The 72,089-nt window shown below is 32.6% G+C and overlaps 4 protein-coding genes across 4 annotated transcripts; 2 read left to right on the forward strand and 2 right to left on the reverse strand.

Moving 5' to 3' along the window:
* The first annotated feature begins 3,780 nt into the window (after positions 1 to 3,780).
* On the forward strand, positions 3,781 to 6,797 carry LOC125876837 (transcription factor MYB10). Its single transcript, XM_049558097.1, has 4 exons — positions 3,781 to 3,924; positions 4,011 to 4,140; positions 5,317 to 5,744; positions 6,387 to 6,797. The coding sequence occupies exons 1-4, from the start codon at positions 3,792 to 3,794 to the stop codon at positions 6,782 to 6,784; spliced, it is 1,089 nt and encodes a 362-aa protein (XP_049414054.1). The 5' UTR covers positions 3,781 to 3,791; the 3' UTR covers positions 6,785 to 6,797.
* Positions 6,798 to 21,257: 14,460 nt separating this feature from the next.
* On the forward strand, positions 21,258 to 26,647 carry LOC125866839 (uncharacterized). The gene is made up of 6 exons (XM_049547241.1): positions 21,258 to 21,333; positions 21,414 to 21,498; positions 24,609 to 24,753; positions 24,852 to 25,166; positions 25,253 to 25,512; positions 26,094 to 26,647. Exons 1-6 carry the CDS (start codon positions 21,258 to 21,260, stop codon positions 26,371 to 26,373), a joined length of 1,161 nt encoding a protein of 386 aa, XP_049403198.1. The 3' UTR covers positions 26,374 to 26,647.
* A 672-nt stretch (positions 26,648 to 27,319) lies between these two features.
* LOC125853485 (uncharacterized) lies at positions 27,320 to 32,038 on the reverse strand. The gene is made up of 3 exons (XM_049533179.1): positions 31,800 to 32,038; positions 31,280 to 31,377; positions 27,320 to 28,085 (listed from the first exon to the last, which is right to left on the reverse strand). The coding sequence occupies exons 1-3, from the start codon at positions 31,971 to 31,973 to the stop codon at positions 27,524 to 27,526; spliced, it is 834 nt and encodes a 277-aa protein (XP_049389136.1). The 5' UTR covers positions 31,974 to 32,038; the 3' UTR covers positions 27,320 to 27,523.
* A 17,678-nt stretch (positions 32,039 to 49,716) lies between these two features.
* Positions 49,717 to 50,265, reverse strand: LOC125866923 (uncharacterized). Its single transcript, XM_049547352.1, has one exon. It carries the CDS (start codon positions 50,263 to 50,265, stop codon positions 49,717 to 49,719), a length of 549 nt encoding a protein of 182 aa, XP_049403309.1.
* Between the last annotated feature and the right edge of the window lie 21,824 nt (positions 50,266 to 72,089).

Raw genomic sequence — 72,089 nt, forward strand, 5'->3', positions numbered from 1 at the left:
TCAATTAATGAGGTGGATCAATAAAATAATTAAAATGAATCGTATTTCTTGCTTATACAAACAGATTGGCTTAAAATAAAATTTTCATCTCAGTAAAATTAAATAAAAAACCAATTAAATGATTGAATGCTTTTGTGAGTAAAATAGTAATAGTTGAGTGTTTATTGAGTTATAAAAAAAAAGTGATTTGCTGAGTAAACTAATTTTAGTTGAGTGATTATATGAGATATTAACTCGCAAAAAAATCTACTAAACACCACTTTTTTTGTTTCAAAATTATTTTCATGAAAATTTTCAAGTATAATTAAATTAAGAAAGAATATTGAAAACATCCCACTAAACATCACTTTTTTTGTTTCAAAATTATTTTCATGAAAATTTTCAAATATAATTAAATTAAGAAAGAAGTATTGAAAACATCCCTAAACTAGACATGAATTATTAGTTTTTTCCTTAAACTATTGACAGTCTTAAAAATTTTCTTTTACTTGCTTAACTGAACTTAAATACATCATCAATTTTGCAACATGAGTGAAATAAACCCCTAAATTCTCGTTAATTTTAAGGATATTTCCAATTCTTCTCTCTCCTATTATTAATAGTCTGTTGAAGTGTGTGACCATCTCATTTAAAAACTTAAGCTGTTAGAGAGAGCACATTTTTATTATTTGATTATATTCTCAACATAGTCCCATGCTATACAAGAGTTTGAGATCAATTGCTATGTCAAGTAACAGGAGTGGTCTGAGGTGTATCTAAATTTAGTCACTCAAGTAAACGAGTATCTTTGAAATGGTCAATAATTCAAAATACGTAACTAATAATTTACGTCAAATTCAAAAACGTTTTCAAAATATCTCTTTCAAATTAAAATACCACTTGCAGGGCAATAAGAACTACTTGAGGACCGCAATAAAGCATTAAAATATGGACAAACAATACCTTAAATTCTCCGCTCAGCGATCTCCGTCTCTATGACTCGGCGGTCCTACTCGAGTGAGTTAATAATAGTCTCTTTCTGATCAATTTTATTTTGTCTACCATTTTTAAAATATAAATTTATATTTTAATTTGTTACTTTAAACATACGAAAAAATAATAATAAATTAGTTTCATATACTTTATTTATAATATTAATTGCTTTTTTCAAAATCATTTTCTAGATACATTAATATGGATATCATTATAAAATATTCATATTAATCATTAATAAATTTCAAAATAAATAAGTAAAAATGAACGGGAGTAAACACTTCTTATAATCTAGAAATTAAGACTTCTTTTGTTTATTATCACTCATGATTCTAACTTTCGTGTTGATCTTGAATAACCTTCCAAATTCAACATGGAATGATTAAAAATATCTTTTTAATTGCAAGATTAAGATTTCTTCCTATTTTTTAAATTTCAGTCTTAAATTTTTCACATAAAATATTAAAAATTTAAAAATTATTAAAGTAAAAAATATTTTAAAAAATCTCTCTTCAAAACAAACTAAACAGAAAAACTACAAGACATTTCTGGACAGAGGAACTACATGTACAGCGTATAACTTTTTAAATAAAAAAAAAATGTTTTGGAAAAAAAGATAAAATTAAAACTCAAGTGAGGCGAAATAATGAATTAAAAAAATAGGAAAAGGACGGCAAAAAGGGACTAGTGAAGAAAAATAAAGAAAGAAATAAAGGAGGCACAATTAATTGAAAAGCGAATAAAGGAGTGTAGTGTGGGCAGAGGTAGATGAAAATAATAAAAGTCATGAATATATAGGGGCTATTAATAATTAAATACACATGCATTCAATATTTCTTTTCTAAAATATAAAATAAATCTGCGGAAGGGAAAAGGGAAAACTGAGGAGATAATTATTAAATATTAAGTGATAAATGGTATCCTCATCAATAAGGTAAAAATTTATATTGAGATTAAATTATAATTTAAAATTATTATATCAAGTCTTAAATTTATCAAAAAGATTTATATATATTTTAATTATATTTTTGAAGAATTTAAAATCACGATTCTAAATTATATGTTTAAACACTGATTTAAAGTCACCATTTTGAGTGTGTTTGATTTAAAAGAAATATATTTTGAAAAATAATATATCTAATATTCTCATGTTTATTTAGTTAAAATATTCTTTAAAAAAAATCTTAAAAATGAGTTCTTTAATAAACATAGAGAATAATTTTTTTATATATGACATTTCAAATTCATTGTCTCATTCTCAATGACCACCGCTTCCGAACCCTCGCTCCTCACCTTATTTCTTCTACATATTTGAAATAACTAAAAGAAAAATTACTTATTTATCAAATACACAAAATAGATTTTTAAAAAAATATCTCATTACTTTTAAAATAATATTTTTTTTGTCCGTACAATTTACATGTCCAAACGAAAATTAAAAAAAAATAATGGGGCGAGGGACAATGAACGTGGGAGATGGAAGCCCCCCTAGGCAAGACTCGATTGTGGATGAGCCACGACTATGTTTTAAAAACAAATGAGTACGTGGCATCTTTTAACACCGCACACGTCTCTATCTGTAAAAAATTTAGCTTTCTCAATCTCCCTCACTTTTTTGAAAATATCCCTGCTAAGTACCTTTTCCGTCTTTTTTGAATCGTTAGGTTGTCAGTTGCGAAGTCAATATTTTTATTAAGTACGAGGGCTAGAACTCACGATCTCAAGGAAATTTAACAATTTTTTAATTATTAGATTAAACCTTTAACATGTTTTAAGAGGTGTAAATACTTGTATATATATTTATTAAAATCAAAATTTTATCTCTATATATCATGTAATTTTCTGGTGACACCCCTTGGACAAGGGTGACTTTTTCCCTGCATGTTGCACTTTCGAAAGTCAATTTGACTAATTTTTAAAGTTAAATTAGATTACATTAATTCGATACTTTAAAATTAAAATTTTAGATATTCAAAAACTATATAAAATGTAGTATAAATTACATTTTTTTTTGCATATCAATATGATAAAAAAATATATCATAAAATATTCATCAAAGTTCTTATCGTTCGATTCTAAAAAAAAAAAACTATGAGAATCGAAAGAGACGTTATTTGATTGAAATTTGAAAATAATAATATTTAAAATTAAAAATAAAAATTCTTAGAGCAATTATTGAATTGAGGGTATCGAATATGTTTAACCTTAAAACGTACAATGAAATTAATAGACTTCAATCAAGGACATATATATGGATTAAGATATATAGTTACAAACACGTGATTTGTATACTATAATTTGATTAATTAATGGACAAAGTAAAATGAAAATAACAAATATAATGCACAACAAATTAAGCTCATGAACTTAATTAAGAACATAATATAATAGTATATATTACTGATGAATAAAAATGCGATGATTTACAATGACTAAATAGAAAATTATTTATAAGTAAAACCATAGAGAACATTATCCATAGATCTCCACCCACGAAGACTCACATCTACCTGACTAAATTCAAATTAACGTCGAAATTTTTTATATTTGGAATAAAGTATTCTAATTATGAATGAAAAAGTATTTGTCAGTCCACCGCGTTAATAGTAATTACCCTATCTCTTTTATCAAAGAGTGACATGCAATGCAATGCAAAAAAAAAGCTTATTAAGTCAACCTTTGGTACGTTAACAAGTTCACATTAAATTAACTGGACTAAAGTGAAGAGGGGTCTATTTATTTGTGTTGTCTCTCTATTTATTGGCATTTCTATTGGTGAGACTAATTTTCATTGCCCTCTGCCTCTTCATTTTGTAATAATGGGAAGAACACCTTGCTGTGAAAAAGTGGGTATCAAGAGAGGCAGATGGACTGCAGAAGAAGATCAAATTCTCACTAATTATATTCTTTCTAATGGAGAAGGCTCTTGGAGGTCATTACCCAAAAATGCCGGTACGATTACCTACTAGCCTTTTATTTTAATCTAAATTTAAATCCTTCTTTTCTTCGTTTAACATTTTTTATATTTTATTTCGAAGGATTACTGAGATGTGGAAAGAGTTGTAGACTAAGATGGATTAATTATTTGAGGTCTGACCTCAAGAGAGGGAACATTACTTCTCAAGAGGAAGATATAATCATAAAGTTACATGCAACTTTGGGTAACAGGTAATTAATTAATTACTTAATTTGACTTTTTAACTTGCTGATTAAACCACTCATTTTGTTTCTTTTTAGTCTAGGTCCGGGAAAAATGTCACCTTTAAAATCATATATTATTATTATTTTTAAAAATATCTTAAACTTATTTTAGGTTATAAACATTGTCACAATAATTTGGTGTAATATTTGGTGCTCCAATCCAACACCACTTGTTATAGTACCATTTTGATGTGTGAATATATAGTGTTACACCAAACCTAATGTAACAGTACTATTCATCAAAACCCTCTTATGGTGTAATGGATTCGAGCTAGAGAAAGAATAAAGAATATTTTTAAGGTAAATAATACTTCATTTGTTTAAAAAGAATGACTTATTTTATTTTTTCTTTTTAAAAAGAATGATTTCTTTTCCTTTTTAACAACATTTTAATTTCAGTTGTCCACTTTAATTTCAGTTGTCCACGTGACATGTTTAATATCACAAAATTCAAGAGTATTTTGATATGTTTGACATAATTTTAGTTTAGAACTACAAGATTAATAAATCTTCTTTATTTTCTTAAATATCGTGTCAAATTAAACTAGGTCAATAGTATAATGGATTGAAGTAGATGCCCTAATAAATAAAAGTGAGATCAATGCAATTATAACTTAAATTCATCACTTCCTTTTTACAACTTTAATTCATCACATATAACCGACAATTTTTTTTCTTCTTTTATTTCATGTTTACTCCACTTTATAGTATATAGTAATGTTTGCCTGGATAAAAAGAAAAAAAGTTCTGAACACTTTAATTTGTAGGGTATTATTTTGTACATCCATTATTTTTGCTAATGAATTAGTAAGTTAATTAAATTGGCCCCCTCGAGTAAGTTCAATATTACCTTTTTTTTCTTTCACATGACGAGTGACACATGCATGCTTTAAAAGCAATCAATCCTTTCTATTATTAGTCCTATACCAACTTTAGAAAATTAACGGTGACAATTTAAAGTATTTTTTTAAACTAGAAAACGTATCTTAAGTTGGATGTATGCACATATATATCAAATAATTCCAACAAAGAAAAAATTTAGAAAAAGTGTGTTAGTTGTGACATTAAATATGATGATTAATACGTATACCATCTTTCTAGTTTCTAACATCTTCTAGTGTTATCGACTTTTTAAAATTGCAGGTGGTCTCTAATAGCGGGACATTTATCAGGTAGAACAGACAATGAGATTAAAAATTATTGGAACTCTCATCTAAGTCGAAAAGTTGATAGCTTAAGGATACCAAGCGATGAGAAGTTGCCTAAAGCTGTAGTTGATTTGGCAAAAATGGGTACATTGAGGCCAATTAAACATTGTAGAAAATTATCGATTAATCGATTAAAAAATAAAAAGTCAAACTTATTAGAAGCTAAAGAAAATAGTACTTGTGGACCTTTGAGTGGAATTGTTCCTATGCCTTCTACACCAAACATGGAAAAAGAAGCATTGTGTAGTGCAAATATGCCAGCTTGTGATAGTACCATGGAATTAATGCAAGAAGATGTAGCAAAGGTAGAGGTGCCAAATTCTTGGGCAGGGTCTATAGAGGCCAAGGGAAGCCTTAGTTCAGGTACGAATTTCGGTGTTTTGACCATTTTTTATTGTGAAATTTGATTAAAAAATAATTGTTAATATTAAAGTGAAAAATGATATTTAAGATTTGTTGCAGTTGTGTTTGGTCGTGCATACAAATTAGACTTGTTGTTTTTTATTTTTTCTGAATTATTTGGAGTAAAGATTTTGTTTTTGTTTTTTTTTATTTAAAAAAAAAAATTCGAAATTTTATAGCCAAATATGATTCTCTGAGTTTTAACTATGAAAAAAAGTGGGAAAAAAATATGGTCAAACACCCTCTAATAATTAAATACTTGAATTTTGATTTTCAATAATAGATATGAGTTGTGACATAGTATTGATATATTGAAATGTGATTATTTTATCGAAAAATTTAATTTGGGTTAGAGAACATATTTTCCTTACTATTTTGTGTCTTATTTTTTTATTTTTATATAACGTCATTTCCTATATTTAGTACTTTTTAAATCCAACATCTATGGGTCAACCATGCGAAGTACTTTTTGTTATTTTTAATTATTAGGCAGAAATAATTGAATTGTAGTACCTCTTGTATGTACAATTTTTAAATATATATATATAATTTTTATATATATAATTTTTATATATCTAAATATATATTTTTTTGTCTGAGCAGATAGTGGTATGGAATGGCCAAGACTCGAGGAGATTATGCCAGACGTGGTGATTGATGATGAAGATATGAACCCAAATTTCATTTTGAATTGTTTAGAAGAAGAAGTAATGAGCAATAATGCAGGGAATAATTATTCATGTATCGACGAAGGAAATAAAAACGTATCAAGCAATGATGAAAAAAGCAAATTATTAATGGATTGGCAAGATGATTATGAATTAGTATGGCCAACGCCACCATGGGAATTAGAAACAGACATAATTCCTAGTTGGCCACAATGGGACGATACTGACACTGATTTGCTTCAAAATTGCATCAATAATAATTATGAAGAAGCAACAACAATGGAAATTAATAACCAAAATCATAGTGCCATTGTCTCTTGGCTTTTGCCTTAGAAATATAATAATAATATGACATTGTATTGCTTTTGAATATATTACTCAACTCGTTTAGTTTCGTGTACTTGGAATGTGGAAATTGGAATGACTAGTTTATGATAGTTCATGTACATATTTTAAGTTTCATGTCATTGTTTAGAAATATAGTCAAGTGTATGAATTGATGTAGTAATAAATGCTATTATTACTTTTTCGTTATAATTGAAGTGTCTTAATTTGATTAGGGAGCAAAGTTAAGAATATAGTGATTTTTTTTGAATTTTGTTATATAATTTAAAGATGTGGGTAATGTAACATGAATTTGGTGATCTTATATAAATGTTGAAATTGTAAAAGGAAATGCAATATTTTTCTGAAAACATATTAAAATAGAGTAATATTTTAAACAAATTTGAGAAAAATATTGACAAATTAAACAAAGTATAATACATAAATATGCTCATAAACTTGATCTTATCTAGTATTTATGACCTTTCAATTATATATAAATAAATATTTAATTTTATATAAAATTAAACAAATAGATACATGTATCATATGTGATATTTTCAATACACCTATGATATCATATAGAGCGTAAATTATTATGCAAAACATGTATGCATAGTTTTACAATTCTTTACAAAAGAAAACATTTAAGAAAAAAACACATATTATTAAAAATAGACACTTAAATTGAACCAAATAAAATACTCTCTAGTACATAAATTGCCTTTTATAATACATTGGCAAATTAAACAAGACATAATACGTGAATATGCTCATAAATTTGGTCTCATTTAATATTTATGAATAAGTAGACATTGAAATTTATAGGCATAATACATAAAGAGGACCTTTAACTTGACATCAATTCACAACTATGACCCTAAACTTTGCCAGTGCACAAGTAGACACTTTAACTATCACAGATTTAAACAATTAAACACTCGTATATCCCAGGTAAAGTGCGTGATATACAAATGCTTCTACGTGGCTGCCAACTAATTAAAATAAATACACGTGGATTTTTCAATTAAAAAACTGAAAATAAAAACAAAATAAATAGGCATAATACATAAAGAGGACCTTTAACTTGGCATCAATTCACAACTATGACCCTAAACTTTGCCAATGCACAAATAGGCACTTTAACTATCACAAATTTAAACAATTAAACACTCGTATATCCCAGGCAAAGTGCGTGATATACAAATGCTTCTACATGGCTGCCAACTAATTAAAATAAATACACATGAATTTTTCAATTAAAAAACTGAAAATAAAAACAAAATAAATAATATTTAACAACTCTGACCCTATGCTATAACGGAGAACAACGTTTTCCTCTTTCTTCTCTACAAAATCCTAACCTAAGTTCCTACATTTCATCCTTCGAATCAAAGGTAAAATTGTTCAAGAAATTGTGAAGAAAGAGAGGAAAATGGCAAAAAGCTGTTGAAGAAATTAGAAAGAAGAGAGTAAAGTGAGATTTATATATATATATATATATGAAAGAGATTCATTAAGGGTAGAAGAGTCATTTAGCGTTTTTTTAACTGTTAGGGGCCTTTATTTTTATCACTGACGCGCCTAATTGAAGTGTGTTTCACGCACTTTGCCATGTAGGATTAGAGTGTTTAATTGTTAAATTTTTGGATAGTTGAAGTGCCTACTTGTGCACTAGCAAACTTTAAGGTCATAGTTGTGAATTGATGCCAAGTTAAAGGTCCTCTTTATGTATTATGCCAAATTTATATAAAGATGTGCAAATAGAAATATGTATCTTACGTGACATTATAGAACATCACGTAAAGTGCAAATTATCACATAAAATATGTATATCTACTTATTCAATTCTTTTTAAATCTAAGTAACTACTTATACACCTAAATAATTGAAAATTATAAATATCAAATTAGATGGTACGTTTATATATTATGACACCGAATAATAGTTATATACATGCATATAAGTCAAATGCTTGTTGTCACTTGTCCTTGATTCATGCCACTATATATAAATTATTACTGCAACTAGTTCAGTACCTTGAATGCTGGAACTTGTCAATCAATATCGGTCAAATCACATTTTAACTGGCCATCCATACAGTAAAATATATTCATAATATTTCTTTGGTAAATATTCATCCCGCTTCTATTTTATTCTCCATTTTTTATATTGAAGCGTAAAATAGAAAATAAACACTCCAATCTCTCTTTATTTTACTTTTTAAATATATAATTTTTTATTTTTTCAGACAATCAAATTCAACTCAATTCTTTATTTTACTTTCTATAATAAAATATTGTTCTCTTTTCTCAATATTATATTATTATTTTTATTTCTTTTTCTTAATTTATAATATAAATCTTTTTTTCCTAAACAATTCTATATAATTTTCATGTAATATAATTTTTTTAATATAAAATTATATTTTATTCTAAATTTAATAATAACATAAATTGGACAATTCAAATTAAATTAAAATTATTAATGATATAATTACACAAACATTAAAGAATCATTCAACTTTAAATATTATTATGTTACTACCATAAATGCTCTATTAATACATTATAGAGTTCAAAATAACATTTTTGTGCATTCTTGTATTTAAATTATCATGTCACGTATTGTATTTTTAAATTAAAATTTTCATCTTATCATATAAATTTTGTGCATTCTTCGTAGTGAGTAATAATAATAATTTTAAATTAGAGTATCACTTAAATTGATGAAAATTAAAATATTATTAAATCAAAATGAAAGTAGTATATACTCCCTCCGTCCCTATTTACTTGTCCATATTTCCTTTTTTAGTTGTCCCTATTTAGTTGTCCATTTTGACAAATCAAGAAAGAACAACAAATTTTTTCCTATTATACCCTTATTTACACTTCTTGAAAATTGTAAAAGTGTATGTTGTTTCCCTCAAATTTATTTCACTTGAATTCAAATAAGTGGTTGTAATTTTGAAGTGAAAAGTTGTCATAAGGGTAAAATTGTAACTTCACTGTGCTAATCATTGTTGCCTTAATCTGTGTGTCATTTCTAAAGTGGACAACTAAAAAGGGACGGAGGGAGTATTAAATAACATATTTTTTAAAAATGTTATATTACATTAACAAAGAATTATGAATATTAGAGATTTATTTAATGGTCTTATATCATTTTTTCATTAAGTTGTATTAATTTAACGGAAAAGGGTCAAAATTGCCCCCGAACTATATGAAATAGGCCATTTATACCCTTCGTTATATTTTGGGATAAAAAATGTCCCTATTGTTATCCTAAGAGACCACAAATACCCTCAAGAGTTAATACCCCAAATTTTTGTTGATGTGGCAAGCCACGTGGGACTAATCCTTCCACCTAAGTGTTGTCAACTAGGATTCACTACAAAAGAACTAGACCTTTAGCGGCAACAACAGTCGCCACAAAAGCCCAGAAAATCGTCACTAAAAGTTTTTAACATTAAATTCTAATTTTGTGTTTTTTTTCTTCATTGTTTTTAAAAAACCAAATATGATATCGATTAAGTAGGAGTTTGAAGACACTATATGTTTTAATTTTATGTCATATGTAAATGCATAAAATGTACAATGATGCATTATATATATATATATATATATATATATAGTAGGAGATTTGAATCGAGAAGTAATTTTGATTATTTTTCGTAATAATATTGGATGTTTTTAATATGGATATTGCAAGTTATTTATTTTAGAAAATTAGGTCGCAATCGAAAATTAATTATCATATTTTTTTGTAGAAAAAATAGGTTTTACTAGTGAATGGTTGTTGGAGCCTTAATCGCCACTAAAAATTACTCATAACCTTTAGTGGCAATATTTTGGGATTTTGTGGCGACTTTGTCGCCACTAAAAGTCAAGTTCTTTTGTAGTGAATCTTAGTTGGCAATGCTTAGGTGGAAGGATTAGTCCCATGTGGCTTGCCACGTCACTAAAAATTTGGGGTGTTAACTCTTGAGGGTATTTGTGGTCTCCTGGGATAACTGCGGGGGTATTTTTGATCCCAAAATGTAATGGAGGGTATAAGTGATCTATTTCGCATAGTTTAGGGGCAATTTTGACCCTTTTCCGTTAATTTAATAGGATAGTGACTTATAATTTTATTTTTTAGAGGCCAATTGGAAACATGGAAGAAATTGTATTATTTTTTATTAAACCATTTTCATTTACTATCTTGAATATTTTAGTAGTTTTAAAGAAATTATTTTAATAAATAATGTTCTATCACTCTTATAACATGTACTAAGTTAAAATTAAGTTTGAACCCATATGAAATCACATATACCCGCAACCCTCACCTCCCCACATTAATTTTTAAAAAATCCACTTCAACCCGCTCCGCATCCCACCCGCCCCGCATAGCCTTAACACCTCGCCCCGCCCCATTGCTATATATATATAAATGCCGCTAAAAACATATTTTTAGTGACAATTAAGATATTATCGTTAATTAATTGTCGCTAAAATTATTTTTGATGTAGTGATTGTTATATAATACCAGTGAATGTTTGACATCAATTGTGACATTCATAACCCAACAAGTAATACATTCACCAATGTGAATATTCAATCTACTAGGATTTTTATTATAATTATTAGTTGATTCTTTATTTTATATATCAATGAACTGTCTTTTCTATATATAAAAAAAAACTGTCTTTCAACAAACACTTTTTATTATGAAAGCTATAATCTTACAGGTGACATTCAATCATAAAATAATATAATATAATATTTCAAGTGACGTTCCTTCATAAAATTAAGAAATACGACCTTTAATTAAAAAGGATGTATAATCAACCACCAAAATGAGTAATTCAATATAATCAATTGTAGTTCTTATTAAGACAGAATAAATTATGTGAAATTTCACTACATATTACATATCAATATCCACTAAAGACATATTATGGAGTTGACATAATACAACCTTTTGTGCGTCTATCTTTCCTTTTAAAAATTTCTATGGTTAGTTATGTATATTTTTCATAGTATAGATGCATTTTTATTTTCTTGGTTATTGATCAAATCTTTTAGAGACAATCATGTTTTTTCTCATAATATGTATTGTAAAACTATTTTATATTATCAGTGTAAAGAAGTTAAAACTCTTTTCTTTTTTGGTCCTATGCTATTTCTCCCTCCTCACAAAGGGTATTTGATTTTGTGTTCTATTATAATTTCTTCTTAAGAAGATTTATCTCAAACCTTACGATGGAATTTTTTCTTTTATATGTAAAACAGTATAAGATTAAAAATGAAATATAATTTTTTTTTGTAGGATATAGGCCACCGAGTTTAATTTACTTTTAGGATTGGCAAAATATAAAAGTAGCTTTTTTGATGCTGAAATATATTGATCTTTCTTTTGCTGTTGGTCCATGACATTAAACATACATGAGTATTTAATACTCTCTCCATCCACTTTTATTTGTCAGGTTGCATTTTTCGAAAGTCAATTTGATTAATTTATTAATTTGACTTTTTAAACAAAATTTTTTAGATATTTAAAAACTGTACGAAAAGTACTATATATTACAATTTTTTGCATATCAATATGATAAAAAATTAAATCATAAAATGTTAGTAGATTTTTTTATAGTTTGACTCTAAAAAACGAAACTATGACAATTAAAAGTAGACGAAGGTAGTATGCATGTGCTAATAATGGAACGGAAAAGGGCCAAAAATACCCTTGTACTATACGAAAATGTTTAAAAATACCTCTCATCTACCTATTGAATTAAAAATACCCCTCAGTCAATTTTTTTGGTCCAATATTACCCTTTAAACTAATAACCTTATATTTTTTAATTATTATATTTAACAATTATTACGTGGCGTCTTTCTATTGGATAAAGTTAAATTTCAACCCACCAAATTTTCTCCTACCCACCCGACCCATATTGACATTTTTTGACCCAAACCCAATTAAAAGATCCATCACAAATAAAAAAACATATCGTCTCTTCTCCATCACAGTTAGGAGCTGAAGGTGGGTTCTTGTACACGATTGTTGGATTGTTGTTGGCGCTAATGACTCAAGTTTTGGTTCATCTGAGGAACACAAAGTTTGCTCATGGCTTTGGGGCATTTAATTATGTTTATGCATTTGAGCTTGTTAGCTTGATTTCACCAGTGTTGCTCCTGAAGGATTATGTAAGTCACTCAAAACAGATTGCCAAGCGAATATTTCATGTTGGAAATAGTTCTTATCAAGCCCAAGTATGTAGTCTTCTCTTCCCTTTTGGCAAATAGCATCATGAATTGATCACTTCTTCTGAAGTCCAAAATCAAGTTTAATTTATTGGAATATTCCCCTTCTGTCTTGAACGACAGATCGAAAGACTTCAATATCAGATGTCAAACTTGAGGCAAATTGGGACTTAACTGCTAAGTCCCAACAAGATAAACCAAATAACGGAACTTGCGAATCTGCTCCATTTGCTCAACTGCGAAAAGAGCTCACAAGGAAACGTTCTGCCCCAGCTGGCCATAGTGATGGATCTTTTAAATCAAAACCTTCAGCTCCTAACTGTGATGGAGAAGAGACTATATGTTTTTTATTTGTGTTGTATCTTTTAATTGGGTTTGGGTCAAGGAATGTCAATATGGGTTGGGTGGGTAGCAGAAAATTTGATGGGTCGAAATTTAACTTTATTCAATAGAAAGACGCCACATAATAATTGTTAAATATAATAGTTAAAAAAATATACGATTGTTGGTTTAAAGGGTAATATTGGACCAAAAAGATTGAATGAGGGGTATTTTTAATCCAATAGGTGAATGAGAGATATTTTTAAACCTTTTCGAATAGTACAGAGGTATTTTTGGCCCTTTAATTCTTCATAAGTTAGGTTTCAAACATAAATGATCAAAAAATGCTTAATTATAATTCTATTATCTTTTTTTATGATGATGGTGATGACTGATGCATTATTTGGGTCCATTTTTATGCACGCAAGATTATCTAATACACCGTGAAATTTTTTGTTATTAGAAAAAGGGCTAACCCATCGGTGACCCCCTAAACTTGGCACAATCTTTCACTTAGACACCTCAACTAAAGGATTTTCATTTTAAACACCTAACGTAGGGTTCCCATGTGTCACTTTAACACTTATTGCACAGCTGGAGTGTCGCGTGATTTTCACTGATTCAAGGCGTGTAAACATCAAAATTTCGTCTGATGTGGCATCCCCAACGGTAATATTACTCCACATTATCTATTTATATTATTTTTTCTCCAATTGTACCCTAACTAAGATCCCAATTTCTCTCTTATTTTCCAATTTCTCTCTTCTTCAGCCTTTCTTTAATTCTTGGCCCTTAATACTTTCATGTCGAGCTTCTCCAATTCTTCCATGGCATCTGTGGATGAAGGTCGATATTGTAGGTGTGGTAATGAAGCACTATTAAAGACTTCATGGACCCAATTAAATCCAGGGGGTAGTTTTTTTACTTGTAAAATTTCAAAGGTAAAATTCTTTGTTTCCCTTATTTTTTTGAAGTCAATTAGATGATTAATTGTTGGCGTCTAATTCTTTTTGATTGGTTTTTATAGAAAATGGGTGGCTGTGACTATTTTTTTTGGTATGAAGATCGACACCCTCCACAAGCAAACAGGGTAATGTGGGGATTGTTGAAGAAAGTCAATGCTTTTGATGAAAAATTAAAGCGAGCAAGAAATATATTTATTGTTGGTGTCGTTGCTACTGGGTTGCTGATGTTTGGAATATGGAAATTGAAGCCTAATTGTTAGTATTCTTGAGGTGTTCGGTCTAGTAGTATTTTTGATGTTGTATTTGGTGTTCGATCTAGTAGTATTTTGATGTTGTTGTTGTTGTAAATTTTTTACGTAAATGTGCATTTTGGATTCAATGAAATTCTATGTTGTTGTTGCAGTAAAATTGGTTTTTTGGCTACAGACAAATCTCAAATTTGTTCTCACAATGTAACACCAAAAGCAAATAGCCAAATTACACAATTGGTCATATTCGTCACAATGTAATACCCAAATTACACAAAACATAGACAGTTATATTGCATGCTCCATAATGAGCTCAAAGTTAGCATTATGCTACATACCATTCAAGGCTACAACCTTCAAAAAAGTGTACCAAAATAAGGCCCCAAAATAAAGCTAGCATAATCAAAAGTTACATACAACCTTCACAAAAGTGTTTACTAGTACCAAAATAAAGCTAGCATACTCCAAAAACATTAGACAGCAAAATAAGGGCCCAAAATCAACCTATTCTAAGTTGGTGCTACTTTTTCATTTTGTTTGCCATTTGCTGCAATTGGGAAGTGGTGACAACATCCTTTCTTTTTCCATCTCAAGCCTCTAGGCTTAAAGCCAAGGTCTATATCCGTTAAACTTGCATCCTTATAACTTGAACCTGTTGGTAGAATCCTTTGACTTGAAGTCCCAAGCTGTTTTTTTAAAGAAAAAACCAAAATTTATATATAAACTTGCATTCATTTCAGAGACAGTTTGTGACAAACTTATGTTTAGTATTTGGGTTCCACTTGCACTTGTGTAGATGCCAAATCCAACGTTACTTGATCCACCATTAGTTGGCCTCTTTGGTCCCCCTCTTGTAGAATCTTCTCTAGTTGCAACTCTTCCTCTTGTAACAGGAATACTTGTATCCACAAATGGTGGTGGTTGTCTTGCTTTTGCAGTTTCCCTTGCCCTCTTAACTCTACTGGTATCACCACAAATTGTTGTTGAAGAAGCATGACTGTTTGATGCTGTTGAAGCAGGTTGGTTGAATCTTGTTGGTCCAGGTTGGAAGGAGCTTGTTGGTTCAGGATGGCAACTTCCTTGTGAACTTTGACCAGCAGTAAATTGTGAACTGTGGCTAGCTGGTTGTGAAGTATGGACACCAACCTAAATATCAAACATAAAGTTTGTTCATTACATTCAACAAGAATTCAAAAAAGGCATAAACAAATAATAAATTATTTTACCTTGCAATATTTCTCGTTGTTTACACTTGGAACAAGTAATTTTTACCTTTTGTTTGGACATCTTTCCATACTTCTTTCTTGATTCATCTTTACTCTTTCTTCTATTTCTTGGAGGTCTACCAGGCATTTGCTTAGGTTCAGGAGGCTCAATCCTTAGATTGTTAGTTTCAGGCCATATCTTCATATTTGAAATTGGTTGAATGAAATGACTATAAGCCTTTAAGAAGGTATCCTTCCTATACTAATGCTCCACAAGTGGTTCAGGTTCCTGTTCTATGTGGTACAAAGCAGAAATAGCATGTTGGCATGAAATGCCTCTCAATTGCCAAGTTCTACAGCTACAAACTCTATTAGTCAAGTTGACTGTATACCTATACTGCCCTTCTCCAATCTCAAACCCAACATCAGCATTCCAAAGCACCTTGCATGCCCTAGACTTTTCCTTATTCTCCTCCAACATAAGTCTAGCCATAGGTGCAATATCATATATCCATGTGTCATCAAACTTAATCATATCCACAGTTTTAGTCATTAATTTTCTCCTAATTTCCTCCAACATGGTTATTATAGATTTGTGTCTACATGATAAGATCCATGAGTTAAAGGTTTCACACATGTTATTTTCAACTGCATCACATTTGGAATGCTCTAACCCATGACACTTGTGGATAATGCAATAAATCATCATTAATTTCATTACCAAGTCTGCTCATTTTGTAAAGCTCCTCACTGTACTTCACTTCAAAAGTTGCCTTGGAACATCTCCAGAATTGTTTTCTCCTTTCCTCTCCCTTCCATCTTTTACTCCAATTAGACCAGATGTGTCTAGCACACATTCTAACTTCAACATTTGGATGCAGTTCACCAACAGCTGCTTGAAGACCCTACAATAAAATACAATTCAAGAAAGAAAACACATTTCTATATATCTACCATTATTAAAGTAATAGACAATTACCTTCTGCATATCTGATATTACAGTAAGACCCTGTCCAGTACCCAACTGTAGGTCCTCTTTCAAGTAGTTGATAAAGAAACTCCAGCTATGTTTAGTCTCCTTGTCCACAACCGCCCAGGCTATAGGAAACATCTGATTGTTTCCATTTTTTCCAACTGCTACAAGAAGTTCACCCTTACAAACACCCTTTAAGAAACATCCATCAAATCCTATTATTCTTCTACATCCTTCCTTCCACCCTTTCTTCAATGCATCCAAACATACATATAAGTACACAAACAAATTCTTTCCTGGTACAGTTTCTCTATCCATCCTTACCCAAACAGAACTATCAGGATTGGTTTGTTTTATGACTTCAGCATAATCACATAACCTTGAAAATTCCATATTCCAGTCACCCATGTTTTCTCTAAGAATCATCATCTTTGCTTTGTAACAAATTGTTCTACCCACTTTTAGTCCTAACTCCTCCCTGCACAATTCTTGTATTTCCCAAATCCTCAAAGATGGTTGTTTAGTTAGTTCATCCTTGAATCTACTTGCTAGGAACTTAGTTGTACATATTTTGTTCTTATTTGATGGTAAACACTTGTGTATATGATAGTAATTCTTAATTATAAAGTTACTAGAATCCCTATAAATAGCACCATAGCACAATCATTTGCATTTTTCTTTGAATTTACATTTAACTCTCACTCTATGAACTTCATTAGGCCTTAACTTAATCTGATAATTTTTTTCAACAACATATTTTGCCAAAGCCTTTCTAAATTCCTTAGCATTCTCAAAAATCATTCCAAGTTCAAAAATAGCAACAGTACATTGATTATCATACCTGACCTTTTTGCTCTTTCTTCTGCCTGGTAGATCAACACCTCCAACAGCTTCTGCATCTAGCATATTAGTGCTATCATCACTATCACATTCTGAGCTATCAATATACTTCTCATCTCCTCCCAATCTGCTAATATATCTATCCTTCTTATTTATTCCAATATCTTCAAAACCTCTATCCACACCAGCCTCACCTATTGGTATTTCTTTAGTTATTGTTTTCTTCTCCCTATCTCTTTTCTTCCTAAGATTAGGATTTCTTTTGTTTCTCCTTTCAGCCCTAAGGGATCTCAATTCTTCATCAACATCTGAATCATCTTCATTTGGAATAGCATCTACATCTGTGTCACTACTAGGCAGATATGATTTAGCTTCATTTTAATTTGTATCACCTCCAGGCAGTTCTGTATCAACTCCATTCAAATCTGAATCATTCTCCACAGTTCCCTCAGTATTTATACCCACGGATTTATCAACAGGATCAGACCATGGTAAAAGACCAGTTGGAGCAGGTAATTCTTCCAATTCATCAACTTCATGGACCACATACACATGAAACTCATCATCATCTACCAAGTCTTTCACAAATTCTAACAATTGAGTATCAGAAGTAACTTGAACTAATTCATTGTTATCTTCACAGTAAAATCCCTTCACATTTGTATACCCAAGGTCTTTAGTGTAGGAAAGAAACTTGACAAGACTAAAATGGTCTTTATCTATGCCAACACCAAATACATCTACTTCTCGTTGGTAAGTAGGGTTAGGGTTTCCAACAACACACCCCCTATGATGAAAACAAGTTAAAATATAGCTGTCCATATTTCGAAAAGAAGACCCCAATAAAAGGAAATACCTAAAAAACCCCATACTTTACCAGCCAAAACCTATATTAAAAATGAAAATAAAAAAAGCGGAATCAACAACAATATACACCTTCAACAACAATATACACCTTCTTGAAGAAAACAAAAACAAAGGTAGAAAACAAAATACACCATTACCTTCAATTTCTCCAATGTCACACAACCCGATACCTCGTAAATACAACCTTAAATCTGAAAAATGGCGACATAAAATACAACAATGGTTATTACTAACAACGAATTGAAGGAAAAACAAAGAAATACATGTGAAGAGAAGGGAGATTTACCTAGGGTTTTCATCGGAGAAGACAGATAATCGTATGAAGGAAGTTGAAAAATCACAAAGAATGGTTCCATTTTTCTTTTAGTTTGAAAAAAAAAATGACGTGTAAAGAGGTTTAAGAGTTGGCATCATATAATTGGTCAGTTAATCCACGAAGAACGGTTGTCTTGCACGCGCTTATGATCAACAGAAGTCTGTGCAAAAAGTGTTAAAGTGACACATGGAAACCCTACGTTAGGTGTTTAAAATGAAAATCCTTCAATTGAGGTGTCTAAGTGAAAGATCGTGCCAAGTTTAGGGGGCCACCAATGGGTTAGGCCTTAGAAAAATGTCTGTATTTAGATTTTAAGAATGAAGAATCTCTCATTAAGAAATATTTTACTTTTATTTTAAGGGTTCATTTGACTCGAATCAGAATTAGTGATCGTCAATTAAAATAATTTTTTTATTTATCTATTTTAATAATTTGAGAGAGATTTATTATTAATTATTCTTGTCATTAAATAAATATAGAAAATAATACCAGTCAAATTTAAAATTTTTGAGTAAATTACAAAGGATAATTTAATTAAAACAATTGCTAATATAAGGATCCACGTACGACATGTTACAATAGACAAACCTTGATCTGCTATGATTTTGATCTGTCTTATAATGTTTTAGCCTTTTTTTTTTTTTTAAAAAAAGGTGGGGGTGGGGTGGGGGGGAGATGTTTAAATATGCCATCGGATTTTGAAAAAAGACTTATCTATGGAATCCGTTAAAAGTTTGCCTCATGTCATTTCGTTTGAGAAAAAGCTCATTCATGCAATTATTTGTGAAATGAAAACAATTTCAGTTTTGCAAAATCATTTTTTACACGTGGTCAATTATGATTCGGCCATGTCATTAATTAAATCTTTTTTTAAAAAAAGAAAAACTCAAATATGCTATCGAACTATGAGAAAAGGCTCATTTATGCCATTGGTTAAATGTTTGACTCGTTTATACCATTTCAGTTAATAAATAATGACATGAATAAGTTTTTTCTCAAATGAAATGACATAGATGAAAACTTTTAACATATGACATAAATAAACTTTTATAAAAATTACACAAATCTCATAATGTTAAGAAGAATAGGAGAGAGAGTGAGGAAAATAAAAAAAATTATATATTTTTTCATATGATAAGATAAGTTATGTATTTTAATATTTTTTTCTCAAAATTTAATAACATAGTTGAGTCTTTCCCCAAAATAAAAAAAATTGTCCTATCTTGCTCCATTAACTCCATCTTTGATTCTCCTCTTTACTTTTCACTTTTGTGGAGTGAGTGATGAACAATCAATTTCCAAAATTAAATCTTTTCTTTTTGATTGTTTGAATTTCAAAATAGAATTTTAGAATCACATATTTTAGTAAGTGTAGCATGAGAATACACAAAAACTAACTCTAGTATCTTTGTAGAGAAAATGATCAAAATGGTCCTTAATGTATGGGCTTTGATTCCACTTGGTCCTTAATATATGAACTTGATGGAAATGGTCCTTTATGTATCATAAAATATGATCAGTTTGATCCTTAATCCTAAAATTAACATATTTCGTTTTTTTTTTCAGTCAAAATACACAAAATATGTAAAAAATGTGCTCGTTCAAGACTTTTTTCCTTCCCCTGTTTTCAATGGCATTCAAGTTTTTCTTACTAAAATAATTCATTCACCAAAAAAGAATTACCGGGCATACCTCACTTCTTTTTGTTCATTCAATTTTTTGTTAATAAAAAAGTTAATTGTCGCCCTTTTTTCCTTCACTCTAATGAGTTATTATTATGTGTGCAGTTATTCATCTGTGTGCTCTTTTTATGGTCTTCTTATTGATGACCTTTCTGTTCATGGGAAGTTGAAATTGAAAGATATATTATAGATGTATGTGACACATAAAACTAGTGAGCCAAAATTAGTAGAATCAATATAGAATTACAACTGGATTAAATGGGTTTCTTTGATTATTCTAAGAATGAGGTCATATGGAAGCAATGGAAGGATATTTCAGGGATTAAGAAGGATGAAATATTATTTATGATGTTGTTTCTTATGTATTATGTTTATTATACTGAGAAAAATGGAACGGTGGTTCATGATTTGGGGAGTCCAAGTGCTTATCGGAGTAAAAGTCAACCGGAGATGGATATTTTAGGAACAGAGTATGCTAAGGTGGAAGGATACTGCATGGATTCTATATTTAGGCGTTGTAGGATAGAGGGTTAGATTGTGCTTTAGTGAGTGGACTGTTTAATTTGACGGCAAAAAGAATTGGGTATGATTAATTATAGGTTAAATATCAAAATGAACACATTTTATGATATATTAAGAACTATTTCCATCAAGCTCATATATTAAGGATCAAATGGAAGCAAAACGTATACATTAAGGACCATTTTGATCATTTTCTCTATCTTTGTACGAAATATAAATTTCTTTGGGATGTATACACACCACATGCAAAGTTTTAGGGCATATTTTGTAATATGTAAAACAATTGTGCCAGTAATATATGAGAGTTCATCCTTGCAAATCCCTCGTGAAAATGAAGCCCAGAATCCCTGCTTCAATTTCTACTCTAATGGCAGGTAAAAATCTTTCTCTAAAACCCTAACTTTTTAATCAAATGGTCCCTTCCAATTCAATTGTTCCTTCTCCTCCACCGCAGGTGAATGTGCCGGAATCTGCAAAGCCATTTCTGGCCTCTTATCGGAATATCAAACATTTAACGGCTTCGGTCGCACCTGCAGCAGGTAAAATACGCTTTAAACCTTGTGATTTAACACCAGTTCTGTTTGGAAAGATGAATTTGAAGCAGCTTGAAAAATTTTCTGCATCAGTTTGCCAATAGTAGGAGGATTAATACAGTATCTATTTCCGTTTTACAATTTTATTCTGGTTATTTGTGCTAATAGGTTTTGTTAATGTGAAATCATCAGAACTGTTCATTTTTTTAAAATTGTAATTCGTCTTCATTATGGATTGTAGTTTATCTATTCGTAATCTTCACTAAGAGGACGAGTTAGTTGTCTATAGAAAAATTTAAGAGCATGTTTGGATGGGCTTATAGCTTACTACTTATAACGAATAGTCATTAAGTTAGGACAACAGAAATTTTAAAGCTCAAGTAAAGAGAAAAAAGAGAGGAGATGAGATGAGATGATTTCTCCTATAGAGAAGGTACAAAAACCAACGTCAAGTTTTGCAGTATATCTGAATGAATTTAGCTAAAATCTTGTAGGAGTAATTGGTAACTGTGACAGTTATGTAGTTTTACCTCAAAATAGATGCTTTTACTACCTTACTGAAAGCACGCCAAGGCAAATGCACCTAGGAATATGTATAGAGCAGGAAGTAGCGATGTACTTCCAAAATGCAAAATTGGATTACATCAAGAAACCACATTATAGATTAACCAAAATATAATGGACGGACCATGAAGCAGATTCAATTGTCTTCCTGATATGATTCCCTAATTTAATACAGTGGAGATTACTGAACGTGCTCATGAGTTAATTGAAGAATGGTGCTTCATTTTTGTATAGGTGGCAATCGGGTTGTATTAGACCGGTTCTGGTTCTAACCACCTTTTTTTCCTGCTATGCTGAGGAGATCTTGTGGATCCTTTGAGGGGATAGATTGATGACTAATCAAGATTTAGGTGAATAATACATAACTTACAGCTTAGGAAAGTTATTCTCCAGAACCCTGCCAAAAATCAGTTAATTTTTTGCAATGCATCATCAAAGGACCACTCAACAGTCAACCCTTACTACATTCCATAAAGGGTGGTGTGGATTTCCTCTTATCTATTCTATCTCTGTATATGGTGCTTGGGTATAAGCATTCATGCAGTTCACATGTTAGTCAGCAAGTGCATAAAGTATCTATGAAAGCTTGTCATGGACATGGTCTTCAGCTGGTATACTTATAAAAAGGAAAAAGTTTTCAGCTAGTATGAGTGAAAAGTTCTCAGTCTCTCCTTTTGACCTTTTCTTCCATGTTCAGTTTTCTTGTCTAAGTCATCAGTCATTCTCATTGCTCAATGAAAATGAATTCTAGTGTTGTTAGTTTAGTATAGCTTTTCCATTCTCTATCATGCGTCAACATTCCACAGTATATTTTCTAGAATTTATCTTGTACATCTATAAAATCCAAACTACCACATATGGTTGGAGAGGGTCTGCATATAAATAGCAAGAGTTGGTTGATTTTTGTGTTTGTTCTAGTTCAAAATCATTGGCCTATCCACAATGAGTTCAATCCAAAGGCACTTAGGTGTCGTTTGGTTGAAAAATAAGTTATATTGGGATTGTTATACAGGGATTAATAATCCAAGGACTAGTAATGCAGATATTGTTTTTTGTCGGGAGTTTGGTTCATTGAGTTAAAAATTGATTATACAGTGTATAGCTTGAACTTGTGTTTGGTTTAAAACTGTATAGGGTTTTGAAAAGACTTTGAGGAGATCCACAATGGTAGTTTTGACATTTTAATATTTGATCCATGTATAACTTAATCATGGTATTGTCAGTTGTACCACATTGGTCATGGTATAAAACAATACACCAATTGGTGTATTAAATTATACCATGACTAGTTTACATGATTCAAAAAACAAGCCAAACATTGGATAGAACAATACCAAATCTATACCATGATTATTTCATTCAATCCATCAAATCAAACGAGCTCTCAATATTTTGAATTTGAACAATAATTCCCTCTAATGAGTTTTTCTTTTCTCTTTTTTGGAAGCTCCCTCAAATGGACCTAGATTGCAAAGTTGAAACAGATGATGCAATTATGCATAGATCCAATAATTCTGACCTTGATATTAATCATAGGGTTGTTCAGCTTCTAGAGTCTTTGGGTTATACATCAACCAAAGCTAGCATTGTTGTTGGACAAACAAAAATTGTCTCATAAATTGTCCGTTAGTATAAAGGGTATATAAGCTCTAATTTTTGGACGGCAGGCAGGAGTCTTAATCATAGTGTTCAGATCTAGAGACAACATCTTAATCATTTAGATGTGCATTCAGATTCAGACGTCTAAATTTTAATGAAAACAAATGAGGCCTTAGACCATTTCGCAAAGTTTAAGGACAATTTTGGACTTTTTACTTAGAATAATTTGTTTAGTATGAAGGGAGTTGTAAATCTTGCAAAAACACATTTGCAAAATAGGTGAAAATGGGTCCAGAAGTAGAGATAGTATTTATTTGGAAAAATTTGAAATTACTTTAGTTCAAATGTGGGTCGCACAGATAGAATATTGAAAAGTAATATACTCTGTCAAGATAAGTTGACAACTTTGGAACAACCTAAAATAGAAATAGATAGATTATTGGGTATGAAGGAAGTAGTAATAAGTAAATCATCAGAGGTAACACCTTCCCACAATAGGGTTCAGGTGAAGGCCAACAAATAACCAGTACACGAACAAAACCAAGGGCAAGCTGCAGAAACTAAAAGGACTGAATGTGTCAATAGCATAGCAAAACCTCTAGGCATATAGCTTCTGAAAAAAGAATAAACTTCCTTCCTAAAGGCTCATTAGCTTTAAATAATCATACTTAGATGAACAGTGAAAACTAGAATCTGGATGTTTTAGGCTAGGATAATTATAATCTGGTAAGATGGGCAGGGACATGAGAAATGCCACTTCGGGTATCAAAGTTGGGAGGCAAAGAAATGAGAAAAAAGAAACTTGGTATTTTGTCTGTATCTCTCTTGCTTGCTAGCTCAACCTGTGGATTTTCCTGATTATTGATTTTATAGACTTTATTCTGACTATTCAAATCGAACGTCATGCTTTCTTATTGATTATTGTGCTATTCTTACACCTTAAAGTTAACCAGCTTCCAGTTCCAAAGATTTAAGAGCTCAAAGGGTTTACTATTTAAAGTCCATAATGATGATAATGACTTCTCAGACCTGGGTCCTCCAGTAGAAAGAGCTTTTGGGCAGCTGAAATTAGTGACGGAGAAGCGCGATCCTTTTCCGGTATGTTTTTCTGATTTTATTAATAGCGTAGGACTTCCAATGGGTGGGTACATGTAGTAATTTGCTTGAAGATGTTACCATTACCTTTTGAGTCACAGAAACTTGATAATGGTAGAAAAGTATCATCTCGCATGGCTCGCAGTGAAAGCATGCAACGCGTAAAGGGAAATGTCTTAACTCTTGATAAACCTCATCAAAGTGGGTGTGGTAACGGTGATGATGCTTCTGGATCGACTTATACTACTTCAGATGCTGCTTGTATGGATGTCCGGAGGTCAATCGCAGTTGGGAACGTACCTTCTACCATCAGCCTTTCTCAGCTTGTAGAAGCAGTTTCAGTCTTCGGAAAGTTCTGTGCTGCTTCAGTCAGGCATCTTCCTGATGGGCTTAACTGTTGGGACATCCAATTCAAGGTATGCTATTGATTTCTTGAAGTTCTGCCTTCAGCCCCCTCAATCAGGAAAAGTTTGTTTATTAACTGTTGTTAACTATTGGCAAGAGCTTAGAATCACGCAACAGAGCAGTTAGAGCTGGTGCGCTAAATCTTGGGAGTTATCGTCTTCCAATTCAACCCCCGCGGGCTTCTATGGTTGTTACTATCAGGATTGAGGACATTTCCGACGATGCTTCCCTCAGTGAGATGCACTCAATCTGTAAATCTGTTGGCACGACAGAAGGGTTGTCATGGGTAAGCAAGGATAGCGTAGAAGCCTTGTTCACAGTTGAGAATGACCAAGAATCGGAGTCGATCCTCAAAAAGTAAGTGGTGGTTCATCCTGGAACAAAAGGTCCTTATTGTTACTGTTTTCACTCTTGTAGGCTAGGGGACTGGTTCTTGTCCATTATTTTGCTATCTCAAAAGTATAAAACTGTTCTCGCGGCTTCATTTTGGAAGAAGTTGGAGGGGGGAAATCAATCCAAAAACGATTTGCTTTATTACAGCATCACCATTAATCATATTCCTTATTGTTCCATGTAGTTTTTCACTTACCATTTGCATCCATACTCCATTTTATTTACATGTACCTTATTGTTTGCATATGATAAACTATGAGAGACTGATATTGATAGAGAGAAAACAATACGAGAAGACTGATATTGACATCTGGTCAGTTCATTTTCTGCCTTCCTCTTTTCCTTAGCAGAACATACTGTTCTTCCATTATTGGTGGACACTGGTTGAAAACATATGATATTTCATCTATTATTTGGTCACAGATTTTAATTATGCCACCTGAAATCAAATTGTTGCACATATTGTTCCCAATTTAACCTTGCCTTTACTAGAAGGTATGAGAATATACTTGGTGTAACTTTGTTATGTATTTTTATCTTCTTAGGTTGAATGGTGCTATTGTTGGTGGTCATTGCCTATCAGCTTCTTTAGTACCTAGCAAGTCATCATCTGCTTCCATGTCTGAAAATAAGGATGATAGATGCAAGATGGCTTTACAAATTAACAACTACTTGACAGAACTCAAAATGCAACTTCAGGAAAAGGAAATGGATTGGCCTGAATTGTCGGTGCTGAAATTGTATATGGAGGATCTTCAGATGCTGCATGAGGAGATAATGCACCTTGAAGATCTGCCTTCCATCATCGATACATCTGACAATTGATTCTTGATTTTCAAAACATCTCTATTCAAGTATTTTCACTTGCTAACAACAGGATAACTCTCTTCAATCCTCTTTTCGTTCCCCCTTCCTTCAAACCCTTCATGTGCCTCCTCCTTGGCATTGCTTTTAGCAAATTAGCTGCTGAAACGAACCTCTTTGCAGCCTGTCCCTCTTGTGAAGGATTGACTGCCCTAAGTTTAGTACCATTATATATGCATAGTGGTGCTGATAAAGTAAAAATATTCAAGGTTTTTTTTTTGCAAATTATCCCCTATATGAAATGTTAGTTAAACTTTCCCTTATGCATGGCCTGACTTTAATTTTTACAATTTCGTTTTCATATTTGTTGAACTGACTACTGATTTTCATATTTGTATTCTTACGAGAGAAGGCAAACAAGATATCTGTGCCTTCCTACCAACTCCAAGTCAAGAGTCATTGTTGTTCTCTGTACAATTTTACCGCCTTGTTTCTGTTAACTTAAAAAGGCATAATTGGAGAAACCCTTTTAAAGAAGATATTGGTTGATGATCTGTTTGTGGTGGTTGTTAATTGATACAATATCGAAATGCAGAAATTGGAACCCTAAATTCTAAGAAGAAGAATAAAGATAGATTGACACAAACAAAGGAAGAAATAGACAATAATGACTATATCACAGTTCAGTGGAAATTACGTGTGAGAACCAAAGAAAGAAAACTCTGTGATTGTATCTGCAAGTCGAGTGTCCATTCAACCTTTTCCTGAGCTTAAGATTGAACTGGAAACAAAGTCTCTCTCCTTGATGATCACGACAAACAATAAATCAACCTCTCGGATGCCTTATCATCCAAATTCACGTCACACTATGAATGGATATTTATTTGGCCAATTGCTTATATATTTCCTATACTTGTGCTTTTGTAAACATGTTTTAATAATCCAAAAAATAAGATTTTCGAGAGTGGAGTTGCTCAGGGTAGTTAAGTGAAACAAGACAAGAAAAGAATGGCAGAATGTGGTAATTGTGTTAACAGAGGGTCTTAGAACAGGACTGTTTTTTGAACTTGTTACCTTTGAGCATAAAGGGCTCAAGCGATCCTCTGAAAGTTCTAGTCATGCACAGTGCAGTAACTGAAGTCCTCATTAAGGACAACGACACATACTGTGTTTAATCTACAGATTCATCTTCTTTTGGTCCCATATTCAAAATTCTACAGGGATCTTCCCCATTTTCGGGTGCTGATACACTCATTGAGGAGCATTCTTCAATCTTATATTCTCTCTCATCAACTAAAGACTTCATGTAGGAACAAGGCCGGTCCTCGGTCTCCATATGATTAGGTTCCTGCCCTGGAGTAAAATGCAATTCAAATGATGTTGGTCCAGGAGGTTGAGTCCTCATTTGCACAGACCGCAAAAGTGCAGCTCTCCTTAAGTCAGCAGAGTGGCATATGTCACTGGGTGATGATGGAAATCGACCCTCAGAATCAGAGCCTCGTTGACGAGGCTGGGAGGATGTGGCTGGAGGGAAGTTGCAGGAATGTGACGGATATGACGTGGAGGGAGGGCATGATGAGAACCCATTCATTGGTCTGTGATATCGGTAGGGTGAGACTGGACTAGTTGGTGCGCTCTCACGTTGGGGTGAGCTGGTATTCGTCAAAGCCTCATAACACCGTGAATCATCTGAATCTTCTGACATTGGTGAATATTGAAAGGACATCTCGTCCCTGAAAACAAACATAAAAAATCAAATAAAACTTGATAACAAAGAAGCAAGGAGATAGGAAAACCGGATCTTCATCTGTTACTACATTTCATATGAGCTTACAGGTACATTGTCAAGTCACAAATAGTAAGGAAATTCAAATCTAAGAAGAATTCATGGATTCTATCTCTAAATCTAAAAAAATTTCAGAGAGCTAGAGCAAAATTAAATGTTTATATACTTCACAAAAGTAAGCAAATCCAAAAGCATGCATGATGATAGATTCTATGCAGTAGTTTGTGTGGTTCTTTCTCATCATGTGTGGTTCTGAAAGGGATTAAGAAGTTCTCTTCAGACACTAAATTGGACCAAAATGACCAAGACTTCACCGATCATAACTTGGAAACATATTTTTGCACGATTATTGCTGTTTCATTTAACAGTAGAATACAGTCCTCGATATTTGCATGGTGCATCAGTTTTCTTAAACAAAAATATGCAAGTCACTGCCTTCGAAGATTTTGGAACTACAAATCCATACAGCGGTGACCCCTCTATTACGCTTAAAAGTCAAATGACTATACGGTCTGTACTTCCCTGCCAACCATTTTTTTCTCTAAACTCCAAGTGCCATAGACACCGAGTCACTGCTTGTTTCATCTGTTAACTTTTGATATGTTCCCGATGTCTCTGTATATAAAGCTCTGAACACTTTCCATTTTAAGTGAATTGCACTGACAGACACAACAAGGTTTCACAGAATCATAGTAGTGAATCTAACTATGATCATCACAGAACCAGCGCAGATTAGTCACTCTCTAAAGAAAGACAGGAGACAGCTGCCAGATGACATATACGAATTTTAGTTCTCTGTAATTCATCACTCCAAAAAGAGCTTTCACCTTTTGAACTCCCATTTCTAGAGGTTTTGATGGTGTTTTGATACTATATATACTGATTCATCTGTCAAAGATGCAGACATGAAACCCGACCAGGCAGAATCCCGCACCACAGTATATTCACTTGCAACTATATCCATAGAAACTGCCGTCCCACACTAATGTGTTTCAACAGTTAACAGATCTTAAAGGTTCTTTTAACACTCTCCTACTTAGGACCAACTCCCACAGCATAATATTATGGCAGTGAAATTCAAGAGGTCAAAGATGTGTGTGTATGACATGTGAATGAGCATCTTTCTACAAGGGGAATATGTGTAAAAAGGTTTTGAGGACGTAGCAAAAAATTGAGGTGGCTACTCTGCATCCAACCTTGTTTGTTTAATGCTTCCCACTTACAGGGTAACATACTAGAAAAAGGAACCATTAAATTCTAACATATACTAATAATAACAATAATAAGGTGCATAGCCGTTAGAGCTTACTTCGAGTGGCATAGGTTGAGGGACTTGTGACTAAGGTCACGGGTTCGAGCCCTACACCAACCCTGGTTTCAAAGGTTGTGTTTGGTCCTAAGGGTTGGCCCAGATGGATTTTTCAGTCATAAAAAGAATATTAATAATAAGGCGGGTAAGTTTCAATTGTATATTGGAAATGGACTGGACAGCTACATAGACCATGTAAGTCATGGAGGTTATTGGATATTATTTTATTTTGAATGTAAATGTATTTTCATTCATGGCCAAACTCTGGCCATTACTTGCTAATCAGACATATTATTGGATAATAAAGTCCCCATATCCTTGCTAATCAGACATATTATAATTTACTTGTTGCAGCATACAATGCTTCTCTGTCATTTTCTTATTTTGGAGGAGGGTCTAGACCAAAAGATGCCAGTAGCATGTTCGATTTTACCTTCTAGTAACTTTTCAATTCAACATATGATAGATTAAAAGTCCAAAGGAAACCTAACCTAAACCAGCATAAGCATACACTGCAGGGAAGCAATTGATATACATGGGGAAGAAGAAAAGAAAATTCTGTCTACTTTAATTCTTGCTTGTCTCTCCATTTAACACCAGTCCTCTCTAAAGGAGAAGTTCTAACACAATTTATTGCTGTTCTGAGAGAAAGACATTCATGACTAGGTTTTCTAAGCAGTATCTTAATTGTGTTATAACTCAACTGAGCAATAATTGGCATTATTCTGTTATTTCAGAAATTCAACAAAACTTTCAAAATTAAAACATATCTCTGGGTTTCACACAGTACCGAGAGATTGAGCTTGCACAGGCTTCTTTGTGAGATTGATAACTAAGCGATCACTGAATTCTGGTAAATTATTTCTTTCTTTAGAGTGGACAAAATTAGTTTAAGAGATGATACATGAGTAATTACTCAGCAATGAATGATACCAAGCAGCCACTATGAGTGGTTAATATAGAAGGTTGGGGTTTAAGTGTTCAATTAACCTCAAAAGTACTACTTTCTCAAATGAAACTACTTAAACCTATGGAACTTCTGTCAACATAGGTTGTAAAAGACTACATAGTACATACAAGCAACATGTCCCAAAAACCAACATTTAGGTAGAGGTATCAATAGATCTCTCTCTGAACAATTAAGTGTTCTCTCAAGACTCACTTTTTAGGAAGAAAATTTTAAGCTTGGTCTTTAATGGACTCACAGAGCTTCTTGATTCAAGGTTAATACAGTAATGAGCTCACTGCCAAAGGATGTAAGGACTGAAGGAGAGAGGTTTCAACTAGAATCCCCATCGTTCACCAAACCTCCTTAGATTTAAGTTAGAGTAAGACAAACCTAAAGTAATCATACAGAGAGAGAGAAAGAGTAAAGAACCAAGAAGTAAAGGCCATTAACCAGGACAGCAATCCCTCATCTGCAATGGAAAATTCTTCCTTATCTCTCTCTTTACTATTTCTTTTGTTTGTATAAGAGAAATATAATTAAAAGCACAAAAGTCCATTAATGTAGAAACAGTAAAATATTCACAAGGAACTAAATAATCTAAGCAGTAAATTCTATAAACTAATGCGAGGTACCTATCGGGGGACTTCTTCACCTTAAACACAATCACATGCCAATGGACTATCATGAACATGTAACTCAATAAAGGATTTACACGTACAGCATAAACTTAAGGTCAGAGCGTCATTTCAGACTTCCAACAATAACTTAAGCAGGACCAAAAGTAATCTATCCATGCAATGAGAAACCGAACTTGCTCCCATCCTTAACTATGTATTAATATCTGTATAATTTCTGTTTTCCAATGTAGTACAAAATTCATCACCTGATGTAGAGCATGCTTTCGGATCTTGATGGAGAATCCACTATATTATCTGGTAGGGTGTCTCCCACTGTCAATCCATTTAAACTTGATGCCATTATCTGCAAAATTCCTCAAGTTACTTCAGAAAGCCAAAGAAACTAGCACATGAAGGCTGAAATCACAGGCAAAGAACACGCATTTCCATTGATAGCAACAACAACAAGTGCAATTTCAATAATTATATTTAACATAAGAATCTACAACAAACATTTATACACTTTATTGACCTTGTTAAGAAAGCACCATTTTTTAAAAAGTCTATCAGCCACATCTCAATCCTAAACTAGTAGTAATTAACTATATTTATCCCACCTGCTCTGCTCAAATCCATTTCATTCCAAAAAGGCAATTCAATAATACAAGAAATTTAAACCCTCGAAAGCTCTAAAAACTTGAAATTGTATAATAACAAAATCGGCTCTAATTCCACACACACATTTCAACAACATCAAAAAGAGTAGATTTAGAGAAGGGGCAAAACCTCACTAAGATAACGTTTGTGAGAGTGGAGATTATCGACATAAACCTCGTCTTCTGGGTCTCTATTTCTCTTACCAGTACCAGTTGGGGACGATGTGGCTGATGATGACGATGCTGCTGCCGCTGCTGCGATCGCCGGAGCAGACGACGGCGATGAACCCGTCTCCGAGTCCATAATACAAAAGAGAAAATCAAATCCTTTTTCCCCTGTTTCTCGAGTTCAATGTCAGAGTGAAAAAGTAGAAAATCTATTAAGCATTACTAAAAAGTTTATGAAATTAATTTATTCTCCAAAAACCAAAAATTAACGGCTTTAATTATCCAAAAAGGTAAGTTATATGAAATTAATTTATTTTTTCCCATAGGTTGACTGCCAGGTCAGTGTTCACTGGGTCTTGGTATAAAAATTAATAACGCAAAGATTAGTAACGTATGATTAGTAATGTAGAGATTAGAAATGCAGAATTAGTAATACAAAATTTATTTTTTATCAAGTGTTTGGTTCATTGCTTCCGCTTCATCTTGTGTTTGGATTAAAACTCTATAATTGAATAATTATGAGATTTTCTATTTCATATAATCGGGTCAAGAATCAAGATAGATAATAGACTGACAATAATATTTTTTATGACCTTTTAACTAGTTAGGAGAAGAACAATTTTGTTGTCATATTGTTATTTTCTCACTTGAATTATTTGAGGTTAAAATAACTGTTATCTTAATAAATTGATTACTCACAAAACGTCAAATTTTCAATTTAAAAAAGATAGATCATCTACTTTTAAAAAGGAAAAAGATGGTAAACAATAGTAAAATCGAATAAATCATCTACATTTAGGGCTCGTTTGGCCATGCGATAGGAAATCATGATATGAAATCATAATATGAAATCATGAGATGAAGTTGAAGTTTTGTTTGGACATGCAATTTGAATTTTTTATGTTGTATGTTTTCTCATAACCATAAAACCCTTAAGTTGTAAAACTATTAAGATTATCTCGATTCTTTATACAATCATATTAAATAAACAAAAAATTACAAAATTGCATAATACACTATCACAAAGCTATTATTAAAATATACAACATTTATTGATAAAATTTTAATTCAATAAAAAATAAAACTGAACATAAGTTGTAGTGTACTTGTCTTTAAAATGATCCTCCCACATAATACAAACAACCTTCTCTCGTTGAACTTGTATTTCTCGATCATATGACTGAGAAGATGAACAACATTGTTACGTTTAGCCATATGTTGGTCAATTTGGTTGGTAAATAAATTTGATAAAAAAAATAATAAAACATGTGAATATAAATGGTAAAGTATGAATTAATTTGAAGTAATAATAAATTTTATATTAGTGAGAATAATCATTATATGAAATATAAATAATTTCAAAAGTAATGATATAAATTATAAATTTTATTTTATGTATGAAATAAATGGTTAGTAGATATAAATGTGGGGTTGTTTTTATAAAAATATATACTTGTGAGTTGATTGTTGTATTTGAAAAATCTCAAATCATGATTTGAAATTTTCAAATCATGATTTTTGGAGAATTTGGAATTTCATATCATGATATGAGATCATGAGATGAAATCAGCGTGAGATCACATGTCCAAACGTTTATTTCATATCGCATGTCCAAACGCCCACTTACACATAAAAATTGTAAGTTGTAATTTTAATATGTATGCAATTTTATAAATTGTTTAAAATATAAATAACTAAAAAACCATATATATATATATATATATATATATATATATATATATAAATCAACAAATAATACATTTAATTAAGATTTAAGATCACAAACGTCATGGTGATATATTACCTTTGAATCAGTAAACCAGTCACCTCTTCAGAAAATTTAACTTTTGTCTACATGACAAATATTTAAGTTATTTTAATAGTGAACTAGTGTCGGCAAAATAAGCCCATATTTTAGTAACCTGTCCATATTTTAATGGGTTGGGTGAGTGATTTTTTACATGGGTAAAATATGGGTTGATATTCATATTCAACCCATAAAAAGATGGGTAAAATATGGGTAAACTATGGGTAAAATACAGGTAAAATATGGATTTAGCCAAATGGGTTAACCTTCTAACTTTTATTCACTCAAAATTCATGATATCACTAAAAATATTGTAACTTATCTTACTTTTTATGTTCTTAAGAATTAATTATTTTTCTCTATAATTGAAAAGGTGAAGTCTTTGGCCCTCCAAAAATATATATTTTAAATGTACATTTCTTTTGTTAATTATAATTATATATTTTTTTATTTGTTTAATTTTATATTGGATAATAAATAATAGTGTAAAATAAGCAAATCATGTGTTAGTATTGACATTGCTTAAAGTGTATTAAGCATGTTTTAGTCCTAAAATGCAAATATTCATTTACTTTGAAATTAAAAATATTTTCTCCTTGTTATTACATAAATTTATTTTATATTGAAAAGTAAGGATTTTTTTTGACTTATATGATACAATAAAACTAAATGAAGCATTTTCAACATTTTTCATTTTAAAAAAGACTAAAATATTTGCTCCATGTTTAATTCTTAAGTAGAGTACTATTTACTCATTAAAATATGGGTAAATATGGATAAACTAGTATTTTATCCAACCCATTTATTACCCAATTCATATTTACCCATATCAAATATGAACGGGTTAAATTATTACCCATTTTATGTTACCTATTTTCAATCCGCCCAAATTTGATCCAACCCACCCATTTGCCACCACTATAGTGAACTTACTCAACTTTATCAGAGTTTTGCCTTGTAGGCAAAAGTTTGAACTTAGGTACGTTTCCCATTAGGCATGACTTCTATTTTTGTCCTTAAAGCAGATGTTCAAGACATTTTAAGACAGTAAATCGAGAGTAATCAGAAGTTGTGCCTTATTGTCAAAAATTAAAACCTAGATATGTTGCTTATCAGAAATAAGTTCTAACTTTTACCCATAAAATAAACGTTCAAGATATTTTAAGACGACGAACTTATTTAATTGACCGAAAATTCTGCCTTATAGGAAAAAGTTAGAACTTACGCATGTTGTCCTTCAGACATAAATTTTAACTTTTGCATATAAGGTAGACGTTCAGGATATTCAAGATTATGAAATTGTTCAACTGACCACAAATTATGACTTATATACAAAACATTAGAACTTATGTCTTATTAGCAACATAAATTATTTCCAACGAATTTTTTTTAACATATTTTTTACAAAAAATATTAAACGGGAACAAAAATCTAAAATCAAACACTTTGAATGACACTAGGCATAATTTACACGTCAGAGTTAAAATGTGACCCATCAATTTATACGCTCAGGCCGTGGGTTTTGCAGGGTCATTAAAGTTGGAGTGATATTTAATTTAAATTGATTCATTAGAAATTTAATTTAAATATTTTTTCATTTGATAAGCTATATATGATCATAATAAAGAAAAAAAACATAATAAAGAAAAAAAACATTTTTCATTATGTACATAAGCAAATTATTTAAAAAAAAAACAAGAGGTAGTGGTACGTTAAGAAAATAAAAATAAAAACAAACAAAAAAAAACTAAATATAGTAAGAACCAAATGAATTAAGTTATAATCCATTAATTAGCTTATTTTAATTCTATCAATTTCAACCCTCGTGAGCAAACTTGAAAACGAATTATATGGAGACTTGTACATCCTTAACATGTAATTTGTCATGGATTTACAAGTTGTACAATGACTTTAAAAGATATTAGATCGTAAAGTATTCAGACACAACAATTTCGAGATGTGTAATGATTGTATGAATCACTTCAAAATTATCATCTGATGAAGGTGCTAGTATTTTGGAGTGACTCTCTAGTGAAGAAGAGAAATGTGAGACTATCGATATCTAGGGGCTAGAGAGGAGGCAATGACATCAATTGGAGATGTTTGGTTCATTTTTTCAAACTTCGATTTTGTTTTTTATTTTTCGTTAATATATATCGAATTCAATTCGGTTTGATTTTTTCTAATTTGGTTTATTGGTATGATTAATGGACTATTTTTCTTTTTGTAAAATGGGCTACTATTTTAATTAAAAATAAGTTATTTTAACTTTGATTCGAGATGGGGTGAAAAACGTATATCTTTCTACAAGCGGAAAGGATAAAAATTATGAAATAGGAATAATTGGGAGTGAAGGAAGAAAAACACACCTAAAGTATCTCAGTTTCTTGAGTTTCATACTTGTTCTATTAGGTGTGTGAGTTTTCTTCTTGAACTATCACCATTAACTTATCAAAACACACCTCAACTATTAATTATTTGAGTTTTATACATAAATTAGCTTTTAGTCATTCCTTCTGCCGCCGTCCAAAGCATCTCCTACTTCTAGCAACTAAGCAAGCAATACATACTATTGGACAAATTGGTATGGGCTTGGAGGACTTGGGTTATAAGTGGATGTGAATTTTTTGGGGTAACTTTACTTTTTGAACTTATGTTATAAAATTTTGATTAAATCAAAACATTGATATCCTTAAATCAAGAACCAATTTAATGTACTCAATTCATGAGAATATACAGATTCTTCTATTTCTTTAACCCATATTTCGAAAACTTTCAACCTCAATTCTATAATCGTGCAATGTACGAATCAAATTTATAAACCATACAAATGATTTGGAATGATAAGGACTGTGTGGCAACATGTTTTAAGCCTTTTTCGTTCAATATCTTTCTCTTCTAGCAACTATTTTATAAATATTTTTTTACGAACACTGGTGACTAACATAAAAGAAAGTTGACTAACATAAAAGTGAAAGTTACTAATATTTTTATAGGGTCCTTATGGAAAACCTCAATGTTGCTATACCACCTATTAACAATGAGGTCCATCAAAATTTTCATGTTTATGAAATTTTAGTACACTTTTCAAGCTTCTAACCATTGTTATGACTTTTGAATATCTCAATTTGATAACCCTTGAGTTTTCATATTTATTCCCTTAAAATATACAAATTAAATACAAAAAACACTTACAATCAATTGGATAACTCTTGAATTTTCAACTCCATTTTGACTCTTGAACAATCAAAAAAATATAAAGATTCAATTCACTTTTTGATGGCAAGTGGAATAGTTAAAGTTTAAGGATGTAAATTGTGAAGATTCTCCATGTGACAGTGTAGAAGAGGGATCATATATTTATATGTATGTCTGAATAGGAGTATGAAGAAGTTAAATCTTTAATTTTCACATCAACAATTTTATCTCATATCAAAATGAGTTAATACATACTGAGAAAGAAAGAAGGAAAAAGTTAAATCTTTAATTTTCATATCAACAATTTGATCTCATATCAAAATGAGTTAATGCATACTGAGAAAGAAAGAAAGAAAGAGTTAAATCTTTTTCTCTTTTGTATATTTGTTTCTTCCTTCTTCTTTTTTTGCTGTGTTTTCATATGCTTCTAATGTGGAAAAAAGAAGAGTAAGAAAAGACTCATGAAATCTATATCATTCATCATGAAAATTGAATCTCTTACTTGACTCAAATCCTTCTCTTAAGGCTCCTCCCAAAATCAATTGTTTTTCGAGGATTGGAATCTTTAATTGGTTAATCAATGGGAGTTTTAAGTGACAAATTCAATTCAGACTCACATGCATATTTTCCCCTTCTCATCATTTCTCCTATGTGGCCTCAGATATAGTCTCAAGTATAACAATTCTTCACCAGAGACTCGCCCCAAAGTACCAACACATTCATCAATGATTTGTGTCATCATTGCATACCTCGAAACTACTACATTCGAAATATTATTAGCTTGATATCCTTTGAAGCCACTGGAAAACTTTTTGATAGCTCCCCAATTCCTGTGACGAACCTCCAACTTTGCTATGTCTTTTGGGATTCCCATATCGATCTACACAATAGATATATAGTAGTGCATCCCTCTCTTCGATTCAACTTCAACAATTAATTTAATTTCAATAAAATAACTCAATGCATTTAACAAAAAGAAAAGTAAGGTAAATTTTTATATCGACAAAAACATATTGGGAACTTTCTCGACTACCCCCACAAGCACTCGTACTAGAGATGTACCAAGTGATGAAAAGTTGATATAAATGGAATCACTACAAATGAGCTATTAGTGAAGGAATAACAAGTGTTGCTTGATCTAGCGTGATATATATAGAACAATGAAAATGATGTGTACATGCAAATGGCATTGCTCAGTCTTCACGAGAGTTCTGTGCAAAGATTGTAACATCCCAGAAATTTTTTGAGCTAAGACTTGAACCATCCTTCGTTGTGAGTAGGATTTTACCGAGGAATTAAAATTTCTTAAGTGTTAAGTTCACTAGATGTAGCTAGGGGTGTTCACGATTTGGTTTGGGTCGGTTATTGGTTAAAATCAAAACCAAACCAACTTAATCGGTTTTAAAATTACCAAAACCAAACCAAACCAAATATAGTATATATTTATCGGTTTGGTTGTTTTCGGTTTTTGTTTGGTTTGGTTCGGTTATTCTGTTATTAACCATACATAAAATAAAAGAAACAATTCATTCAAAACTTGAAAAAAGTGACAACAATCCATTCAAACAAAAAAATAGTTAGAATGACTGGCATTATAGAGCTTTCGATCATTGAATTTACTGAATAAAATTTCAAAATTCACTATTTTGGCATAGAAAAAAGAGGCAATGACATTTTCAGTCCCACAAAGAATTTCCATACACTCATATAACATGAAACCAATAAGAAAAATGTTCTCACCTTGGACATTTTTTCTTTCATAAGTAAATTATAAATAAATTTTGATGAAACATATATAAAATCTTTAAAATTGTTTATGAATATAATATATTATGTATGTATAATAATAAAATTTATGTATATAACTTGTTGGTTCGGTTCGGTTATTTCTTCGATTTTTTTCTAACAAAACCATAATCAAACCAAACACTATCGGTTCTTAACAATCTAAAACCAAACCAAACCAAAACCCAAATTAAATCGGTTAATTTAATCAGTTTGGTTTGATTTTTTCGGTTTGGATCGATTTTTATCCAAACCATGAACACCCCTAGATGTAGCACCTTGAGTTCGAAAAGAACTAAATTGGAAATAGTAAAATCTGAAATTTTGCAAGTTATGCTTAAGTTATGAGTTTTGGGTCAACTTGAAATGATCATAACTCCTAGCACATGCTTAGTTAGATGTGCTACAAGATATCGTAGGAAAGACCTTTGAATTATATTTCCAACGCCACTGACTTTGCTAAGTTTCGAATTCAGATGAGTGAGATATGGCTAGTTGAAGTTAGGCTGTCCAGTTAAGGAAAGTTAGCCAAAAATAGTGAGGGGTATTTTGGTCTTTTCCTTACCCAATCAGATTTAATTCATTTTTAGTAATATTTTAGGGGTCTAATACTATTAGGTTCAATTTTGTAATCCTAATATACGCCTAGGGTTTTAGTTGAGAGTTCAAGAAGAGAAAAGAGGAGAAAAGAGGAGAGGATCAAGTGTTCGTCGAGATTCTTGCGTGTTGTTGCGGATTTTAGCCATGGTTTTGATCCCTAAGAGTTATGTAAGCCTTCATAGTGTTGGGTTTGTTCACCCACACGCCAAACATGTTATTTTCAGCGCAAATTTCATTCTTGAAGTTGAAAGATTTGAGTTATTGATAGGTGTTCTTGAAGTTCATTCTAAATCTTGTGGTGTTGGATTTTGGATGATTTATTGAGATCAAAGTGAGTGTTTTAAGGGATGTATTGAGTATATTAGAATGTACTTATTTTAAGTAATCAATTCTAAGTGATTGGGGAAGAAACCGTTCGATTCTAGGTGAGTTAGGGTGAGAAAATTAACAAAGAAATTCGTCGGGTTTTATGGGTTGGGGCTTGGCGTGTCGCCCCAGCCAGAGCGCCCCAAAGTAGGCTCTGAATGTTAGGGGGTGGCGCTCCGCGCCACCCATAGCCCAAAGGCCGCTTGCCCCGTCCAGTTTGCAATCGATTTCTCCGTTTGAGTTCTTTCGAAGGGTAACTTCACTCTTTTTCGATTCTAACTACTCTAAGCAACTTCTAAACACCTAAAATCATTCCTAACATGATCATAACCTTGAATTCATAATTTAAATTCAAGGTAGAGTTAAGAGTTAAGTTTTGAGAAATCTTTCGAACATTCTAAGAAAGTCCTTTGAATCATTTTGTGGAGTCTTCTACAACTTCTAGTAACTTGTTTCAAGACTCGAGTAAGTGAGCATGAGAGTGAGGAGAATGTATTCATGAGTCTATTTTTTCATCATGAGATCTTTCATATCATGAACCATAACTCTTGAATTCACAATTCACATTCAAGAGAGAGTTAAGAGTAGAGTTCAAGAAAGCTTTTGAGTTCAATTGTGAATCCTTTGAGATTCATAATCGATTTGAGTAAATTTTGAGAAAGTAAGTATGAGATCAATGAGAAGAGTTGTATCATGAGTTCGATAATGTTATGTAGACCTACGAGTCAAGTCGTTCATGCATATAAATTTCGCATGAACTCCAGAAGTTGAGTATCTATGAGAGGAGTAATATCTTCATGTCCTAAGTCTTAAGTATTGAGTTTCTAACCCATTTGAGATTATATTCCTAATCATGGGACTATTACATGTTACCCATGAAGTCCTTGAGTTGGGTTATTCATGTCCATAATTCCGCATGAACCCTATAATTCGAGCAGTCTTGAGATGAGAAGTATCTTTGAGTCATTGAGTTGAGTAGTTCATGCTCATAATTCCGCATGAACTCTGAGTTGAGCATTCTTGAAATGAGTAGTATCATTGAAGTTCTTGAGTTCCAAGTATTTGAGTTCTATCTATGGTTATTGAAAACCTTGCATTGAGTCGTTCATATCCATAATTCGACATGAACCATATTTTAAGAAGTCTTTTACAAATGTTTTAACTTTGTTTTAAGACTTAAGTTTTGAGTTCAGTAAAGAGTAAAGTAGAAGTTCTTTTCTTTAAAAAGTATATGGGTACTAAGTATTCCCAAAGAGATTTAAAATGTTTTCACATTTAAATAAGAACGAAAACTGAGATTTCCAAAGAGCCTTCGGGCTAGTTTTCAGAAAAGAGTAATCGCTTTCTAAATGAAGCAAGTGGGGAAACTTTGATTTCCAAGATAGCCTTTGAGCTAAGTTTTTGAGCACTAATCTCAAATCACAAAAGAAGTAAGTTTTTAAACATAAAGAGCTAATATAATGTAATATTTTTGGGAGTAGTATTGAACACCGATGAGGAAGAGTTCATACAACTATCAGCCCCCTTAAACCATGTAGCCATCATGGGTAGAAAATGGTCATACTTTTTAGATGAATCCTTTTCACATAGATTAGTGGATCCACTTAGTAATTCAGGTCATATACCTCTGGCCGAGTATAGGATGCGTTGGCAGCGTGCGGAAGATCGATGTATCATCACAATAGCTTTTATGTGATGGTTGTCGGTTAGAGAAACTCCCACAACAGTATTTGCATAGTTCCTCAAGGCGTTCTGCTTAGTATGAATATGGGTATGAGACTTCATTCATGCATTGCACAAGTAGACTTTGAGAGGGAGCATGGTATGTCTTTTATGATATTATGATTATGAGTTAACATCATGTTTTAAACAGTTTTCCTTTTTCTTTATAGTGCACTTGTTTTAGACTGCTTTATATTGAAATGAGTTCAGTTATATTGAGTTGAGTTGAGCCAGGTAAGTTCTTCAGTTTCTTTAAGATTTTTTCAAGCTTATGTTATGCTTTAGAATTCCCTTTACATGCTCGTACATTCAACGTACTGAGCCATTTGACCTGCATCTTCTCATGATGCAGACACATGTATTCATGATCATCAACAGGAGCTTCGTTGATACATCCGGATGTTTGAGTTAACTATGGTGAGCCTCCTTATTTCCGGAGGATTTCATTTACTTTTCAGTTCAGTCAGGATGTCGTGGGTCTTATCCTGACTTCCATCGTTATCAGTTACAGGCTTCATAGATAGTCAGTATAGTTGAGAAGTCTGTATTATTCATTTATTTTATTAAATGTTTTAAAGACTTAAGTTGCCTATTTTATGGCGAGTTGAATAAATTATTTTATTCTAAGTTGTTCATTTGAGTTGAAGTTTTGAAAAGTTGAGTTTAATTGAATTTTATTCAGTTTTTAAGCTTTGTATGCTTGAGTTAGTCTTCCGCTTGTAGTCAGCTAGGATGAGGATTCGCTTTGGGACCATCAATGGTTATTGAGTGCCGGCCATGTCCAGGGTGTAGACTCAGGTCGTGACAAAGATCACGAGGATTGTACTTTGAAATATACAAACAGAGAAAACACAATTCCCGTGATCTTTACACGAAACTCTCGTGCAGAGTGTCAATTGCCTTTTCATCTGTTAAACAACTTTGTCACTTTCACCAGTATCTCGTCCATATACATTCATATTTCACTCTCACTATTCTATAAATATCATTCAGATGTTGGATATGCTCGATCAAACAACATTTATTACTATAAACAAAAAATATTTTTTCTAAAAAAAACCCAACAAGAATGTTTTTCTTACTAGTATATAAATCTCATTAAGTAACTAATGACTCATTTCCAAATATTTCTATGTCTTCCCTCTATCCCTGGACATTCGTAGTCTAACCTTTCTCTTTTTCACCAAAGACTCGCCCCTAAGAATCAAGGGCTTCATTGGATGAAATTTTTGTTTTTAGATGTTCGATCACTTTTCCTTTACTTGATGTCAAATTCAATGAGATCTTACCTTTTATTCATCAAATGGTCCCAACAAGCAAAAAATTCAGACATAACGATTTCAAAGGGTGCAATGATGGCATGAATCACTTCAAAAATATCATCTGAGGTAGGTGATGGTACTTTGGAACGACTCTCTAGTGAAGAAGATAAATGTAAGACTATTGATAGCCAAGGTTAGAGAGGAGGTGGTGACATCAACTGGAGATAGGTGGTTAAACTTGGGTAGGATGTTCAGTTCATTTTTTTCAAAGCCGATTCGATTTTTATTTTTTTGTTCATGTATATCGAATAACGAAACAAATTTGATTTGTTATTTTTAGTATGGGCATGATTAATAGCCTATTTTTCTTCTTATAAATTTGCTACTATAATTAAAAATGATTTATTTTACGTTTTGTGTACCAAAGTTTTATTTTACTCTATATTATTCGAGTGAGTGTTTGTGGAGCTTAGGGTCATTCTGTCAATTGATCGATTTGCTCTTCTTCCCAAATTTCCTCTATTTTATATTTAGTATTTCTTTATTTTTATTTTGTTTTGTATATAATGTATATAAAAATGAAAAAAAATAGTACTATAACTACAATATTTAGTATTTTTTGTTTAATTTTTTTAGTATATTATATGTTTAAAAATTATGAAGAAATAGTATTATAATTCCCAATAATTAACAACTTCAAATATTTCATAAAATATATTAAAATTTTGGTTAATTTTTGAAATTTCACATAGAGACGGGGTAACATATATTACTCTAAGGGTAACATATATTATATAAAAATTATGTTACCTAAGAATACCATAAATCACAATAATTAACTACTTAAAATATTTTTAAAATATATTAAAAAATTAATCAAGTCTGAAAATTTCACATGTGCTACATAAATCATAATAATTAACAAATTTATTTAAATAAATATATTAAAAAATTATTAACTTACAAAATATCACATGTGCAAGAGATACTATTTGAAAAGTATGTTAGAGATATTATTAAAATAACTAACAACAAAAATATTTAATAATTTAATTGACTCTCTTAATTATATCTGTGTCACATAAATTAAAATAAATAGATGAATCAAATCAATAAGCTTTTTGATTCAGGTCGAATAATATATATTTGGCTCGGGCTTGCCCGAGCTTTCGTATCTAGTTAGTTTTATAGATGTGCATAATCTCTTCTTTAATCTATACTTCACTACACAACGTTTGGTATATAGAAATACAAGCTCGTCTTGATTACTTTAGCTTTAATTAGTCATTGCATCTATGTCAATTAGCGGTCAGTTCGGTTCGATTTTATGTATTATTAGTTTGGTTTATCAAATTTTCACTTTTAAAATATGCTAAATCAATAACCAAATCAATAAGATATATTTTTTCAGTTTTTGATTCATTGATTTTGGTCCTTATCGATTCGATTTCGGTTTAACTAATAAGAAAATGCTAATAAAATAAATATATGACTTTTCAGTAATTTGTCGTGACAAAACAATGATGCAACTTTATAGAATGCGCATAAAATAAAAATAATAATAAATAACATGAAAAGAACTATACATGTGCAACACAGAGAAATTAAGAAAAACAAAATTCTTACTTTAGGTTTTGATGTATAATATGAAGTTTTGTGAATTAAAAGTCATTGTAAAGTCATGTGAATTGAAGACTATAGAGCTAAGGAACTTACCAGTAAGGTACTAAGATTAATATTTAATATTTATATAGGGGTAAAGTAGTAAATTACTACAGTGGATATTGATTTACCCAATAACACAATATTAAAAAATTAAAACCGAATCGATAATTCGATAATTTTTTTATAAAACCCGTTAATCTAATAATCCAATAACAATAACCAATAATATTCTTTTCGGTTTATTTTTTGCACACCCCTAATGTCTATTGTCCAGATGTGCAAAATCTTCAACAAATTTGACTAATTAATTATAAAATTTACTTAATGTTAATGCTCTAAAATACAATTTGAGAGAGTTCTCATTTATATTTGCTTAAACAATAAGAGAGTACAAAAGGCAAAAAAATTCACAAGCCTTTGATATCTAATAACATAAAATATCTCAATTGTACAACCCTTGTGTTTTCAACTCTTTTTTTAATTTCCCCCATTTTTATATTGCTAACTCAATAGATATTGCCCCCATTTTTATAGTAATTATCAAAACTACTAAAGGTCGTAATCGGAAACTTCCATTGTGATACACTTTTAAAAAATAGGTAAGATATATGTAAGACACTTGTTACAAGGAGTATATATAATTCCATACTTTGATTCAAGACAATATTAGAAATTTCAATGTTAATATTTATATCAACAATTTGATCTCATGTCAAAAATGAGTTAATATATACTAAGAAAAAAAAAGGAAAAAGTTATATCTTTTTTCTCTTTTCTATAGTTATTTTTTTGTTGAGTTTGGTTCTGCTTCTAATGTGGGAAAAAGAAGAGCAAGCAGAGACTCAATAACATTGAATCCCATACTTGACTCAAATTCCTACCCTTAAGGTTCTTTCCAAAATCAATTGTTTCTTCTAGGGTTGGAATCTTATTAATTGGATTTTCCTCAATGGAAGTTTAAAAAGACAAATTCAATTTAGGCTCACATATTTTTTCTTTTTCATCGTTTCTCCTTTGTGGCCTTGAATATCATCGCATGTTTATTGTCCTCACCAGAGACTCGCCCCAAAGTACCAACACATTCATTAGTAATTTGTGTTATCATTGCACACCTTAGAACTACTACATTTGAATTCTTTGCGGCTTGATATCCTTTGAAGCCGCTGAGAAACTTTTTGATATCTCCCCACATTGTGTGACGAACCTCCAACTATGCTACGTATTTTGAGATTCCCATATCAATCTACATAATAAATATATAGTAGCACGTCCTCTCTCTTCGATTCAACTGCAACGACCAATTTAATTTCAATAAAATCACTCAATGCATTTAACAAAAATAAAAATAAGGTAAAATTTTATATCGACAAGACATATTGAGGAACTTTCTGGACCACCCTCACAAGCTCTGGTACTGGAGTTATACCAAGTAAAGAAAAATTGATATAAATGACATCACTGAAAATGAGTTATTAGTGAAGGAATAGCAAGTGTTGCTTGATAAAGCATATCCTACACCTGATTGATATATATAGAACAAAGAAAATGAAGTGCACATGCAGGTGGCACTCTTCAATCTCACGAGAGTTCTGTGCAAGGACCACGAGGGTGACACTCCTCAGTCTCACGAGATTTCTGTGCAAGGATCACGAGGATCTTGCTTTGAAATATACAAACAAAAAAAAGCATAATTCCTATGGTTTTTGCACAAAACTCTCGTGCAGAGTGTCACTTTCTATGTTATGATTTTGCCAATTTCACTAGTATCTCGACCAGATGCATTCATGTTTCACTGTCACTATTCTATAAATATCATTCAGATGTTGGATATACTGGATCAAGCAACATTTATTATTATTAGCAAAAAAATCTTTTCTAAAAAATAACAAGAATGCTTTTCTTACTAGTATATCTCAATAAGTTGCAAATAACTCATTTCCAAAGATTTCCATGTCATTCCTCTGTCCCTGAACATCCATAGTCTAACCTTTCTTTTTTTTTTGCCAGAGATTCGCCCCAAAGAATAGGGGCTTCATCAGATGAAATTTTTGTTTTTAGATATGCTATTACTTTTTCTTTACTTGATATAAAATTTAATAACATCTTATATTTTATTCATCAAATGGTCCCAATAGGCTAAGAATTCAGACATGAAAATTTCAAGGGGTGCAATGATGGCATGAATCACTTCAAAAGTATCATTTGATGAAGGTGTTGGTACTTTGGAGCGACTCTCTAGTGAAGATAAATGTGAGACTATCGATATACAAGGTCAGAGAGAAGGTGGCGGCATCAACTGGAGATGTGTGATTAATCTAGGGGTGGTTATTTAGTTCATTTTTTCCAAACTTTGATTCGATTTTTTATTTTTTGTTCATGTATACCGAATAACAAAGCAAATTCGCTTCGGTTTTTTAGTTTGAGCATGAGCCTTGATTAATGAGCTATTTTTCTTCTTGTAAAATGTACTAATATTTTAATTAAAATGAGTTATTTTATGTTTTGTGTACCAAGATTATTTTATCTATCAACCTGCGAAAAGGACTGAAAGCATGAAGTATTGGAAAAATGAGATTTCTGACATGAAATAAGTATAATTGGGAGTGAAGGGAGAAAAATACATCTAAAGTATTCGATTCTTTTTCATATTTAAACTACTAGGCGTGCTAGTTTCCTACTTAACTATCATAAATCATCATCTATTTATGAAACTACATCACAACTACTAATTATTTGAGTTTAATACGTTAACTTTCAGGGTTATCGCCCGAATCATCTCTTACTTCTAGCAACTCATCCAGCAATGTATACTATTGGGAAAAAAGGATGGGCTTGGACTTGGGTCAGGTGTAAGTGGAAATGAGCTTTTTAAGGGTACTTTTACTTTTCGAATTTCTTTAGTAAAATTTCTATTAAATCAAAGAATTGGTATCATAAAGTTAAGACCAAGTCGATTATCAAAGTTTACAACTCAATCATTTAATGTCCTCACTCAGTTCATAAGAATTTATAAATTCCTCTATTTCTTTAACCCTTGTTTCTTGAACTATCAACCCCATTTCAATAGTCGTAGAATATATAAATCAAATCTATAAACTAAGTTCATGAATAACCCTCTTTTTTCCAATATTATTTAACTTCTTTTGTTTCATTTTTTTCTTTTTCTTTCAATCACTTAAATATTAATTCAATACCCTCTGTATTCTCTGTTGAGAGGAAACTGTGGGCTTACATTCGTTAGCCCATCTGCTGAGGTCGTTCATACTTCCGGGTCATCACCTTTGATGGGATCAGGTCGGAAACAATATACATTTGTGTTTATGTAATTATTACATAGTGTTTTTGTGCCTCGTGTTTAATTTCTATTTACGATATGTAATGCGAATAACATCATTTATTATATTTATACATTAAAATTTTTATATATACTTAATTTTATAATGAAAAGGGTTCAAATGTACTTTGTTCGACTCTCTAGCTCTGCCCTTGAAAGTGATATACTAGGTTATAGTGTGATTGACTTCTTAATATATGAAGGCCAAGAAATTTTGTCGTTAGTTTTTTTTTTATGGAGTTATGCCATCAGATTAGTTAAAAAGTTAATTGCGGATAACTCAATTTAATAAGTATTGATTTATACCCAATAATAAATGATAAAAACATTTAATATTTATCTTGAAGTGCATTCTTATAATATTGTCTTGGACTAAAGTTGGAAGTGCACTCTTGTAATAAATGACTAGAGGGCAATGGCCCGTGCTTGAGCACGGATCCAATTGAGTTATCCTCAATTAACTTTTTAACTAAAAAGGAGTTGCAGTGGAGCAGTACTAATTAGAGACAAGCAATTGAATGGAAAACGGTGAACTTTATTTGAACAACAAGAATTACAGAAAGTAAACTTGTTCAAGGATGAAACTAGAAGAGAAAACTTAATCAAAACAAAATTCAAGATTCTTGAATGGGGATGGCCAAGGCGACGGTGTCAGACTTGACGAGGAACCGTTGTAGTGGCAACTTGAATAGTAGGTTTATTAACAGTGAAATTGGGCCACTCATAGAGTCCATTCCTATTCCGATCGGAGACAAGCGACGCCCACGTTTTCAAGTCCTTCACAAAGAAAAAAAGAGAAAAATTCAATGGATGTCAAATTATCTTGACAAAATTTTGATACCGAAAGAATGTTTTGTTTGATAGAAGGTGCACACAAAGTGTCAGTTAATCTAAAAGCATTATTTGATGCAACTAATTCAGTAAAATCATGATGAGTAATTGAAATTCTTTTACTGTCGCCCATAACTATGCCTTCTGAACCATGATATTCATCCAGATTGGTAGACTCTTTTGTGACATGATGAGTAGCACCGGTGTTGACATCCTTTGAGAAGGCGCAACGTCGCGGTGACTCACCAAAAAATAGTTATTCAGTTTTTAAAGAATTAAAAGAATTTTAAAAAGGGGAAAATGGTAAAATGGAGTCGCCTCCTAATTTTTAGGAAAACTAGGAAACCAATTAACAAATTAACATAAAAGAAATGTCTACGAAACCAATAGATTATAGGTAAAGGGTTCAAGTTATTCCGAAGGGAAGGTGTTAGGCATCCTTCGAAATCCACGATTGTGGGTCTTGACTGAAACGGGGTGGGATTTTGAGTTGTTGTTTGCTGTTGGAGTTGGGGTTTTCGTTTGGTGGTTCCGGCGTAGGGGGTTTTTTAGTGAGGAAGAAGCTGCTAGGTTGGTGATGTGTAGTGGAGATCTGGTGGTTCGAAGGTAGTGAGGAAGAAGAATAGAATAAGGTGACTAATTTCTTGTTTTCCAGTGTTTGGTAGCGTGAGGCAGGGAAGAGAAGAAGGGAAACAAATGAGGGGGTTTTGGTGGTGGACTTGCCGGATTTCGGCGGAGCTCCGGTGACATGCCGGAAAAATTAATAAACAATAAAAGAATACTTTTTGAAGGCTAAAAATCTGAAAATTAACCCCTAAAATCTTATCCATCACCTCTTAACTTAATGAACAATCTATTCTTTAAATAGTGAATTGAAAATCATTAATAGTACAATATCACTATCTTAAAACTATGAGTCAAAACCACTGATTAATAAAATATTTGTGTATGAAATCTTATTCTTATCCGAATGAATTTCTGAAATGTGCAAAATATCAAAAATGAATATTAACAAATATAACAGATAAAATTAATATGAAAAAATGTAACGAACGTAACCAATGATATGTAAAAAATGCAATTTAACAGAAATAATGATTTATAAAAAATGAACAAATATTTGAACGTATTCAACCGGTTATGACAAAATAATATAAATAGAATTAACCGATAAAAATCCTAATACTTTGAGAATAAAAATAATTATCAATTAATTGTATTAAAATAACAAAACATGTATTTTGAACTTTTTTTTTTTTAAATACTTAAAAAAATATTAGCTTTAGAAATATCAGACCAAAATTTGGTGTCAATAACCGGAGTCAACAATCCATTGATTTTCCGCAACTTGGTTACCTAAAAGAAAATTGGCCTTTGCCTCTAAATGATTGTGAGACTGTGACTGACAAACATTAGCAGAATGACCCTGTTTATTGCATAACTGATAGCGAACAGGGTTATTGATGTAACGCCCCTGCGCAGGGGCAGTTCTACGATTGTTGGAACACCATTGTGATATGTTGTTGGGTCGACGAGCAGCGCAGTTGTTGGAATTGATGGATTTGTTGTGAGTTACCATAGCAGCAGTTATGGCATCGGACCCAAGACCACTCAGAATTTTCACCACCAGTTCATCGTTGGTGATTGTAGCTCCAGCTGTAGCGAGCTCGTTGTAGAGAGAGCGCACTTGATGGAGATAATCGGCTACTGGGCGGGAGTCCTTTGATAGACGCGCGAGCTGGTCACGAAAGCTAAATATTCGTGTTTGGGACTTGTTGGCATAAGTAAGATGCAGAGAGTCCCAAGCAGAAGATGCAGTAGCTACAGTTGGAGCAATCGTCGGATCGACAGAAGCCATGATGGCATTCTAGATCAATTGATCTTGACGGAACCAAAGGCTATAGGCTGGGTTCGCAACTTCTCTATTGTTTTGTGTGATAGTTGTGGAAGGAGCTGGGGAAGAGCCATCAAGATGGCCAAACAGATTTTGCCCGTGCATGAGCATGGAAATCTGGGCCTTCCAAGTAGAAAAGTTATGGCTGCCAACAAGCTTTATTGGCAGCTGGGACACAGGATTAAACAGAACAACAACGTTAGAGTTGCTGCTAGTGTGGAGTCCGCATTCTGGACGTTCTTAGGCATGTTAAGAGAGAGTTTGCGGTGGTAGTCAGAGAATCGAAAAAGAAATCTCAAGAGAGTTAAGACAAGAGCTCTGAAACCATATAATGACTTGAGCAAGATGAAGCGAACGATCCTTTCTCAATCAGTTATAAACTGAACTATATACATAAGCAAACTAATAGAGTCCCTCTTACGGTAGAAACTATATAATAAAATAATCTACCTATAAAAAAGTAACAATAAGAATTAACCAGTAATAAATAATGTTCTGATAGTTATGATCAACATGTTCCTATTATCATTAGAAAAAGAAAACATGTATTAGCAAAATCATAAAAGTGACCGCAGTATCTGTCACATATGTAATTGATCATTTCTTAATAGATTAGGATCAATATTTTGTTCATAAACAAGATCTCATCCAAATAATAAGGACTTCGTTTAGATGATTTTGGTAATAGATATTTCGTAGGTATGAGCATTGGAATTAATTTTCTTCTCTGGGCTTTCTCGCTGTCAACTCATATCCGCGGTTTAGACTTTGCAAGTCCAATCAAGAGTATCTGTTATTAGTTCATCAATGTTGAATCTTAGTCCATGTGTTTATGAAAGATATGTTGAGTTGTTGACAATAACATGGGCAAAAAGAGTTGGAAAACCATAACAATTAGAGTTCTCTCCAATTTATTGTATCTTAAACTCAGATGTATCTATTCTTTTGTTAATATCCAAGCTCTTACAATGAGAAATAAAAGAGGATAAAAGAAGAGTTCAGTCTGAGCAATGATGAAAGCCATTGTAATCAAAGCACACCAAGAACGACTTTGCACAAAAGATTACTTGAAAGTTCAGTAGAAGTTGAGAGATCGATTTAAAATTCCAAAAGATTCACATGTAAATATAGAGTATATTATACATGCAGATTGGGTTTTGCCAAATTCAAAATCCTTCCTTAATTGCCTTTGTAAGAGGTCCTCTGTACTATTGATGTTATTATACGAATCTTGTATGACATTTGTATTATAGGAATATATGAAATTCTTAAGTAGATTATGAATGCAATACATCTTGCAAGAAAAATAACATATCCTAAACTTCAATAACTTTGGAACCAACTAACATTGCTCTCAATCTCTTATTTGTTTTTTGATAAACTAAGAACATCCTAGGTCTAGCGTTTATTTCACTTTTTTAAAAATTCGTGTTTTACAAGTGACTACTAAGGGTATATATGACCAAGAAATGCTTAAAAGTCTACATATAAGTCCATTAATTTAAAGACACACATAAGCATCTTCAATCATGGTAAGTCAACCAATCTCTCTCTTCTTTGATTACTAATCTGTGAGGACCTCAAGAGAACAATCTCATCTAATTATTGCAGTCTTGTAAATGTAGATGTGTCCTATTTCATCAGAGTTAAAAAAAATTTATTTAAAATATTTTAAGTTAGAAAGCTTAAAACTGTCGTATTTTAAGTTCATAACTGGACAAATACGAATAAGCAACATTCTAACCAATTACGAAGTTCAATAGTACAACCAACTGCCTTTAATTGTCACGAAACCATGCTCTAATCCATCCCTCAACTTTATATATTATTAGTCACATTAGTGTCTAATATAGATTTAGTACTGTTTCAGACTCAGGAGTTAGGATCAACATCACAAAATATTAAGATGAAGACGAAATGTAAGGTTTATTAAACAAAAACATAAAAGCAAGATGATATGAAAATTACTTTCTTACTAATTACAATAACCCTATTAATAATATGAATCAAGAGATAAATTACAATATGAAAGTTTCTTTATTAGACTTTGTAAGAATTAGAAGAGTCAAGTGCATCTTCAGGCATAACCCCTTATTTTACTAAAACAACTGAAAATAAGATGACAGATTACTTTACCTGTAAATCCAACAAATTGAGGCGGTCAAAAACTCTCAAAATCAACATAACAATCCTTTTTACTCTTTAATGATTGATCACGATCAATGTAACATGCTTTTGTACCTGCATCCAGTTATTGTTAAGCTAAATTGCACAGACTCGTCACTTTCGATGTCGCATCCATGTCAGATTCTCCAAAAATATACTACTTTTGGCGAATCCGACATGCACCCCTCCACATTTTTGAAGAGTTCGAACAACATAGTTGTTAAGAACAAAACACGTGCACAACCGTAAAGACAGTCAACAAAAGCTACACTGAACAAGATATCAAAAGAGTCCTACATAATAAATCAATAGAACAAGTCATATTTTACTTGCAATTATTCAAAACAACTTGGTGTTTCGTCAAGAAAATTTCTAAATAAGAGCATGATACTTCACACCTTACACCCATTGAAAAGAGAACCCAACGTCAATTGAAATTCCACTCCAAAAAAGTATAGATAAATATAAATTTCATATTTTTCAAAAGAAGAAGTGCGAGAAGTGAAAAAGAGAGGCAATATTCTTTTAACAGAAATACACATGCCCCATATATATTCGTTATCAATATTATCCTATAGAAGTAAATAACATACCTCTCAAATTCATGAATAATAGATGAGTATGTTGTAAAATAACATCAGTCAGAAGGTGCCTAAAAACCCCAAATATCATGTAGTTGTTTCTGGCACAACAACAAACACTTGGTATGCATCAAACATCTCAAACAATAAGATTTAAAAAGAGTGCAATTCATATTATTCTAGTTAAATTATTTGTAATCGAGTTGTTAAATGTTGGCAAGTCATTAATCCTTCTCTCATCACATACAAATATTACTTACTTTTCCCATACCTACAATCTTAGAGCTTCAAATATGGTTGGGCAACGGACAATTTATTTTAAGTTGTGTGAAGAATAAAATAGAACACAAATAGTTTGTTAGCAATGTATTGTTCAAATTTAGGGGGAAAAGGAAATAAAGAGTATACATTCGAAACATGCATCCACAAATCAAACAAAGAAATAAACTTTGTGAATGTAGAAGAACTAATAGACCCAGCAAAGCTAATGTTTGTTAACAGAGAAAGAATAGTTAAAAACTCATGATTGAGATCCAAGAAGACGGTAAGCACAAGAGACGTCGGTGAACTCCAATAAAAAGCTCCACAACCATGGCGATGGAATTAAGGCAGAGTAGATTTAGAGGAAGTGGAGCTAAGCAAGTGTATGAGTAATCAAAGGGATGACACATGTTATACTTGGTACATGTGTCTTAAATAGAGTGAATCATCAGATTGCACCAAAAGGTACTTACACTGTAGCAAATAGTACAAGTTTTAATAGCTATGTTATTACACTCAACTCACATTTCTAAATATAATATAATAACTAGATGGACATGGCGATAATTATTTTTACACATGTTTTTTCAACAGCATACACAAAAGATATTTTTCATATACAAACTTGAGTGTAGAAACTAAATATCTCTATGGTTTAATGCAAAGTCTTTTTCAGTCTAAAACAATTATTTGTCTAAAATCGCTAATACGTATGGACTGTGATGAGGTACCATCCAATTGAAGCAGTCCATAGAATGTCACTGTTGGAGCATTTCGGCAGCACTTTGGTCTTGATCATATAGATTCTTATGATGTCCATGATAAGCACTTCTTGAACTTCACTAAGAGCATTCTCATCTTTCCTCTGAATTAAAAAGGGACAACTACAATGAAAGACACAGTGAAGGTATATATATATATATATATATTAACTCTCTTTATCGAGTTTGGACACATCAAATACACAAAATGTAGAGAGCGCTATTATTTACAATCAGCAAGTGTTAAACATAGTAGAAAACTCAATACTTGAAACATATGATACAACCTATACAAAAAATGAATATAAGAATTCATATTACGTACCTCTCATTAATGAATATTTTCATTGTCTTTCCCTATACTGCAACCGAAACTCCAGTCATGGTCCATCTAGCTTTTCCTGCAATGTAAGCCAAATTCATGTATGAGTATTTTACATTATTAGGGACTTTAAATGTCAATGATTTAAGCATATATCATTGTGGATAAAATTAAGTTCACTAAATGGAAATAAAATGTCAAAGCTTTAGTACCACCGGGCAGAATAGGCTTGCCTGCTAACATTTCAGCCATGAGGCGACCTGCACTTCAAAAATTAGTATGTATTTCATAATCTAGAGCATTTAGTAGAAGTTCTGAAGCTCTTTTTCAAAATGTGACAACTTGACTTGACAGAGGATGCTCTTTTACATGATTGGAGTAATTTGCTAACCTAGAATCAGTGATTTTAAGCATCCCATATTTGTCAATTAACAAAGCAGACCCCATAATATTTCAGTGCAAAATACACTCTCGTGATAGTGCCGCATACAACGGTTTATATGAAACTGAAAAAATACTTTAAAAATCAGCAAGTGTAATGACCAACAACAAATGAAAATCAATCTTGAACGATACGTGTCTTTTTCATTACAGGGTTGTTGTGCATCAAATCCTTAACAAATAATGGAGCATTCTCACTATACCACTCTTCCATTTCTTATCCAAATAACAAAATATTGCTCCCGCTATGCTCATCAGTCAATGTGAAGTCTCAAAAAAGACATATCCCATCTTCAAGCAGCGAGAACCAAGGAAAAAAATAAAGAATCCTCAAAAATAGAGCAAATGTTAGTGTAACGACCGGGTTCTGTCGTTATAGAAAATCCAACGGGGAAAAATTTTAGGTTGGAAAACTTTTTTGTAGTAATTTGAAATTTCCCAACCTAGTCCAAATTTGGATGAAATCGAAGTCATTAAGGTGTATGGAAATCTGGTAGCAATCGGATGATTTAATTATGATTTTTGATTACATGAGTTGTTAAATAAATCGTTAAGAAATCCGTACGACTTTACGAAATTGAATTCGGGTGAGTAGAACTTCTAGAATCGATCTTAGCGTGAACTGTATTTTCTGAGAATCGTTCGTTAAGTGTGTGTTGTGAAATGAGGGTCTTGTAATTATTAAAATAGCTCACTGGTTCCGTGCAAGCCACTGGGAGGGGATTTTTGCCGCCAGGGCGGGGCCGATGCAGCGGGGTGAGGGCCGCTGTGGCGGGTTCGACGCAACTTAAGGTCGTAAATAAACCCCAAAATGTCTTTATTTTGCACTTTTTGACTTTCAGAGCTAGGAGATGACCCCAAATGAGTTGTTGACCATTTTTCACCATTCTTGACACTAAATGTAAGGTTTTAAATCTCTGAATCCATTTTTCGATCCGTTGAATGTAATCTAATGGGTCATTATCAATGGGGGTGGGTTTTGGTCTAGAATTTATGGTGAAAACAACCTTAATTTGAATACTTGGGATTATGGGTATGATCTAGGGTTTTTAGAACTGATAGTATTTCGGGTAATTGGTGATGGTTTATTGATTTTCGTGTTTTTACGATTGTTTGTAGACCAAGAACAAGCAAAATGAATCCGGAAAGGGAAGGATCAAGTTTCTTAGGGTTTCAAGCTTGTTTCGAGGTAGGTGATGGTTGTTATTCTATGATTGTGTGATGTATGTTTGTTCTTGTTTCATTATGATACTTGCATGTATGTGAATGTTTTATTAATCACACTTGTTGTAAATGATATAGATGAATGATGAATGCCATGAATCATGACTTATTTGTATGAGCTTGAGAAGATACTTGTGATTGTGATTGTGATTATGATTGTGATTGTGAAGTGTTGAATTGATCAGATGCCACATTCCGGCATAACTAATTGGGATCGGTTGCCACGTTTCAGCATAATTATGAGATTGGTTGCCATGTTTCGGTATAAACATTGTATCGGGTACCACGTTCCGGTATGCTAACTGTTTGGGTTTGGGTTCCATGAGAGGACCAATGACTTGTCATAATTGTGTATATTGTCGAGCATGTGATAATCGATATTATATATGTTCGGTATTTTGCATGTTTATAATGTTGTATTGACTTGCTTATGTTACATTTAGTGGATAGTTGCGTGATCCTACCAGTACACTATGGTTGTGTACTGATACTGCACTTGCTTTTATTTTTGTTGAGTACATGGCAGTTTCCAACGGCTATTGACAAACCTCGCTTAGGAGATCAGTGATCGTTCGAATTTAAGGGTGAGCCAATTCTTCCGGGCTGCCATGAGTTCTCTTTCCGTTTTTATCCATATTTCAGACTTAGACTTTTCTAGTTAGTTGATTAGTTCATTAGTTTAGGGGTTGTATCCCTTCTTGTTTAGACTTGTTAAACTTTAGATGTTTTGGTACATTGACTTTCAGGTTCTAGGCATTACTTCCGCAATGTTAGTTTATTATTGTTAGACTTTTGTTAGAGTTTATGGGACATTTATTTCTTTCCTTAGTATTTTTCCTGTTTCGTATATTTAAATGCCTTAGTTTTTGGTTTAGTTGCTTGGTTTGAGTTGTAGTAGTGGTTCTCCCACCGGAGGGTTAGTGTGAGTGCCAATCACGACACGATCTGGATCGTGACAGCCAGCTAATAGTGAATATACTAAAGAGGGCTTTCTTTCCAGTAGTGAAAAATTCCAAGCAAAGTGGGTTGCTTCCTGCAGATGGCAAGCATAAAGTAGGAGACAAAGGAGATAATTAGGAAACTATTGTTAAACTATATCATTTTCAATTCAGAGAAATTGAACTGAACAGTTGAAAATATAAGTTCAGATATGGCTAATTGACAAAAATTTCTTACGAAGCAATAGAGATCCAAGCGTACAATATTTAGCACAAAAATATCTCTTTTTTCTCTTTTAGTTCTCCTTTTTTCCTGTTCTTCTTACTCTCTTGTCTCCTCCTCTCTTATAGCCACCACTTTCTCCATCAGCCACGTTCCCAAAACCATTTTCTCTACACATGTATTCTAGTACTTTTCCCCCTAAACTTAGCTTGTTTTTCAAGAAAAACAATTATATTAAAAATTAGCTTATGAAAGTCATGTTTGAAACTTTTCATACTCTCTAGGAGGTAAAATACCTCTTCATAAGTGCATGGATCATATACCATGAAAAAAATCTCAAGGTTAAAATGCTAAGGAAAACTTTATTGCAAAATATATATATATTCTCGTTGAAAACATAAGTAAGTTCATAGCAATGTAGAATCGTGGTGCAGACTTATGAAATGATGTTTTGGTACTGATATTTTGTATTAGTTTTGTACTCATCGAATAAAAAGATCTAAACTAAAACAAATTAGTATTCAACCATGCATATATATCTTCTTATATGGTCTATGAATAGTTCAAGCCAAGCGTCCAGTAATATCATCATAATCATAAAGTTGCAACAAATTGGAAAATTATGTGGCAACCTTATCAATTGAAAATCTACATCAAATGAGCATAGACCAAACTATAAGCATGTGCAAATTGTGATATAACTCTATTGTATATTTAGAAATTAGAAGAGCTTTGTTCTTTTATTCGATGAGTCAATCTATCCATTCTCATTAGGGGAATTCCTTTATCTTATCAAGAGTCCTAGGGAAATAAAAAATAACGTCGAGGTATTTTTTTCCTTTCTTTAAACTTCTTCAAATTTTATCATCCTACACCTCAGGACTTTGTTATTTTTTGTTCAAGCAATCCAATTTCCACAAAGAACGATAAATTTTAAGTTGTCATAATACTAAACAAAGAATAGCTAAGGATATGACTACATTAAAGGTTATTATGGATATTGTGGGAAGAACACACATGAAAAGCAAGCTTTGTAAACAGAAATTTGGGTAACCAAGTTGTGTCGTGATCCTAGTTTCAGCATCTTGCCTGAAGTTGCATATTTTGTCATTGCTACTTTCCTTTCTTGTCAATCGTCGTTGAAGAGGTCATTTTCCTTTTATTTCTTTCTGCGGCACTTGTAATCCATTGATTTAGGATGTTACAGAATTTGATAACATATTTACTAAGAATCAATGGATCATTCTTCTAACAATTTGAATATAACTTTCATCAAACATGTTGTGTACAAAGGAATATGACTACAAAATGAGGATAGAAAAGTAACTGCAGTTTCCGTGACCTCAAGTTTATGAGCCTTGCGGGCTATCAGATTGCTCTACCACACGCCAAAGATAAGAACTGAAAACTAATAGATAAAAAGAATTAAATGTTCCCCTCCACCCTATCTGTACAAATAGAACAACTCATTTATACAAAATGGTAAAAGGGCTACTATGATCATCAACAATAGAAATAGAACTAAAGTGTTAATTCTTACCTACTTGATCTTGTTGCTCCTGGCAACAAACATGGCTGAACCATTTCACGAATTATACACAGTAAACTAAAATCTGGACTTGTTAGTTTTCTTCATGTGGTACCTGCAATCGAAAAACGATAATACACATTATACAAATAAAAAATAGGATAATATTGATTAGAAAACCGTTTAAAACAAATAAAAAATAGGATAATATTGATTAGAAAGCCGTTTAATTTTTCTAGTTATCTTCAATATAAATTCATACAAACAAATTTTAGATGCAAGAAAAAGGTTTAGGAAATTTATTTAGTTCTTTCTTCTGCCTTTTTATTTCATAAGAGGCGTTTGAACAAACAAACAAACAAATTTACGTACATAATCAACAAAGAAACATGAAGAAAGACAAAGAACAATTATGCATCATCCATCAAAAAGACACTAAAGGAAAGACACTATATTATTGGGGAAAAAAAGAGACTCAAATCCATATAGATAAAGATGTCTAAATTAGTGATCTCTGAGTAAAATAGGAATAAAGATACATGAGCAATATTTGATTCAAAAACTCAAAAACTAACTTCCACCTTCAAATGGAATCGGTCAAAATTAGAATGATTTAGGATGGGGACTCGAAGACAATTCCCGTCGTTTGCAATATTTGATTGATTTTCTCTGGGGAGAGAAGGTGTAGCAGAGAACTTGGCGTGATTTCACCTCGGACGGAAACTCCGAGGGACCAAATTTTACCCACATCCCATTTATGTAAAATTATGAAGCAAAGGGCGGAGCTATTTTTGGTACATGAGCCTTTTTTATATTCTCTAGTTGTTTGGTAGAGTGTATTAGAAAAATAATTACTTTTTCTGTCCCAGTTTAGTTTATGTGACTTACTTTCTTTTTTAGTCACTTCCAAAAAGAGTGATACATTTCTATATTAAATAACAATTTAACTATAAAATATATATTTTACTCTTCTTGAAGTGATTTATAGCCACACAAATTTATATCATTCATTTTGGACCACAAATTTTAAAAGTCTTCCTTTCTTTCATAAATTTCGTGTCAAGTCAAACTATCTCACATAAAATGAAATGGAGGGAGTATATATTAACTTTGTATATTATTAATAGGAGTTAGTTCCATAAATGGTCACTCAAGTATTGAAAATTGTGTTCAAATATCACTATTTTTTTCAAAATATACTTAACACTTCAAATGCCTCCTTCTCTCCTAGCTTTAGATTTAATTATATGAATTATCATTGATTATTAAGAAAGTAAAGAATATGTTTTGAATTTTGTAGTCTTAAACTAAAGATATGTAAAATATACTAAAATGTCACTTAATCATGTGTTTAAAACATTCAATATGGAAAGTTAAAATTAAAAAGTTAGCCAACAAAAAACTGTTCTTTTTTTTTTCTTTTTAAAACAGACTAAAAAGAATAAATAAGACAAACAAATTGAAATGAGACAATACAAAATAATTTTTCTAAAGAAAACCTATAATAATTCTATTTATTGCTTTAAAACGCGGCACGTCAAATTTCGGGACCTAAGATAGATACCTCATTTTCTAACCCTAGAGTCAACCCTGTAAATAGGTTATGGAGGCGCCGCAGCCCATCTATGTTCTAATTGACAAAAGTTGATACTCAATTTCTTCATAGAGATTTGACATTTCCGTGTTATCGGAAGGTGTTGTACGTGGAGTCGCCCAAGTCCATTTGTGTTCTCATTGACAAAAGTTGAATCTCAATTTCTTCATAGAGATCTGATATTTTTGTGTTATCAGAAAGTGTCGTACGTGAATGTGCAAAGTTCATCTGTGTTCTCACTAAGAAAAGTTGAATTTCAATTTCCTCATAGAGACCTGACGTTTCTGTGTTAGAAAAGGTAAGACCACTTCTTATTAACAATCTAGATCTATTTTAGTAATCAATTTGATTTATTTTAGGTGTATTGGTACAAAAAGGGCTATTTACACAACATACAAATATTTGTTATTCCTGTATCAGTATTTATTATTATTTTTCTTTTATTGTTTATGCACATATAAATAAACGTATCTTGTTCAATAAATTGTTAAGCATTCATATAGCTATATGTAATTGTCTTTCGATTGATGTTCAATGTTAGAGAAATACATATTAATTAATGATTGCAACTTTGCATCTGAATCATATAATATATTTACTACTATTTCTTTTTTTTTTACCCCTCCCTAGTTGGTTCCTTCCTTTTTTTCTCCCTTAGTGACTTGAACTCACAACTTTCAAGCTGGAAGTGAGAGATGCTTACCGTCCGAGCAACTCCCTCCCGTCATATATTACTTTATCATAATTTTCAGTTCTGTTATCCATATTTTCGTGTTCTGATTTCACATGCTGTGAACTGTTCCATAGTTTCATTAGCTCTTCTATGTCTTAAGAAACCTTAAACCAGCCTAACATTTGTGCATATTATATACTGAAGCGATTCTAGTCTCAGATATAACAGGGACTTTATTTCTTTTAGTGCTTAACAACTAACAAAAGATTCTATTCACTGTCCGCGGTAGGTCATGCATCAACGTTGTTTTGCACTTCATCTCGCCTGAAAATGTTGCTGAATGTATCAACGTAACTGATGAAATTCGTCTACTTCCTGAGCACCACAAAGCCAGGCCTAGGGGGAAAATGCTGGAGGTAAGTTTCACAATGCCCCTTCTTTTAGTTGCTAGAATTAGGTTCACACTGCTATAATATAGAAATCTAAGCATGTCACTGTTTGATGACTGTCTAGAATTATGCTTGTCTAGACTTCTGTTATCATTCATATTTGGTAGCGGAAAAGCATGTCTATTTTTTAAAATTTATGCCAATGTCCATTAGTCCAAAATACACTTCTATTACCTGCAATCTTAGAACAATTATGTGATGCGGTTCCCATATTTTTCCTCTGCTAAAAATTAATTAAGGCAAAATTTAAATATGAAGAAATTTATTTAGTAGTATTTACATCATCAAATATTTTCAACGTCTTCATTTGAATGACTTAGAGCCCGTTTGGATTGACTTAAAAAAGTAGCTTTTAAGTCAATAATAAAAAGTCAAACTCAAATGACTTTTAAGTAAAAAAATAAAAAGTAAGAAGAGGAGACCTACTTTTGATTTTTTGACTTATTTTAAGTCATTTTTGTCCTTGTCAAATACCTCCCAACTTTTTAAAGTCATTTTGATTTATTTTGGGTTTTTTTTTTATAATATTTGTCAAACACTTTTAGTAGTTAAAAACTGATTTAAATATATGTTTGCCAACTTTTAAGTCAATTCAAACTCCCTCTTAACACTAACGCCTACTCAATAAATAGCATATAAATTATCTAATTGATGATATATTCCTGGTAAGGCTTGTTTACATAATTTTTAAGACGTACGTAGGTGCGCAAATCATGTGCAGGATTAGTTATCCAAAAGTAAGCTCTTAACATTTAAAACAGAAAACTGCTTAATTGTTTTGGACATTTCATCAAACACTTTCGTAGTGTAAGAAGTTCTTCCTTCAGATTCAACAACAACACGAAAAGCACATAGATTCCATCAATAAAACATGAAGAGGAAAATCAAATATGAACAATTATTATCCCTAAATACTAAACTAAAATGAAAGAAATAGAAAGCTAAAGACAACTTCAGAGGTTATTCCATGATGATTGAATTGTGTAAATGATGGTCTCCAAGAAGAATTAAACCAAGGTAAATTTAGAAATTTTATTTCCTCAATTTTCAACTATGTCAAACGAATATATTCTGAAATTCCAACGAACAAAGGATTTGAGAATGATAAAGAAAGAACACTTTAAAGTACACGTGTTCAAAGGAGAAGGACAAAAAAATCAATACAGACCATCAATATAGAGAAAAAAAAAGAGTGTAAACTTTAGAATTTTCAATTTAGTACAACTAACAAAGCGTCTTGTACGATTCTAGAGTGCAGTGTTAGTACACCCACACTCTCATTTCTAAAAAAGAGTAAATATAGTACATAGCTAGTGAAGTCTTACTCATATGTTACTATTCCTTCAAAATTGTTTAACTAATTAAAATTTAAAGTTTATGAATTTTGAATTTATCACCGCACTTACAACCCGTCTTAGTTATTGTATTTGTACTAAATATTTATGCATATTTAATTTAAAAAAATTATATAAATATAATATTTGAGTAAAAAATTATTGAGTTTGTCGAAACTTGTATTTAATTCTAACCACGATAGGAGTGTTCGTCTCTGGTTTTGATATGAAAGATATGCACAACTATCAGTTTTTGATTTATCGATTTTGGTCCTTAACAGTTTGATTTCGGTTTAACTAATAAGGAAATGCTTACGAAATAAATATATAACTTCTCCAATAATTTGACGTGACAAGACAATGATAAAACTTTAGAAAACACTCATAAAATAAAAACAATAATAAACAACATGAAAAGAACTACAAAGGTGCAAATTAAGAGGAATAAAGTTCTTACTTTATATTTTGACGTTTTGTATAATGTGAAGTTATTAACTAAAAGTCATTGTGAAGTCATGTAAATTAAAGACTATAGGGCAAATGCAGTAACCAGTAAGTTACTGAGATTAATATTTAGTATTTATATAGGGATAAAGCAGTAAATTACTACAGTGGATATCAATTTACCCAATAACCCAATATTAAAAAATCAAAACCGAATCGATAATTTTTTTAATAAAACATGTTAATCCAATAACCCAATAGCAAAACCAATAGCATTTTTTTGTTCAATTTTTGCACACCCCTAAATTGTCTATAATCCAAATGTGCAAAATTATCAACAAATCTTACAAATTAAATGTAAAATTATACTTAATATTAAATCACTTAAATACAATTTGAGAGAGTACTCTTATTTTTGTTTGCTTAAACAATAAGAGAGTACAAAAGGCAGAGAAATTCACGGGCCTTTGATATCCAATAGCATAAAATATCTTAATTGGACTACCCTTGTGTTTTCAACTCTTTTTTGAATTTCCCCAATTTTTATGTTACTTTACAAAACTACTAAAGGTCACAATTGGAAACTTTTACTGTGGTACAATTTCAAAGAAATGAATAGATATAAGACACTTATTACAAGGAGTATATATAATTTCAACTTTGATTCAAGACAATATTAGCAATTTCAATGTTAACTTACATATCAACAGTTTGATCTCATGTCAAAATGAAATAATACATTCTAAGAAAAAAAGAAGGTAAAGTTAAATCTTTTACTCTTTTCTATAGTTTTTTTGTGTGTGTTTGCTCTAGTTCTAAAGTAGAAAAAAGAAGAGCAAAAAGAGACTCAAGAACATTGTATCCCTTACTTGACTCGAAACCCTTCCCTTAAGGTTCCTTCTAAAATCAATTGTTTCTTCCATGGTTGGAAACTTATTAATTGGATTAAAGTGGAGTTTTAAGAGACAAATCCAATTCAGGCTCACATATTGTTTCCTTTTCATCATTTCTCCTTCATAGCCTTGAATATCGTCTCATAATTATCTTCCTCACCAGAGGCTCGCCCAAAGTATCAACACATTCATCAGTAATTTGTGTCATCATTGCACTGCTATATTTGAATTATTTGCGGCTTGATATCCTTTGAAGCCGCTGAGAAACTTTATAATAGCTCCTCACACTGTGTGATGAACCTCCAACTATGTTACGTATATTGAGATGCCCATATCGATCTACATAATAAATATATAGTAGCACGGCCCCTCTCTTCAGTTCAACTGCAACGGTCAATTTAACTTCAATAAAATCACTCACTCAATGCATTTAACAAAAATAAAAGTAAGGTAATTTTTTATATCAATAAAAACATATTGGGGAACTTTCTGGAACACCATCACAAGCAATGGTACTAGAGTTATACCAAGTAAAGAGAAGTTGATATAAATGAAATCACTGAAAATGAGTTATTAGTGAAGGAATATAAAATGTTACTTGATCCAGCATATCCAACACATGATCGATATATATAAAAAAAAAAAGAAAATGACGTGCACATACAAGTGAAACTCCTCAATCTCACGAGAGTTTTGTGCAGGGATCACGACAGTAACACTCCTTATTTGCACGAGAGTTCTGTGCAAGGATCAGGAGGATCGTGCTTTGAAATATACAAACAAAAAAAGCATAATTTTTGTGATTTTGCACGAAACTCTCGTGCAGAGTGTAACTTGCCTTTTCATCTATTACGACTTTTTCACTTTCACCTATATCTCGTCCAGATGCATTAATATTTCACTCTCACTATTCTATAAATATTATTCAGATGCTGAATAGATTGGATGAAACAACATTTATTATTATTAGCAATTTTTTTTAAAAAAACAGCAAAAATGTTTTTCTTACTAGTATATCTCATTAAGTAACAAATAATTCATTTGGACAGATTCATATGTCTTCCCTCTATCCCTGAACATCTATAGTCTAACCTTTCTATTTTTTCCAGAGACTCGCCCCAAAGAATCAGAGGCTTCATCAGATGAAATTTTTGTTTTAGACGTGGTATGACTTTTCCTTTACTTGACATAAAATTTAATGAGATCTTACATGTTATTCGTCAAATAGTCCTAATAGCCAAAGAATTCAGACATGGAAATTTCAAGGGGTACATACATGAATCACTTCAAAATCGTGTGATAAAGGTGATGGTACTTTGGAGCGACTCTCTAGTGAAGAAGATAAATGTGAGACTATCAATATCCAAGGTTATAAAAAAGGTGGTAGCATCAATTCGAGATGTGTGATTAATCTAAGGTATATGTTCGGTTCATTTTTTTAAAACTTCCGTTTGGTTTTTGAGTTTCTCTTAATGTATTCCAAAAATGATACAAATCTGATTAATCTTTTCTGTTTGAGCCTGAGCCTTGATTAATCATCTATTTTTATTCTTGTAAAATGGGCTACTGGTTTAATAAGAAATAAATTATTTTATGTTTTTTATACCAAAGTTTAATTCAAAATAGGGTGGAAACATATATCTATCTACATTCGAAAAGGACTGAAGCATGAATTAAGTATAATGGGAGTGAAGGGAGAAAACCACATCTAAAGTATCCTTTGAGTTTTACTTTTCGAATATTTCTCGAGTGATTCCAGAGACAATAGAGTTTGAATCCCTAGATAGGAATGACAATCAGATTCATCGATTCTCAAATGAAACAACCCTTACGAAGCAGAATATTCCTGGAGTTACTCATGAGAAAATAGAGCTTGAACCTCTCTCTAAGGACGAGAAGGAAGTCAATCGGATTCACCAATGCTTAGATGAGACAGCCCCTACAATGAGAAATATTTCTGGAGTGACTCCCGAAGAAGTAGAGTTTGAACCTCTGGGTGAAGATGAGTGGGATGGCAATAAGATGGATCAATGCGCAGATGAGACAAATCCTACAAAAAAAACATTCTTGGAGTGATTCCGGAAGAAGTAGAACTTGACCCTATGGCTGAAGATGAGAGGAATGGAAATAAGATGCATCAATGCGCAAATGAGACAATCCCCCCTATAAAGGAAAATATTCTTGGAGTGATTCCCAAAGTAGTAGAGCTTAAATGTCTGGCTAAGGATGAGAAGGATGTCAATTAGATACACCAATGCTTAGATGAACAACCCCTACAAAGAAAAATATTCTTGGGGTGATTCCTGAAAAAGTAGAACTTGAACTTCTGGCTGAAAATGAGGATGAGTAGCTTTCTTCGAACAATGGAGATTTCAATGATGGAGGGCCTCAGAAGAAAAGGGCTAAAAAGAAAACATGTACAACTACAATGTTGGTGTCTGAAAGTAAATGCATGTCTTATTTTAAGCCCTTTTCTTCTGAGGCCCTCCATCACTGAAATCTTCATTGTCCGAAGAAAGCTTCTCATCCTCATTTTCAGCCAGAGGTTCAAGTTCTACTTTTTCCGGAATCACCCCAAGAATATTTTTCTTTGTAGGGATTGTCTTATCTAAGCATTGGTGTATCTTATTGACATCATTCTTGTCCTTAGCCAGACATTCAAGCGCTACTTCTTCGGGAATTACTCCAAGAATATTTTCTTTTGTCGGGGGAATTGTCTCATTTGCGCATTAATGCATCTTATTTCCATTTCTCTCATCTTCCATATGATCAAGCTCTATTTCTTCTGGAATCTCTCCAAGAATGTTATTCTTTGTAGGAGTTGTCTCATCTGCGCATTGATGCAACTTATTGCCATCCCACTCATCTTCACCCAGAGGTTCAAGTTCTACTTCTTTGGGAATCACTTCAAGAATATTTCTCGTTGTAGGGGTTGTCTCATCTAAGCATTGGTGAATGTGATTGACTCCATTCTCTTCCTTAGAAAGAGGTTCAAGCTCTATTTTCTCAGGAGTAACTCCAGGAATATACTGCATCGTAGGGGTTGTTTCATCTGGACATCGATGCATCTGATTGTCATTCCTATCAAGAGATTCAAGCTCTATTGTCTCTGGAGTCACACGAGGAATAATCGATTCTTTGTGTTTCATACATGATCTACTAGGTGATCTACTAGGCATTCTAATTTCCTACTTAACTATCTTAATTCATCGTTTATTTATGAAAACACACTATAACTATTAATTATTTGAGTTTAATACCTTTAACTTTTAGGGTTGCCGGCCAAAGCATCTCTTACTTCTAACTACTCATCAAACAATGTTTACTATTAGAAAAAAAGGATGGGCTTGGACTTGGTCATGACCCACAAAAGTGGACATAAACTTTTTGTCACAATCCAAATTCACAAGTCGTGATGGCACCTATGTTCCCAACCAAACAACTCACCACAACTCCCAGATACTCCAAGCTCGGACTCAAAAAGCCCCACGAGATCTGCTTGTACTCGGAATTGAATCTGCACCACAAAAGAGTGCAACAAATGTAGTATGAGTACGAAACTAGGTGTACCCAGTATATCTCATAGACCGACAACGAAGAAGTAGTGACAAGAGTTTAAATAATAAAAATAAGTCTTTTACTTATACAAGTCTATAGTACGCTTACCAGTCGAGTTTCATCAAAAGAAGGATAATCAAACTTCACATAATGTACAACCACCAATAAAGCACGTAATCAACAATAATAAATGATGTAATGAGATGCAGTACAATTGACACCATGAAATGATATTCCTCAGAATGCCAAGTACTCTCTCAACCGTATATACATGATACTCCTCGAAAATACATCGAGAGTTCATGACCCATGGGGGACTCGCGAGGTCCATATACCTACAAGGACGATCTCCATGTGTCTGTGTGGAAAATCTCAACGCCCTATCATAAAATCAAACAATTTCTGCACAGACGGTCTCCACGTGCCCAAAATATAATCTTAACATCTCACCATCCCCATCATAGACGATCTCCATGTGCCCAACTTATACACAATTTTATGTCAATGCATGTGCACAATATAATCTCAAATAAAGGGGATGATGATGCATCTCAATCAATCAAATATCAACATAATACATAACCACCTCAACCATCACTTCTCAAGTCATGATGGCACCTACTAAAACCCACCAGCAGGTAAGCCAACCCGTAACCCGAAACAACAAGTAATGGGTCTAAGGGTAGAAACTAAACAAGAGTAGGCAAATAACAATATAAACAGACGGAAGCAAACCAAAAACATATATACAAATAAAGATTCCTCCCAGAACCTAGAAGTCACTAGTACAGAGCTACTAACAAAATGAGTACAAGTCCCAAAAGTGGACAGCAAAGACTGGACTATCTCGAAAGGAAAATGACAAGTCTATATATACAGATGGAGACTGAAATAGTACAAAACGCCGTGTGCTCACCCCCGTCTCTGGATCAGTCTGCTCCAATCTCGATCAACGCTGGCTACGAAACAGATGCAGAGTGTAGCATGAGTACCAAAACAATAGGTACCCAATAGGCATCATAGGCCGACTGAACTTGAAAAGTAAAGGTAGTATGAAAAGAAGGAATAACACAAACCGAAGTCTAGAACGAAAATCTAACTAACAATGAATGCACACGAGTGTACAAAGAACTAACTAAAGTAATCTATAAGCTAACTACACCTATCAGGACCCCCATAAGCCTAGAAGGTACACTCGTGCGCAAGTTAAATAAAAATCCGAACGGACCCCCATAAGACCGATGAGTACACATAATAACTATAACTAAAGAGAATTGCATATAAGAACCCAAGAACGAAGAATATCAAACCAGAACCTCAACCCTAATTAGTAGAATCTGACAGTACGGAGGCCAGACCTCGAACCGGATGCTCAAAAGAAGTACCCAAATAACCAATCATAAGTATCAAGTATTAGAGGTCGGAACTCTAACCGGATGCTCTATATAAGTATCTGGGCAATAGAGGTCGGAACTCTAACCGGATGCTCTATATAGGTATCTGGGCAATAGAGGCCGGAACTCTAACATGATGCCCTATAAAGGTGTCAATGTAGCTGCTGAAAGAGTCTCAATCGATCTATTCTCATAAATGTCTGTGGATCGCCGTCCACACCTAGCCAATCAATGTAAGTCCTTGGAACCGAATCGAAAATCAAATTCAAATCGCGAAGCAGAACTAGTGTCGCCGACGTAACTCTTGAAGCTGCAACATCGGGGAAATAAGGATAACTATCATCGGAACAAACACATCGCCTAGCTAAGGCCCAAACTATCAGGCTCAAGTCTACTACACCAGCCTACAGGGATCACAGTTACCCGATAATTCTTGAAATAGGCCGAAGACATGATTTCCAAACACCTATGCATGATTCAATCACTACCAACCCAAATCCCAACCAATCAACATGCATTCACACTCTCAAGCTCAATCTAAGAGAGGGAAACCGTAGCCTACCTGTAGGCCGATCACACGCGCTCCAAAATCACTTCTCCAAAGCTTTCCCTTTCGAACGTCATCGAAACGCTGTCCCGCTATCAAAAATAGAGTCACAACTTATTACGGTCGTTTAGACACCAAAATCACAATAAACGGAGACAGACCAATTTCGGGGTCAAAACAAGAAAAGTGGGACCCGCGCTGGAAATTCTGAGATTAACCCCAAAAGTGGGTTCTAACCAATTCCCCAAGCTCATGTCCCAAAATGGGACACAATTCGGGGCTCGGGAACAACACAATATCAACATGCAACTAAAACCCAAATTTTCTCAAAAATTAGAAATGGGACAGCAGTTGAATCAGTGTATTTACCAGAAACTAGAGGTCTACAGTGAAATGTGACAACGCCACAACGTTCTCCTAAAAAAACCACTCAAGATAGCCTAAAAAATCACTGAAATCGGACCTAGAATGCCTGAGAAAACAAGTCTCAAAATCTTCCAAAATCAAGCTCACAAAAGGGTCGTGGCAGCAGGTGTTTTACGAAAATTACCTCAAACGGGGACCCTAAATCACTATCCAAGCTCACCAACGCGTTGTCCTCGACAAATATCACAACTGTGCGTTTTGAATCGCCCAAATCAGTTGAGAGATGAGAGAGTTATGAGGGTTTGAAGTTTGGGAAAGTTGGCTGATATATCTGCAATTATAGCAGATATTTCTGCAATTTTCCAAAAACTAGAAACTCCGACGGGGTGCTCCAAACTCGTTCGGAACCCCGTGCACGCAAACGAGATATGCAAATATATCAAATTTGATATTTCGGATTCAACGGCGCAGTCGAAATTTCCATCAAAGGTCATCTCAATAAAAAGTGGGTCCCACTTCCAAACGCCCTTTTAAGTCAAAAACTACAAAAGAGCTTTGAAAAAAAAATTCAAAAACCTCGAGATACAAAAGAAAGGTCAATCTAGACCAAACTTGACATTTCGGAGTTAACCGCATTGACGGAATTTTCATCTCAGTGCGTTTTCCAAAAATGTTGACCAAAGTCAACCTTAAGCCAAATTTCAAAGGCTAAAACGCCTAATCGCACCGACTTACACTGAAAACCTTGAGAGTCATGCCGACCATGCTACAGGCCTTAAATGACCCTTCCGGAGCTGATGGAATCGTCAGAATTGGATTCTGATGTTATCTTCTCAAACTTTTGATCGAAAATGTTCGTTCAAGGTTCATAAGCTCCAAAACACTAAAACCCACACCATAACCAAATGAACGACCAGGTGACCGAACTGTCAATCCCAACAAGTCATAAATGACTTGGGGTCGCTACAGGAACGCTCTAAACGACACACAAAATGCAAGACACAAAAATGACCAGGAGGGTCATTGTAATATCCACTACTAAAAAGGACTTTCGTCCGCGAAAGAAAGGAACAAGAAGTACCTGAAGGCTCAAACAAGCCAAGAAACTACTCTCGCATCTCCTACTCGGTCTCCCAGGTAGCCTCCTCGACTGGACGATGCATCCAACGGACCTTAACAACAGGAATGGCTCTCGAGCGCAATCTCTTCACATCTCTGGCTAGAATGGCAACTGACTCCTCTACAAATGTCAAACGATCATCCAACTCGACTGCATCATACTGGAGCACATAGGACTCATCAGGAACATACCGCCGCAGTATCGAAACATGAAACACTGGGTGGAGGGCTGAAAATGCTGGAGGTAGGGACAACTCATAAGCAACCTCCCCAACTGTCCGGAGTATCTCAAAAGGCCTAATGTACCTGGGGCTAATCTTGCCCCTTATCCCAAACCTCTTCACGCCCTTCATAGGCGACACACAGAGAAATACCCGGTCACCAACAGAGAATCTCAAAGGTCGACGCCTCTGATCCGCATAACTCTGGTGCCTACTCTGAGCCGTCCTGAGCCTATCCTAAATCACTCTCACCTGATCCAAGGCCTCCTGAAGCAAATCTGTACCACGCGACCTAGGCTCTGTAGACTCAAACCAACCAACTGGAGAGCGACAACGCCTACCATATAAGGCCTCAAACGGGGCCATCTGAATACTAGAATGGTAGGTGTTGTTGTACGCAAACTCCGCCAAAGGCAGGAACTGGTCCCACTGACCTCCAAAATCCATAACACAGGCCCGCAACATATCCTCAAGGACCTGAATAGTACGCTTTGACTGACCATCCGTCTGTGGGTGAAATGCTGTGCTAAGGTGGACACGGGTTCCCAACTCCTCCTGAAAAGCCCTCCAAAAGCTGGAAGTGAACTGTGAACCTCGATCTGAAATGATAGAAATAGGCACACCATGAAGACGGACCACCTCCCTAATGTAGATACGAGCCAACCTCTCGGCACTGAAAGTAGTATGAACAGGAAGGAAGTGTGCTGATGTCACGCCCCGAGCCTACACCTTGGGCGGGACCGGCACTCGG

Source organism: Solanum stenotomum, chromosome 1 (assembly GCF_019186545.1).
Source record: "Solanum stenotomum isolate F172 chromosome 1, ASM1918654v1, whole genome shotgun sequence".
Lineage (NCBI taxonomy): Eukaryota > Viridiplantae > Streptophyta > Magnoliopsida > Solanales > Solanaceae > Solanum > Solanum stenotomum.

What these genes read in the sequence shown, in the direction of transcription:
- LOC125876837 (XM_049558097.1), top strand. Translation starts at nt 3,792, where the DNA reads ATGGGAAGAACACCTTGCTGTGAAAAAGTGGGTATCAAGAGAGGCAGA. An exon ending in GTCATTACCCAAAAATGCCG is followed by an intron (nt 3,925 to 4,010) that starts GTACGATTACCT and finishes TTTATTTCGAAG; the next exon opens with GATTACTGAGATGTGGAAAG. An exon ending in CATGCAACTTTGGGTAACAG is followed by an intron (nt 4,141 to 5,316) that starts GTAATTAATTAA and finishes TTAAAATTGCAG; the next exon opens with GTGGTCTCTAATAGCGGGAC.
- LOC125866839 (XM_049547241.1), top strand. Translation starts at nt 21,258, where the DNA reads ATGAGAGTTCATCCTTGCAAATCCCTCGTGAAAATGAAGCCCAGAATC. An exon ending in AGAAGCGCGATCCTTTTCCG is followed by an intron (nt 24,754 to 24,851) that starts GTATGTTTTTCT and finishes TTTGAGTCACAG; the next exon opens with AAACTTGATAATGGTAGAAA. An exon ending in GTTGGGACATCCAATTCAAG is followed by an intron (nt 25,167 to 25,252) that starts GTATGCTATTGA and finishes ACTATTGGCAAG; the next exon opens with AGCTTAGAATCACGCAACAG.
- LOC125853485 (XM_049533179.1), bottom strand. Translation starts at nt 31,973, where the DNA reads ATGGACTCGGAGACGGGTTCATCGCCGTCGTCTGCTCCGGCGATCGCA. An exon ending in ACAAACGTTATCTTAGTGAG is followed by an intron (nt 31,378 to 31,799) that starts GTTTTGCCCCTT and finishes GGAATTTTGCAG; the next exon opens with ATAATGGCATCAAGTTTAAA. An exon ending in GAAAGCATGCTCTACATCAG is followed by an intron (nt 28,086 to 31,279) that starts GTGATGAATTTT and finishes GTTTGTTTTCAG; the next exon opens with GGACGAGATGTCCTTTCAAT.
- LOC125866923 (XM_049547352.1), bottom strand. Translation starts at nt 50,265, where the DNA reads ATGGCTTCTGTCGATCCGACGATTGCTCCAACTGTAGCTACTGCATCT.